The sequence below is a fragment of the Accipiter gentilis genome, chromosome 14 (assembly GCF_929443795.1).
Source record: "Accipiter gentilis chromosome 14, bAccGen1.1, whole genome shotgun sequence".
NCBI classification, from domain to species: domain Eukaryota; kingdom Metazoa; phylum Chordata; class Aves; order Accipitriformes; family Accipitridae; genus Astur; species Astur gentilis.
The window spans coordinates 27,776,052-27,847,851 of record NC_064893.1 but is presented as its reverse complement, the minus strand read 5'-3'; the positions used below and the strand labels follow the sequence as shown (position 1 = coordinate 27,847,851).

The 71,800-nt window shown below is 42.8% G+C and overlaps 2 protein-coding genes across 2 annotated transcripts; one reads left to right on the top strand and one right to left on the bottom strand.

The window, feature by feature from the left end:
* Window positions 1-31,902: 31,902 nt before the first annotated feature.
* PCK1 (phosphoenolpyruvate carboxykinase 1) lies at window positions 31,903-38,966 on the bottom strand. Its single transcript, XM_049816588.1, has 9 exons — window positions 38,698-38,966; window positions 37,158-37,339; window positions 36,361-36,564; window positions 35,854-36,041; window positions 34,740-34,902; window positions 34,385-34,609; window positions 34,161-34,292; window positions 33,320-33,415; window positions 31,903-32,717 (listed from the first exon to the last, which is right to left on the bottom strand). The coding sequence occupies exons 1-9, from the start codon at window positions 38,919-38,921 to the stop codon at window positions 32,263-32,265; spliced, it is 1,869 nt and encodes a 622-aa protein (XP_049672545.1). The 5' UTR covers window positions 38,922-38,966; the 3' UTR covers window positions 31,903-32,262.
* A 14,046-nt stretch (window positions 38,967-53,012) lies between these two features.
* Window positions 53,013-66,519, top strand: CTCFL (CCCTC-binding factor like). Its single transcript, XM_049817090.1, is given in 11 exon segments — window positions 53,013-53,234; window positions 54,190-54,403; window positions 56,076-56,246; window positions 56,726-56,859; window positions 58,806-58,926; window positions 60,213-60,362; window positions 62,194-62,354; window positions 63,006-63,134; window positions 63,136-63,185; window positions 63,986-64,110; window positions 66,386-66,519. Coding segments are annotated over 11 exon segments (1,611 nt in total).
* Window positions 66,520-71,800: the final 5,281 nt, after the last annotated feature.

The window sequence follows — 71,800 nt, the reverse complement described above, 5'->3', positions numbered from 1 at the left end:
CATGGTTATATTTAGTGGCTGCTTGAGGGCCAAATTCTACCCATATGAGATTTGTTAGTGGCCATGAGATTACAGGACTTGGCTCGTACCAGGAGTGACTACACAAACGCCATTTTTGGCCCCTTTTAAAGCTGGGGATTACATGGAGCAACTTCCCAGTCGTCGATTGATCGCTGAGGTCTGAGCCCTGGAAATGCTGAAATCCAGGAGCGTGGAGGAAAGTGAGCCCACAGCCTGGGGCAACTCGGGGCGAGCGTCCCAGCTCTCTGGCGGCCACAAGCAGGGAGGGCTTGCAAACTGGGCTGCACATTGTGCTGACGGCTGTCTGGTATCCTGGGCTATACGGAGGATGGATATACCTCTCGCAAGTGTATGGCAACAGCTCACCACGTCCTCGATGGTACTAGTCAACTTCGCGTTATACAACTTTCTCGCTGCACGCCTTCAGTAACAGCCCATGATGGGTCCTAGCAGTTGTTTAGTATTTTACAGCAGTTTCCCTGTGTTGCTTTGACCTCTCTTACTATCAGCCTGAACAGACAAAAGTAATCAAGGTTTGTTCAAAAGTAATTTTGCATTAGAGCTTCTCTTGAGGAGCAGATAATCTGTGGTTTGTTGTTTGGGGTTTTTTTTTTGTTAATAAAGCTGCATAACAAAGGATTTCATCATTCTGGTAATACTGAATATAATGTGCTGGCAATAATTAATGCCACTACTAATGGTGGATTGGAATTTTGCCTTAATTATATCATTAAGATACATTTCATGCATTTAATTGTTTTTGTAAAATGACAGCTAAGCTCTCCTGCCTTGCATTTCCCATTTCCTGATTCAATTACTTCACGTGCAAGGGCAACCTGCTAGTAATGGCCTTTCACAGCTTTTGCTTTCCAGGGGAAATCAAGTGGGTTTTGGTTAGATATGCCAATACATTTCAGGTTAGCAAAGCTTTTCTGTGCTGTTTGTCAATGTTAGTGGTGAACAGATGCACTGAACTCTTTCCTCCTCCTTGCTGGCCTGGATTTCATGAAAAATAAGAGGGGGAAAAAAGGTGTCAAGACAGGCCTGGGAAGAAAAAGGAGGGTTAAAAATCAATCTGCTGGCCTTATTTCATGCCCCGATGCACCAGTGGGAGGTTAAGTTTGGGTAAAATACACCATGGCTGGCCCAAAGGCAGGAGTCTCAGGATCAGGGACTCCAGCCTCGGGGTGACGTGTTGATCCAGGGATTCACTAGCAAAAGTTGCCGGGTGTTGATCACGTGAAATCCAGCTGCTGGAGAAGAGCTGGCGGGTCCATCCCCTGCTACAGGGAACAGACAGAGCTCAGCTATGAGAAACAGGATAGGATCTTCTTCTGTGTATCCCTCGCTTCAAAGCTGATATAGCTTGCACAAGATAATGTGACTACACAGGATATGTTCTGGAAGAGATGTTTTTGCAGGAAGACCTGGGAGAACTGCTCCTTTCCCGGTTGGTTTTTGCATGGTAGTGCCAGTTCGTTAGCCGTGATGGTGCTGACCTGTGGGAGCAGGTCGCTGATGGGAGATGGAGCTGCAACTTTGGGCTTTCTCGTGGGACAGCACCAGCCAGGAGGCTCAGGGCTTCCCTCCTGGACACATGCAAAGTTTCTTGCTCGCTCTTGGAAATTTAGTCAGCTTGTTTCTTTGCAAGGCCAGAGCCAGTCATCCACTGCAATCCCAGCCTTCCGGCAAGGCATCTAGGAGGTATATGAATCAGTGTGGTCCACTGTGGTCCAAAAGAGGATCTAGAGCCCTTGGCAATGGTGACAGACGCGGATTTGTTTTGGATGAGTAAATACAGTTTTCACTGGACAGGAATTTGTAGCTATGTTTGCAATTCCCAGCTGCTCAGAGGGATGGGAGTGGTGTGTACTCTGTGCCTTTTCTGACTGCAGCTCCCTTCCAAATCTGTAATCATTGTTATATGACTACACAAAGGCAAAATTCAGGATGAGGGTGGTTAGGAAACGGGGTAATCTCTGGCTGCAATAATCACTATGGGTAATGTTGTTAAGTTACCTTGAGGGGTAGATAGATTTTTGCTTGTCTTTAGCATCACTGCTGGATTTTGGGCCATCTGAGAATAGTCAAAACTGCCCCAAAGGCCATCCAGATGCTACTGCTGTTTGCATTGCAAAGCCAGAAGCCCACAGTGTTATACATGCTCTGTAATGAAAAGCGGGTAGAGCAAGTGGAGAAATGCAAGATTTGTGCAGATGACAGAGTGGGAACTTCCATGCCAGACGACAGACACAGCAACTGGTAAATACTTTGAAAACCTTTCCAAGTTGTTACTGCAACATTGACCGTGGGAAGCATTTGGGAGCAGGCTTTTGTTCTCAAGACTATAACCGTGCTGCTGACTCGATGAGTCCTTGACCTCAATTAGTTGCATTCGTTATTTGGAGTCCGGGGGATGAAGTTATTTGGGGATGAAGTAAATTTCTTTCTCTTCTTTCTTCCCATCCTTTCTTGCTTGGTATATGACAAAGCTGCAACTTGGCTAAGGCACAAATCCCGTTCAGCACTTGCCCTAACAGTGTCCTGGGGGATCTGCAGAAGAGGCAGAGGAACCCTTTGGGCTCTGTAGAGCCACAGTCAGCAGAGGGGACCCCTGTGTTAGAAATGTCCTGCTGGATAGGCTGCACATCTCCTTTGCTACTGGCCTGCTAGAAGCCTCGAGCAAGAAGCTTCATGGGTGTCTTCCCCATATCTTTTGAAAGCGATGGGAGACATTCACGCGCTACATCCTAGTCACATGAAGATCTTTAGGGATAAGAGCTTAATTACCATCTTCATAAAGTATTGTCAATCCTGAATGGTTTCAAGCCACTAGAACGCTAGCACACCATGACTTGTATCTGCTGGAACAGGGTCTATGCTGTATTGTCAGGTTCTGAAAGTCAATAACCTTCATGTTGTTTCTCAGGTAAAATAATTGCCTGTGTTTCTACATCAAAACAGACTTCAGAGGGCTTTAGGGGCTGCTTGTTGGAAAGAGAATGCAGAAGGATGTCAATCCTTGTTATACAAACTGCAGAGAAAGACTCTTGAATTCTGATCAGTCGGTTAATGGCCATGCAGCAGGTATTGTTCTGAGATTTATTTTTTTGTCACATCAGGTATCGGGTAACACTTAAAGGAGCTTTGTCTTTTTGATTATTGATACTTTCCATTAGTCAGCAAAAAGTTCCCTCCCAGTTCTCTTTGGGTTAGAGACCACTGAATGCTCTTCAATTTTCTGATGCTTTTCTTGAGTTCCTGATGCTAATGGTTATTGCTGGATTTATCTTTAATCTTTATGGTCAGGACTGGGGAGGCTGCGTCTGAGCTGCCTGTGCTGTGACAGGGAAGAGGGCAGTGGGTGAAAGGAGATGGAGAAAACACTGAGCTCCTCCTCCTTTCCACCTTTGTAAGACACGGCTAAGTCTGAGACACCTTTTTAGCCCTCTATAGGGATGAAACATTATGAAAATACAGATTTATGTCGGAAAAAAGAATCCAAAATTAACTAGAACTTCCTTCTGTCATCAGGTAAGTTGCACTTGCTTTCAGCTCCCTCCTACTGACGCTTGGGCAAATGGCAGTCTGAGACGTTAGAGAAATGCCAGATACCAGAAAAAGCTAAATAAGAGGTGTGAGAAGCACTGATTTGCACTGTATAAAGTAGTGCAATACCATCTCGCATCTTTCTACTTCCAGTTCAATTTTGCTTATAGATTCTGTGTCTAGAGTGTTTTGTCAATAAATACCTTCCCCCCCTGACCCCCTCCTTGCTGTGATTTTTTTAGTAACAAATTTATGTTGTGTTTCATTTCAGGTTGTCCAACAAATTTTGGAACAAAACTGAACACCATTAATTGTTGTTCTCGGAATAAACCAACAACATAATTTATCAAAGTGGCAATAACAGTAATGTTTGTATTTCCCAGTCTTGAAATACTTGGATTGGAAATGACAACATTATAATTGAAAATAATGGTCATTATCTCTCGGCAAAGGTGTTTTGCAGCTACATTCGATATCTTCTTTGAAACCAGCCATGAACAGAAGTCACCACAAGCAACAATAAACTAAAAATTCATTTTCCTAGAGATTGTTGCACTGCATCTGTTGTGTGGGAAATAACAACTCTGATTTTTGTTTTGTTTGGGATTTCAAAATGGTTTGTGGATGGAAAATTTCAAATCAATACCATCAGAAAAAAATCAACTGCTTCTATTTAGCTAAATTTGAAATGTTATATGATAATATGAATGCTTTTTAATGCAGTATGTGTATGCATATCTATATGTATGTACACCTTGAGATCAATATTAATATGGAAACAAGACACTTAGTGTATCAAAATGAGAAGGAAACATCAACATAATTCTTCATACTTTCCTATTGAAAAATGCCAAATGTTGTATGTTGTCAAACTGTGGGCAACGTATTGAGTTGGATATGATTGAGTTGAGCACTGCCTGAGCCCAAGGGAACAGTTTTTGCTCCTGGAACCAGGACCCTCAGCACCTCTCACACCTGCCTTGTGCTCAAGAACCATGGGCAGGGGCTTGGTGAGGTCCCTCGCCTGGCCCCAGCAAATTTTGGTGGGTTGGTCTAGAGCAGGTTTAAACTTCAACAACTAAAACGCATTCACAGTCCTTCCCTGGAAAATAACGTACCACTGCAGGGCAGGGAGAGGATGTTTTAGATTGCATTTTGTAGAAATTCCTCGGTTTTTTTAGTGCTCATTTCAAGTAACACCACCCTTCTGCATTGCCCCAGCTCCTCCTTTCCAGCAGGGACAGGAACCTCCTGGGAAGGAGCTCTGCAGAGCATCACCAGTGGAAGGGAGAACCAAATGAGCATTCTGGACATTTCCAACCTGGATTTGGGGCTGGAGGAGGCAGGCAAGAGCTTCAAAGGTGAGGCGGCACCCCACAGCTGGACTCGGGGGTGGGGGACGACATACCTGGTCTCAGGGTGGGTCCAGCACCAGCTCCATGCAGACATTTAACACCTTCTCCTTAGATCCTTATTTCACCTTAATCTATTGAAAAGATTCCCTTATGAACTAGTTCCTGATGTCCTTATTAACCAAGGATTAATTAATTATTAATTGAACAGCCCAGGCTAGTTATTAATTCAGCTTGTTAATTAAGGACAGGATGCTAATAAGGCAGCTTGTTAATTGAGTTGTCGGGGGAAGGTGAGGATGATCTCTGCCTGGTTTGTGTGGCAGAGCCAGGGACGTGGTTCCTCGTGGGGCCGTCAGCCATGGGAGCTTCCTGAGCTGGGTCGTGCAGTCACAGCTCAGGAGAAGTTTTATTTGTGGTTATTCCTGTTGTCAGCCCAAAGCAACCTGTCAAGAAGAGACTCCAGGACTTGCAGGCCAATATTTCAGCGCTTCGTGCAGGGCTAAGCTGTGCAAGCATTGGGATGGGACCAGCGTGACCGTGGGATGAAGGTGAGGAAGATGTCTTGGAGGTGTGGGAGGTGACGGGCAGCAGTGGCCTCCTGCTTTTGTCAGCCTTAATGAGATTCACAAATGGGAACTGTTCCTTGAAATGACTTCTGCTCAAGACGAGAAAGCTCTGCAATTTACAGACAATAACTAGAGCAAGACACAAACAGGAGTCGTGGTCTTCGCCGGAGCCTTTGCAGCAAGCAAGAGCCACCTATCTCTGTCTGGTAAGGAAGGTTAGAGCTCCCTGTGGTCTACCCCAGCTCTGCTCCTTTTTCTGTTTGCAGGATCAGGCCAGGACCATAAGGATGGAGCTGCTGAGCTGTGCTCCTGTGTCTCCCCAGAGCTGTGAGGACAAGATCCTACAGTGTTAAAGCTTTGTGAGATAACCCCACGCAAGCTTATTACTGCATATTAGCATCAGGTAGTCAGTACTGATACGGTAATTTCAGGATGTTTTCTCTGAAAAGTTTGCTGATGGGCCATTTCTTGTTGCCAGCGAGACTCTAACTTCATTGGTTTGTTCCACTGCTAATGCCATTCCCCAGGCGAGCTGAAAATAAAACCATTTCTAATCACTTCTGAAAAGAACTGGGGGAGGGAGAGAACTAATGAGGAAAACACACAGCTTTAGAAACAGAAGTGCATTCCCTGAAGTCAACAGCCTAAAAAAAAATTTTTTTTTGAATATTCATTTCTACTGAGATTTTCTATCGCTATAATTAATTTGTCACAAATACACTGACAAAGCATTTCTGGTGGAGTGATGAAGGCTACAGGCAGAGGTTTATTTAGTTTCTTTTGAAGAAAAATAACTAGCTATCAAATAACTTTAAACTCTTAAAGCTTTACTGGCCTGATCCTGCTTTCATTAAAGAATGCTACTTGGCTTTGAAGACAGCTAAAGCTATTGACAAATTGTTAATATGGATTTATTTTTGGTTAATTCAGTCCCCTTTTGGTGTATTGGTATATTATCCATGGACACTTTGACAGGCTGTGGACAGTTGTTTTTTTTCTCTTAATGGAAAGGGAAGAGAACAAAACCTTTAAAGCACCCACAGAGTCATTCAGGGCTCAGTTCTGCTGGTTTTCCCCTTCCTTTTTGCAGTAATGTCGGGGTCCTTGGGACGCTTAGAAGATTTCTGACAGCAGCCAAATAGCAAATCGATGCCGAATGTCTCAAATGACTGACACATAACGACATCTGCCTCGTTAGATCAGATCACAGCTCCCTGCCAGGCGGGCTTGCACCGCCAGCAGTGGTTAGTTTGGGGAATTAAATTCTTCAAGGTTTCCTCCTTTGTCTTTCTACCTCCAAAGTAATTGCTGCATGAGTCATGGGCAGGACATCCTTGCAGGACCCAGTGACTGACTCAAATCAGCGGGAATATTTTTTTGATGGGAGAAGGATCAGACCTGATTCTGTAACCATTACTCACCCCAAGTAGCACTAGTTCAATAAGTGTATTCATGTAAGTAAGCCCTCCCTGACGTGAGCAATGGTGGCAGATTCTGGCCCTGAGTTATTACACGAAACCATCTCGAGTTCAGGAGAAAGCTGCATGACTCAGATCTAGCTTTAAAAATAAAAGTTTTAAATCCCAAGTTATGATGTGCCATTTGGCTCCTGCTGAAGTTGGTCTAAAAAGGCTGCGCTGAATAATAAAAAAGATCAAGCTTTTGATGTTAAGTTGCATGTTCAAGCATAAAATCCAGCCTTGATGGTGAAGCTTAGCCTGGCTTATTTCACTCGGGCAAAGACACTAAACAAGAACCTTACACTATTTCTCACTTAGAGGAAATGCCTGTGCATTAAAAAGAAAAAAAAGTTTTGACAGATAAGTAATTAGGAAACATCTGGCCAAACCGAAGGCAACAGAAGTGATTCCAATCAAAGGTGGTTCACTGAAAGCTTTTCATCTTGGCTCCAACAGAAACGGCAAACTTAGCACTTAAGAAAAAAAAATTTCCAGCTTTCTGATGAAGTGTTAAAAAGTCAGACGGCAAAAAGTGCACATACATCCACCCAGCACAAGAGGCTAAATGGAGGAGGAGAGAAAATATTGGGCTCTGCATACGAGGAGGTGCGCGCCAAGGGCCCAGAGGCAGGGCCAGCATTTCGACACCGTTATGGTGGTTTTGATCAAATTCCCAGCAGCTGCGTGGCTCCAGGACTGACACGTTATTGCAAAGGCCGATTACCGAATGGTGCTGGGGTTGCCTGGCGGATCCCTGGTACCCGCTTCCAGCATCGCCTCGTGCACCGGCTGCTCCGCGCGCCCGTACCTATGGGCACCGTAGGGCAGGCGAGGCTCGTGTGGGCGCTTCGCGGCTGGTCTGTGTGAGCCGGCTGGAGGTTGCTGCAGCCCTGACAGCCCTTGTCTTGTTCCTTCTTTTCAAAAGCTTCATCGGAGCTATGCACAGAGTAATGGAAAAGCCTTATCAGGGATTTGGGGTGAGTGATGCTCCCTTTCAGTAGGGTCTGTTTCGCTTGGCATGGTGTTTTGAAGATCTTTCCCACATTTAGTGAGTGCTGGTGGTTTGGAGGGTCCATTAAAAGAAATACCGGAATTGTGTGGATGCTTCCCTCAGCTAATTGTGTTGGAAGGACTTTGATGGGGTCCTTTTCTCATGGTGTTATGGATGTTGCAGCACCTGCTAGAAATGGTCCTCCAGGCTTTTTTAAGTTTCCAACAAGTTTCATTTGGAGTTTCTGGGCAAAGTTTTAGATTTCCTTTTTCTTCAAACCAACAGGTTTACATATGTCCAACCTCTTCAGCCTCCACGGCCCTTTTTTCACGGCATTCACAGGTGGTATCTCAGCAGGGGCGGACAGGACAGCCACCTCCACCCTTTGCAGGCACTCGGAGTCAAACCCTGGTGTTGGCGGGGGCTGGTGCTTCTTTAAACCGCCCATTTTTGTATTTTTAACGCACCAGGCTAAAAGCCCGGAGCAAAACTCCCTGCATCCAGCTGCAGACCTGAGCTCTGCCAAGCAGGGCGGGGGGGGGCTGCAGGGCCCCGGAGAAGGGACGGGAGCGGGCGAGCACTGGCCCTGCGCCCCCTTGCCTCCCTGCCCAGAAAAGGAGGAGGGGGGGAGAGGATGGGTGCTCCAGCACAGCAGCCATTTTAAGCCGCTTCTCGCACAGCTGGAAATCATTGCGATAGCATCAGCTGCCAAGGAGAGTTACGAGATTTGGCAGGATTCAGAGGGAAAGAGGTAGCAGCTAAATGGTTTGGGAATAGTAAGTGCTTCAAAGACATAGCGAGGGGCCCTGGCTCACCGGTGGGTGCCAGCGTGGGTCCCCCCTGCCCGGGGCTTCGCTCAGCCGGGGCTGCCCAGCCCCACGGCAGGACGGAGCGGGACTCAGCACCGCCCCCGTGATGGCACCTGGGAGGACACGGGGCTCCGTGCGGGGCGAAGGGCACCTGCAGGTCTTGAATTGCTCCTGCAGATTGTTGCCCCACCAGTGTGTCCCTGGGCACAGAGAGCTGGAATACCTTACAACTGGCATGGATTTATTATTGAGTAAGGAAATACGTGCTCTGTAACCCCACCGCAAAAAACCTCCGTAAAGCAAGAACAGGAAGTGTACAATATATTCCTTTCCAAATTAATTGCTATTATTTTGATTAAAACACATTATCATATAAATATTTGATTAAGAATGCGATTAAATCTTTCTTGCCCATGAACTATGACAACGTTAAAGTCTAACCTTTTATAGCTTGGCACCACATCATTATTTTGCTCATTAGCTACGTTTAATAATTCGATCTCATAATATGCTTTGCCATTTGGAACCTGCCTTTGTGTGCCAAGTTCAAATCGATGCTGTTAGTTATTTGTGCCACTGCAGATTAAACAAAAATTAAAAGCAATTTAACCTTGCAGTCTGGCTTTGGGTAGATGAGCGTTTGAGAAAGGGAGCGGATCACAGAGCACAAGTCAATGGGGGTTCTTCTGCCGTCGGCTGCATTGGTGCAAAGCTGGCCGGAGCGGTGTGGGAAAGTGGAGGTGTCTCCTGGGGAGGGCAGGGAGGCTCCGGGAATTCCGAAAGTCCCTTTCCACCACGGAAAGCTGCTGGGCATCGCAAACAGAGCAGACGAACGTGCTGTGGACTCTTACAAATGACACGATAGGGTAAAATGGTGAGCCGTTGGGTCTTCGGCACGCGGGGAGGGGAAGCAGAGCGGCTCCAGCTGAGGCTGCGAGGGGTCACCTCCGAGGCGAGCGGTCTCCCACTCCCCCGGGACACATCTCCCCGGGGGGGTGAGGGTGCTGCCTTCCTGCCCTGGTTCCTTCTGCTGGCTCCAGGCTGTTACTTTTGGATAGCACAGTGCACCGTGGGCTGCTCCTGTCCCTCAGCAGGATCAGGCCCTCACAGGCTGTCTAGAGGCAGAAGGATGCCTCTGCCTCTCCCAGCTCACTCCAAACAGCCAGAGCCCACTTTCCTAATTTAAACCACACACAAAAGCTTGCCTTACATGGTCACGGATGCTATTTTTAGGTTTGCCAATTAATCCAGCTCCGTTTGAGCTGGATTAGAAATCACATACCCCCTTAATTATAGGTGTATAAACTCCAGACTGGCAGCTGTTTTGACATTCTCAGCTGGGAAATTTGCCCTAAACAACCACCCCCCTCCCCGAGCTGCGGCAGGATTGCGGGCTTGGGGCTGCCTGCCTTCGTGCCCATCTGCTGCGATGGCACCGCGCCTGCTCTCGGCGCGCTTGGACGCCTGCCCTGGGACACAGGTGCCAGGCAGCAATGAGCTGAGATGGGCAGCCTCCCTCTTTCTTCTTTCTCTTCCCCCCCCCCCCCCCCCCCCTTGCAGGAAAATCTCCCGAGTCCCCCAGGCCTTTTCTTTCCGCTGAAGACATCTGCCAGGAACGAGAAGGGGTCCGTGCCGATGTTTCCGTGGCGGGGTCTACGTCAGGGGCTGTGGAAAGTGCTTGCCCCATGCAATGGGCGATGGGGCCGGCTCCTGGCACCGCCGGGCACCGAGCCCCACGCAGGGCCGCTGGCCTGGCCCGGCTCGAGCTCCCCACACCCAGCGGTGCCAGCCCATGCGGGGCTGCCCACGGCACCTCTCTGCGTGCCCACGGCTAACGTGGGAGGCCGTGCCGTGGGGCTGCTATGGGCTCCCCAACCATGCAGAGGCACGCAGGTAGTGGTGGGACCATGGGCGACCCCCCCCAGCCGCTGCTCTGGGTGCTGGAAGGGTGGGATGCTGCCCCTCTCCCAGCGAGCCTTCCTCTCTGGGGAAAGAGAAACCTGAGCGAGGAGCTGCCTTATTTTAATGTGTGTGGGGGGGAGGTTTTAAAGATGACTGTCAGTAGTATTGCCCATTTCTAACGCTGCCAGTGCTGCTGAACGGTGGGTTTCTGGTGAGAGCCTGCTGTGACCTAAAGCAAAGAGGAAAAAAGCACATTTCAGAGAAAGTTCTGTGAGGACGCTCCCTGGGATGGGGCTGTATCCAGTCCAGAGGCAGGAGTTGCGCTCAGTCATTGAGGATCACCCTGTGGCACCTCCAAAGACCCCGCGTGCCGGGCGGTCAGACCCCGCGTTACCGAGTCCCGAGTCCCACCCCAAGAAGACGCACCCAAAGCAGCTGCTGGAGCATGGCTGCTAATTGCGGCTCCCAGCCCGGGGAAGGTTTGTGGCTGAGCCATACCTGAGCAGTGAGCTAATTCCCCCGCCGGAGGGTCCCCGCCTGTCCTGCTCCAACTCTCCATGGGTTTAATGTTTGGTGGTCCTCTTGTTTCTTTTCTACTTTCCTAGTAGCTAGAGGTTTGACATTAGCTGACGTAAATGCTGTTTGATCTTAACAAATGTTTTTATTTTTTGTTGCGGTGTAATATTAAATGCTTTTGCGTCTAGTGAAGAAAGCGCCCTGCTCACTTGAGCTCCGTGACGCTTCCTTCCCCTCATTTTAGGGCAGCGTCAGCAGCATTAGCCCAGGACAGTCCTGTGTTCTTTTCCTGACAGCCTCACTCCACCTCTTGGAACCCTTTTAATTTCGTGCTCCTTGAATGAGCTCTCCAGGCTACCCCTGACTGGAAACCCTTCCCTGCTGAAAACTGCACCCCAGGACCATCTCCATCAGGAGCCTGGCATTCCGTCCCGGGCAGAGGTGGTGATTCCCATGCCGCAGGCAGCAGTACAGCGCAGGTGCCGATAGCGGCCCCCCCCGATTCCCCTCCCTGCCACCCCCATCTACCCACAGACCCGCGGCCATGCGCTCTGGCTGGCAGGCAGCTAAAACATCCCCTTGCAGGGGAAAAAAATCACCCCTTTTTACAACCCGCTTGAGTCACTCCACATGCTCCTTGTTTATGTTAAAGTCTGGCATACTGCATCTCGTGGGACAGCTTGCCGACCAGGCGCAGGCACCCAAAGCAGTTTTCCATTGAAGCTACAGCCATTTACATTTACTCGTCATATTTTCCGCTGCTCATTGGAAAAAAAAAAAAGAGGTTAGTGTTATGACTGCCGGTGCCACCCTCGGAGAGGGAGAGGTTTAATGCAGCGTTGGCGCGTCCAGCCCTTGCCTTCAAGCAAAGGTCGTCCTGGGCGCAAGCGAGATGGAGGGGGCTGCGGGGAGCAAAGGGATGGTTTACGAAGCCAGGGACCACGTCGAGCAATGAGAAAGGGAATGAACTCTTTTCTCAAGTCAGCTCTTCGGCTGCGTAAGACAGAGAGGCCAGCTCTCCCAGTTGACGGTGACACGCCGGGGGTGCCAGAGGAGCTCTGGGCCACCCTGGGGCCACGGGAGGAGGCACAGCACCAGATGCACACCTCTGCCACAGCTCCGGCTTCTCAACCTGGATTTCCCAGGCTTTTCTGCTACTGGTCAGCAATGCCCTGGCAGAGCATCAATCCCACCTGCGACTTTACAGAGCTGTTTGGAAAGAAACACGTGTGCCTGGCAGGGGTCGAGAGGAGGAAAGTGGAGGTACCTGCTTTTATGGGCTTTGGAAACTTGTAAAAGCTTTGGTGGAGTTCTGGGGGAAGGCTTTGAGGCTGTCCTGATCTGACCCGCTAGCTCCGGGGTGCAGGGGCTGCCTCCTCTCCCTGCCTCGCTGCAGCTGGTTTTGGTGGGCGCAACGCTTTACTTGCTCTTCATGTCCACCACCGCAAACGGGAGGTGGTTACCAAGCCGGTGATACCGGTGCAATAAACCCCGAGCCCCTGCTCCCCGCCGTGAGTCACACCACTGACACAAGCCCCTGTTCTGCTGGGCGGCGGAGCAAGAAAGCGGGAAGGTTTCATGTCTGACAGTGGTTATCGCAGGGTGACTCACAGGGCAGCAATTCTGCCCATCCTCACCCCGCTGCTGCCAAGCGAGGGCAGACCTGCTGTGAATTCGTGAGGCTTCGCATGCCACCCTCCCCGCGACCCTCCCAGCATGACACTGAAACCATCACGCAGAGACGGTTGTCAGATATCACTGTGAATCAGCCCAGGGCGTGAGGGGTTGTCACGGTGTCCCGTGCCCGCACGCCCAGGGCTGGACCACCTCTAGAACAGTTCCGCCAACCGCTGCCTGCAGAGAGCCCAGCGATGGGCTGACAAACCGGAGGCTCAAATCTTCCTGCCCCTGTGCCTCCCCTGTAGCTGCCCTCCGACGTGCCACCGGTGTCACCTGCGGTGTGGTTACGGCACCGAGATCCTGCCTGGTTTGAGCAATCACGGTGATGCCCCAAGACAAGGCAGGTCTCCTGGCCCTTGGCAAGCGCCGGCAGGTAAGGCCAGTCCTGCAAAGGGATTTAAGCAGTTACAAAGGCAACTGCTCAACGAAGCGGTGAATGTTCCTGGTCCCTGTTGGAGCCCCTGTAATATCAGGAGCATTTTGGGGGCATCTTGTTTCCATACATCCTATAGCATTGTCTGGAAGTGAGTAGCTTTTCATGCAACTGCAGTTCCCTGGGCTGCGGGGCAGAAGGGGAAAGACCAGCATAGAGGTGAGCCTTGATATTTAGGCCCAAAGAGGACCGTAATTTGAATGTTTCCAAACTCAGAACTAATTAGCAAAATGAAGATGTTTTGTCCTGCCAGTAGATCCCCAGATACCCCTGCACCCTACAACCACATTTTTAAGCAAAAGAACCACCTCCCACCATAAGCAACCAAGGTGCTGCCACCACGAGCCCACTGCTGCGGGTGGGGGTCCGCACCGCCGGGGAGCCCCTTCCTGCAGCGCTGCCAGCCCTGGGGCAGTGCGTGGCACCGCAGCTCTATCTCAGGGCCTCGACATCCCTAAATGCACCACAGAGAGATGGAGAATAAACTTTGAAAAGTCCTTTTTGCCTTCCCTCCAGGCTCTGAATTGATTAGCTGCTGTGGGGCCGTATCCAGGCATGAAACAAGAGCTGGGAGCCTCTGCCCCTGGTCCTCCACGGTGCCTCCCCAGTGGTGCTGCCCGGGAAGGGGACACGGAGGAGGGGACATGGGGACCTCCTTCCCACACACGGTCCGTGGCCTCTGTCTGCTAAGACTATTGAGAAAACCGAGCGGGGGAAGTAAATTTACAAATCTCTGCAGTGGGAACTGAAAAGAGACATGCTGACTTCATCTCAGCAAGCTGACCAGCAACGGCCAGTCCCGATCAGGGCCGGCCACTGGGAGAGCAGGGCTTGGATGCTGCTCACGGCACCCGGAGCCATCCAGACCATCCAGACCCCTCTCGTCTGCTGCCAACACAGTGAAGAAACCCCCCGTGAGATGAGAGAGGCCCTGCCAGCCCGCTCTGATGCCTTCGAGTTCTCGCAATAGCCAGCAGGAACTGCAATTAACGTCTGCTGCAATTTCTTCATTATCATAATGACAGTGCTCAGCAAAATATACGGGAGACATTGACGGTGACGCCCAGATGCTGGAACCATACGATGCCACATGGAAAATCATGGCGTGGTATAAAAACTAGGCTTTTATATGGTACAGCTGCCTCTGCATAATGCCCTTGTAATTTATCAGTGTACAGCATCTGGTTCTTTGCTGTCATTCTTCGACTTTCAGACAACCATAATCTCAAGTGTCTTAATAATAACACAGACCTGCCAGACAGGGGAGGAGGGAGGATAGGAAGGGGGTGGGGAGCAAAATTGCTCCTTTTGTGCTGTTCATCCCAAATTAGAGGGGAAAACCAGAAAAAGGGTAAGTCTGGTGGGGGAATGGGAGTGCTGGAGGGTGAGGGATGCTGGAGGAGGGGCTGGGGCTGCACAGCGGGTCCTGGAGGACCCTGCCCGAAGGGGCACGTTGCAGAAACCATCGCTTTGGTATCCAGGCCTGGAAGAGCTTCCAGGCATCTGCTCTTTCTGGGGCGAATTTCCCTTTGTAGGTTTAATGAAAACCATTTGGCCAAGCCTGCAATTTGAGCATGTGCACGGCGGTGGTGCAGGGCCCGGCCCCGCAGCCCGGTGCAGGATGGCACCATGGCAGGGGTGACCGGGGCTCAGCCGCCAGCCCTGGGGCTGCACAGGCTGAAGGGACGATACTGGGTCCTGCATTGGCTGCCTGGAAAAAAGAAAAAAAAAATGCTAAAAGGGTTTGAGGCAGGAGCTTTGCCTTTGGAGATTTGCAGCCACGCTGCTGGGTGGTTGCAAAGCTGTGTCGCTGCAAAGCTGCCCACCCGCTGCCCTGGAGGTCCCCCATCACCGAGGGGTTCTCCTTTCCCGTTGTGGGCACTTGTGAGGGTGCCTGACCCATGACACTTACACCAGTTTTTGGGGTCCCCAAGGGTGGGCGCCCCAGCCCTGGTATGCTGGGGGTGTGAAGATCCGAACCTTTAAAATCCATTACAGGACTGGGAGCATGAAATCTCTGCACGGCCGACACATCATCGCCCCGGTCGTGTTAATCTCCTGGTGCATCTCCTCTTGAAGTCGAGGGGAAATTTGTGGGGTATGACTGAGCCCTGAGCGTGAGCGACTCCGCAGGGAGGACCTGCAGGCGCGGGGCCAAATCCGTGCCCTGGTTACACAGGCGTAAACCCACTGACGCTGCCGGAGGGGTTGGGTCACGCTTGCTTTGGGAACGAGTAAGGGGGCACCTGACCCGCACCCAGTACAGATGGGTGCTGTGGGGTCCCCAGCCCCCCCTGTGGCCCAGTGGAACCCCAGTCCCTGCCCGTGCCCCATCCCCAGCGCGCTCTGGGCCCCTGGCGAGGGGAGGTGGGATGTGGGGACGTGTGTGTCGTGGGGACGTGGGGACGTGTGGGTCGTGGGGACGTGGGACGTGGGACGTGGGACGTGGCAGGCTGCCTGCTGTCGCCACGAGGTGGCGAGCGAAGGAGCCTCTTTGCGGGCTGTCCTAGGGAAAGGTGCTGGGCTCTCGGCCGCGTGGGATATCTCAGCGTGATTTTCCGTAGCAAGGGATGAGAGGAGGGTGGGGAACAAGTGTGGGGACACCCAGGCCAGGCTGAGTAAGAGTAAGGAGGCTTGAAGTTATCCAGGCAGGATTTGGGAGTACGTGGCAGCGTGTCCCGTGGTCGTTCGTAGCCCCTGACTACTCCCCTCTTCCAACACGCCGAGTTTCCAAGGGAAGGGCTGCCTCCCCGCTTCCCCTCTCCATCCCCGTTCCTGCCGGGATAACCCCTTGCTTCCCAACCCCCCCAGCAGCCGGGATGAGCAGGAGCAGAGCAGGGACAGGAGGAGGTTAACGATAGTCCCCTTAGCGCTGATGAGGGGCACCTGGGGCTGGGGAGGCCCTACAAGAAGGAGCAGAGGGGTAGGAGCCAGCGTGGAGATGTTGTCCAGGGAGTAGCAGAAAGGCCCCTGACTGGGTGTGGTGGAGCATGGCGGCATGAAGGCAAGTGGTGGGGAGGCTCTGGGTGAGCCCTGCTCCATGGGGATGGTGAGGACTGGGGCTGAAGTCTTGCTCATCTGGTTCTTTCCCCTGAACTAATTGGATTTCTGTGGCTGCCTCCTGCCCTGCCCTCCTGTTCGTGCACAGGAGTCCTGCGTTTTGCTGGTCTCTGGATCTTCTCCTGGTGTTTGCCTGGGGGATTTGTCCTGGCAGGAGGGTTTGGGCTATCCCTGAGGCAGCCTCTCCCCTGTGATACAGGGTGGGAGCGCAGGGTTCCTCTCTGCCCCAGTCTGCAAAAGGGGCAGCCAAGCTACTTCCCGCTGGATATTTCTGCTGGAAAAGCTTCTTGCGAAAACCAGCTTGCACCTCCATTGGAAAAGATGCCTGCAGGAGGAAAAAGGGCTTTTTGTTAAATATGTACATACATGGAAATTTGCTCATGAGCTGTCTAAGTGCTTCCCCAGTGCTGCTGATTGGGGTGGGCATTTGCATGACTGCCATTTAGAAGTGAGACTTGGTCTGGCTGCTGTCAAAGGGCCAGGAAAATGCTCAGCACTGTCATCTCCAGAACTGAATCCTGGTGGTACAGTGTGAACCCACATTGGAGGTCCCTTATCTTTCAATATCACAGCAATTACTTTACTACCCTATTGAGACAAATGAGGGTGGTTATGACAGCTGTTTTGTAATGGGAATTAGTAATCCAATATACATGCAGCTAGCACTCCTCCAGTAGTGCTTTGACATGCCAACCTGTTTGAGTACAATTTGTTTCAGTCCAACGTATCCTGATTTTTTTTTTATTATTTTTAGTGCACAGAAACTTCTGGCTACTTTGTCCTTTTAAGATAGGAGGTGAGTAGAGAGATGGGGGTTATTTTTCCCTGCTCTCTCTGTTTGTATATTAAGAGATAAGCACCATATTATGTTAACAATCAGACGATATGTGATAAACTGGAGCTATTGGTCCTAGTTGGGACTGAAGTTTTATCTTGGGAGGGTGCCTGGGTGGGGGGAGATCCCTGGCTGGAATGAGCACAGATGCTGCCAGCTTCACCTTGCCATCAGAGGTGAAGTTTGTTCAGGCTTGCTCTAAACCCTCTGGCAGGTATCCAGACGCGAGGCACCTCTCTGCTGGGTCATTTTAGGTCACTAGGGTTAAACACTGATTGTAGTAAAGGGCTCCAATGCATGGTCAAGGCACTGTAGTTTAGTGGTAATGTTAGCTGAGCCACAGAAACTGGCCTGTTGGTCCTCAGTATGTGCGCTGGGGTAGTTTAGCATCCTGTTAGAGAGGTTTAGGCTAATGCAGTCTGTGCTAAAAGCATGTTTGTGGCCTGGGACTGCAGCTCAGCTGAGAGGGGGCAACCTAAGTCCTGGCAGCACGCTTGCTCCTAAACCGGTGCACACTTGCGTGGTCATTGGGGGCCTTTTTGCACCACTGATGTTGAACTTCCCTTCAGCGGCTACCTGAAGCGCTCTCTGAAACAAGATGTACTTTTAAAACAAACAAAACATCCAGTTACAGAAACCCTAAATCCTGCTTTCTTTCATGCAGCGCTGAGATTAAGTGACCCAAGACAGCTTGCCCTCTGGTCGTGCAGCCCCCTGTCCTGGCTGGGTGGGCACCCAGCCTCGTGTGAAGGGACTTTGCGCCGCTTCATGCGGGACGGGGTCTGCGTCACAGCCACCCCATGGCTGGCATTAATGGGGGTCCTGTGTAGGAGGGAGCAGCCTGGCTCTCAAGGGCTTATTTCCTTAGGGCTGAGGAGCTGGTGTGGGCAGAGAGGATGTCATATGGGCAGTGCAGTGTGGGGTAACTGGGAATCGGTCAGCGGTGCGTTGACCTCGCTGTCCTGATCCCAGCCCTGAACCATTGGTCTGGAGCGTGGGGTGCTTTTGGCCTCTGCTGGAGGCATGCGTCTCCTTGTAGCCTTCCTGAAATCCTGCGTGCTCTTGTGCACCACCAAAGAGACCTGTGGCAGTGGTGCAGGTATTTGACTCAGATCTCCTTTGGTGCTGCCCTCCCCAAGGTCTGTACCACCCCTCTGCCCATAGGCAGGAACCCTGGGAAGGGTACAGTGGGCTAGGAATTATTTCCCAATGTGTCTGAAGTGTACGGACTAATACATGCTTGCAGGCTCTGGTTAGATTTCCTTCTTCCCAAGAACCAAACTGTGCTTAGAGCCCGGGCTGCCTGCCCCTGCTAACCACAGCCTGAGCCCCCTGGCAGCCCTGCCCTTTCCCTCTCCAAACCCAGACCACCACAAAAAATCAACTGGTTTCTTCTGTGGGAGCCTGTGACCCCAGTGGCCTGGGCCTCCAGCCTCCCCATAACTGCTCTGCCAGCCCCCTGCTCGCACAGCGAAGCCCCCCAGGCCAGCATGTTCCCTGTGATTTCTGCAAAACTGACACAGTCTGCCCTGGTAATTTGCCAAAAAGGCTGAATACAAATAAAGTTGATATGTCCCTTTGTTTGCTTAAGGTGGCGTGTGCGTTGCCCTCTGAAAATACGATGTTTACCCTGGTGGCTGTAGCGCTGGGTTCATACATGCAGGTGAAATGTTCCTGGACCAAAGTACAGCCACTACAGCCAGCTGCAAGCAGGAATCCAACACATCGGAGAACAAACACGTTACGCCAGCGGGTGAGCTGGAGCTGCATTCCTGAGTGTTTTTTGCCTGGCGTGGGTGTCTCTGGGATAGAGTTGTCGATGGGGGAGCTGCCAAGTGGCCCCATCTCTTAATTAAAACAATTGTGTAGTTAGGCTTTATCAGGTTCAGTGTTAATTAACACGCAGGGATAAATCCACTTATTTTAGAGCTGCCTCTTTCCTGTACCGGCTGGTCATATTTTTGTGGTCAATTGTGCATTCATCCTGTACCCGCTGGTCGTATTTTTGTGGTCAATCTTGCATTCACCTCCTTTTGCACCGATTGCCTTTGTGGTCGTGGAAGTGTTGGGTGAGAGGAACCTTGGGAGGGCTTGAGTTTGGTCCATGAGATGTTGCCAGAGCTAGTTTGGGGTCAGCTGTGTCTTGGCTTGAAAAACCTCCAAGGGCAGAGACTCCTTGGCCTCTTGGGCAGCCTCACTGCATTGCATTGACCCTCCAGGAGAGACTTTCCTGCTGTTCAACCTGAACCTCCCCCGGTGCAGCCCATGGCCCCTCAGCTCATCCCCAGCACCCCAGGACCTGAGGCTCAGCAATTCCAGCCTTGCCAGCCCCTTCTGCCTGGTTTCCACCTTTGGAATAGTTGGAGTGAGGCAGCCTGGCAGGTCTGGGGGTTGTCAGTGAAGATTTTAATCCAAAGAAATACATCTTTTTCAATAAAAACAAACACCGCATGCTCTTGTTCTTGCTGCTGGCCTGGGTCAGTCCTGAGGTCTGCTCAGTCCCTTCCTCATGGGTAGGAGACTGCAGATGTCCTACGGCTCTGAAATGAAACCTGCTCGGAGAGGAAATGCCTTCCTGGTGCCCAGCTGGGAAGCCTGAATTTTTCTGTCCCTTTTAAAACATTTGTCTTTTAAATGTGCCTTATCCACCATTTCAGCTGAAGCCGGAGTGGTGAACGCTGCTGGGAAATGGGGTTTGGATCTGAACGCTTTCTCTGTGAGCTCCGGAGGGGTGGTGGAGTCTTATCTCTCTTCAGTCTCCCTTGGCAACATCTATTTACATGGCTGCACAAGCTGCTGAAATGGTTACTTCATCCTAGCTTTTTGTTTTGTTTCATTGGAAACCAATATTTTGGCCATGTCAAAGCTTGAATTCTTTTGTGGCATGTTTAATCCAGGTTCGATGGCTTGCTCTGGTCCCAGAGGTAGAAAACCAAGTAGAAATAAATACAGGGAAGGAATTGTTGGGATGTAAAAGAAACTGGGGGGGGGGGGGAGGGGGGGACACGACACGACCCTGAAGTCTCAGCAATTTGGCAGAAAGCCTCTCTAATTTTTTTTTGTGATATGGCTCATGAGACTTCATGAATCTCTGTTTAAAAAGGAGGGAGATGGTTTCAAAGCATCTGGTGGCATGGCCGTTAAGCGAGTTCTCACTGACTGAAGGATTTTGAGTTTCTAAGCATGGCTGATGGAGGGGGAATCCATTCTGCGGGTTGGGGATGCTCCCGTCTTCCGTACTTTTCCTCCTGGCTGGTGGCAGCAGCGTGGGACAGTTTTGATGGGGTGTTATCTCCTTCCAACTTGCGGTGCTGTGGACCTTGCTGGTGGTGATGGGGTGTTATCTCCTTCCAACTTGCGGTGCTGTGGACCTTGCTGGTGGTGCTGGCCTGTGAGCTGGCTTCTGGTGCCCACATCTCTCTCACCTCTGCGTTTTGTAAGCTAACAGCATCCTCGCCCTTACACAGACCCAGCCTGGGGGGCAGGCTGCTTCCCCAGGGGTGGTGGCCATGGCTTGTGTCTAAAGATCCACCTCCTGCTGGGTCTCCCACCCGTCCCTGTGCCTCCGAGGAGGACTCTGGGTGCCTCTTTTTCCTCCCAGCTGCTCCGTCTCGCCTGTTTTGACCATAAGTTCTCTGGACAAGGAGCTTTTGATGGAGACAGGAGGTTATTGTCCTGTTTGTGCCTGGGGGTGCTGTTATTTCAAACAACCACGGCAGTATTTCTGCTGTAGCTGAGCAGCCTTTGCCCAAAGTCTGTATTTGCATGGGAGCCTGGAGGAGAATTTCACTTGCTGCCTTATCAGCCTTATCTGCTTCTCCCCTGAAGCCAGAGCTGTGACGAGTGTGTTCTTCTCATTTATCTGTGTACCTGCCTTAGTGATTGGCCAGAAGAGATGGGGAATACTGTAGATATCTAAACAAATCACTTTCTTCTGATGTGCATATGTTACTCCAGGAACCAATTTTACCGCATTGCAGAGGGAGCAGCAGTGCCCTATCCGGGCTGATAAGCAAAGCTCAGACCCGAATCTAGGCAGAATCTCTTGGAGGGCTTTTATCTAGGTTTTGATTTCTAGCGAAGATAGACATTATCTGCACAAAATAAACTTTTTTGCCCTGTAACCCCCGGCGATGTTACAGATGGAAGACCGTGACAGGACTGCCAAAACAGAGCCGGACAAAGGGCCAGTTTGCATTTGCTTCTTGGGGTTGGGCCGTGCTAGCAGCAGCGTTTGGCTCCACTAGCCAAACTGGTCCCTTAGGGCAGCTCAAACCCGCCTTCGAAGGCGCCTCGTTCCTCACCGCTGCTCTGCCGTCTCCTCCAAGCTCCCAACGTGCTCCCAGCCCTTGTCCCACCCGGCAGCTGGTTACCTTCTCCTTTTCCTTTCTTCCCCCGAGCCCACATGGATGCAGTCCCAGGAGGTACCACAAGCTATCATAGCACAGGACAGGTTTTTTTCCTCCTCCTCCTCCTCCTCCCTTCCCAGTGGGGCTAAGGGACCGGGTGAGTCTAACCCTCACCCTGAGGGCACCCGCCTCACTCGATTGCTGTCATGTTTGGGAGCAGTGACACAGGATAACTTGGCCTAAATAATACATTGCCAGAGCTGATCTCACTGTGCCGATCATTTTGCCGGCTTTGTAAAGTTAATCAGTTTACATGTTGCCATTAGGTCAGGAAAGCTCCATTTACCTTAAATAATTAATCAAGATCAATTAAACACGGGGTAATTGTGAAGAACAGCAAAAGGCAGAATGACCCTCATTTCTTCCACTTCTTTATCCTGCTTAGACAACCCAGTGCAATAGCCCAGCTGAGACTTGGGCAGTGGGAGAGTAACTTACATTTGTTTTGTGATGACAGCTCTATCCCGAAGGTTTGACCTAATTACTATGCCTTGTCTCGACTTCTGTCTGGGAGTTATTGTTGCTGTCAAAGTGGCAAATGCAGCTAATGAAAATATCCAGTGGTTCCATTAAAATATTAGCGTGGTGAGTCGGCTCTGTTGTGCAAGTGCAAATGAACGTTTCTGTATTTCTGAATTTTTTTGGTGACTGTCTTATCAAATGTATCATCAAAACAAACATCTGTTAGAACTCCTGGAGTATATTTTCCAAACAAGAAACTTCTTGAAAATAATTCAATAATGTATTTGATAATCATTAAAATGCTGATAGAAACTACAGAGGACTGAGTTTCTGGCAACTTCAGATGAGGGAGCAACATGGCAGACCAAAAAGCAATGTAAAGCATCTCCCATAACAGGGAGCTGAAATGCCTCTTGCGTAGGAGAACTTTACAGAGGCTGAGAGCTTTGGCCATTTTAGCTGATCTTGGAGCTGCTTGGTGGTAACTTGCGGTAGTTTACACAGACTGTTTCTTGGGCTCTTTATTGCATAAATAAGTCGGTTCAACATAGTAGCAGCCAATGCAGAAACTAGCAGAAAGGAGAACAGTATCTCCCAGTGACACAGCTTTAGACAAGCCCTTTGGAGGTGGGGAGATGCAGGGTGTTCCTGGAAGGAGCCCGTTTCCTTCACTCCCACTGAGTTACAAAACTTGTTTTCCCATTCTGAGAATCGTCAGCGCAAAAGGACCATAAAGAGTTTAAAGAGGACTTTCTTTGGCTTGCTTGTTAGGAAGCTCTTTGCAGAGAACTGGCAAATGCCTGCTGCTTGCTGGCTGGCCTCCTCCCAGAGCAGGGGAAGGATTAGGTAAGGTGGTTGTGTTTGCAGTCCTCTTAGCTGGTGTAAGAATTACTTTAGTATTACAATCAATCTGGCCCTAACTTCCAGAAAGAACAGCAAGTCCCAGAGCCACGGCAGACTTTGAGAGTCACACTGACTTGCCGGATACTGTAACGTGGGCTCTTTTTTTCAAAATGGGAGCCTCTTATCTGAAAGAAGCAAAGGCAAATAGTTTCTTGCTAAAAAGCGTGTGCTCAGAGAGATGAACAGACTAGACGTGAATTACTGCTCTGAAACGATCTCTTCTGTTAGCCTTCACTCTCGTGGAGTCTGTCTGCTTGTGGTCTGTTGTGATAGCTTTGCTTATTCTTTGTCCTCAGACATGGTATTTTTATATGGATACATCTATAGATAATACATTATAAGAAAAACATTCTGCACAGTGACAACTCACTGATCTTTTTGCTTCTGATGGGGAAATTGAAGAGGTTTTGTTTGGCTGTAATTCCTAGAGATCAGCACGTTAATGAAGTAGTCAACGAACTTTGGGTTGGATGTTGCAATGTCCTGAGAGCTGTCCTACTTATCTGGATTACTTTTCAGAGGACCCGTGTCCTGTCTGCTCCACAGGGAGGTTCACAGAGCAGTCCATAAATCCTCTGTAATGCACACAACGGATTTTGCTTTAATTTATAATCTACCCCAAGTCACAGTACACTGCTAACTAGTTGTTGATCTGGCTGGGGTGCCTGCTGTACTGACATACTCGGTGTACATTGCTCACAGGTTATCTCTCCAGGCAAAAGTAGCTCCCCTTCAGCCCAAATCCCCCTACCTGGCAGCAAAGCACAATGGTCTAATATGCCCAAGGCCTGGAAATATGTATGCTACAAGGACTTCTGGGCTAACGTGTGGCTGGTATTGTGGGTTCCTCTGTCGTGTACGCTGTGCAACAGCAACTGTCAGGCACCTAATTTCAGTAGTGTGAATACCGAGAAGTACCTGGTTCTGCACGCAGGCAGGCTGCAAACCTTCTGTTAACAACATAACCTCCACCCACCGAAATCATTGACCTACTTTGTTCAGAGGGGTTGCATTCCTTCTCTTAGATGCTTTTGAGGTTTAGCGATAAGGGAGTACTTAGCACTATAAACAGAAGTTTGGGGGAGGAAAACTGGCAGCTGTGGGAGCCTTGGGTGCCTGCAAAGAGTTAACTTGCACCACTGGTTGCATGACAGCCCCCAGCTGTCTGTGCCTTCCCCTCCAGCATTTCTCTCCATTATTTCATCAAAGCAACAGGCATGGTTTTAATTTTCCATGACTTGCTTATGAAATATGATCCTTGCTGTAATAAAGAAATGATTTGGTTTGTAATGGATACATAAGAAATCAATTTCCTATTTTTAAATTAGGTGGGATTAACAATGAAGCAAACAATAAGCAGAGCGACGGGAGAGAAGAAGGATGGAAGAAACACCCAGCAGCCCCCACACAGGGCTGACTGCACTTGGACATGTTACACTGCATTTGTTAATGGCTTCACTGAGGCAGTCACAGCTGTAGTGTTTCTTCCAATGTATATTCATTTTGTGCTTGAATATCATGATGTTGGGAAGATTGTTGAAGATTCATGACTCTTCCTTCTGCCTAGCAGTGACATTTAAGGTGCAACATGGTTTCTGTTCAACTTCATGGTTCAAAAAAACCCATCACCATCGTAACTCCCTTGGGAACAGATGCCCTTCCTGGCCTTCCCACTGCATCTGCCGCAGGGACAGGATCCGGCAAACACATTCACCTGGACCGGGAGGTTGGGAGCTGCTCTCCAGCAACTGGAATAGAAGAAGCTCCCAGCTTCTACTTTCTAAGGGTATAGCTGTATGGGAGAGGGCTCCTTGTTTGGAGATACCGCAGCAGTGTGACATAGCCTGTGGGGAGTTTTCTAGCTGCTGTTGCTAGAAACCGTCTGCTCCCCAAGTATCTGGTCCCCCTCCCTTACCTTCCTCCTACAGCACTGAACCGTGCTGCTTGGGGACCCCAGGCCAGACAGTTGTCAGCAGTCCCACAGTCCTGCACAAGACTAATCAGTACAGTCATCTTCTTGGCAGCTCTATGTACTGTATCCCTGGAAAAAAACACCATTTTGCAGTCCCTGCTATAGTAAATATTCCCTGTGCTGGTGTCCAACAGGCTCTGCCTGTGCTGGCAGAGCAGTCCCTCTGGCGAGGTCTGTTGGTGGGGTGCAAGAGGCACAGGGATTAGCCTTTAGCCTCTCGAGATGCTCTGTGTGCTTTTTCCGCCCCCCCCCCCCCAGCACTCCTGGGAAATTCACCTCCGGTGTGGCACGCAGCGGGTACAGTGCTTGCTTGGCATATGTTGGGGGGCTGGTGCAGGCTGTGCGCTGCAGAGGCACCGATTTCACTCCAGGACACAGTTCCTTGAAGTTGCAGGCGTCTCTGAAGGCAGGTTGCCCTTTAGACCTTGGACTGCAGACAGTTGATATAGGGTCCCCTGCCAAGCTGCACCGAGCATTGCCAGCATGTTTTTGTGTAGTTAACAGATGTGCTGTTACTCCATTTTCCTGTGCACGCACACGGCGCACGCTCTGCTGTGCAGGGAGCTCAGGGATCACAGCGTCCCCGGAGCTATCCGACTTGGAGGGTTTCGGAGGTGGGGAGCTGTGCGTTGGCGGTACTGGGGGGGAGTAACAAGCCTGTCCGAGTCTGTCCCCCTCAGCAAATCACCAAATTGCAGTCTGGACTTGCTAGAGCGGCTCTTCTAGTGCCAGCGTCTGCTGGCCCAGCTCCATGCTTGCGCTAAGTGGCTTTGGAGCTGCCCCAGGGGTCTGTCATGGGTTGGAATTAGTGTTGCATTTGGCTGGCTGGTCTGTCTTTCCTTCCTGGATGCTATTGCTTTTTTTAGCTTATCTCAGTTCTGCATGGGTTTGTGAGTTCCTGCTGAAGTCTCTAACAAGATTTGTATGGTGGCTTCTTTTTCCTCCAAGCAATCATAATTTGGCCAGAAATAAATGTCTGCAAAAATCTTTTTAAAGTCTCTCCTTCATGTAGGTTTCAGCAGCCTTCTTGAGAGACAAGCCATAAAAACTGATGGGACTTTTGGAAATGGTTGGTGGGACTTCTAGGACTGGGCAGAAGTCCAAACAATTTCTTGTAATCTTCTCCACATAGATCTGTTATTGCTGGGGCAGGTACCAGATGCATTATCACTACTAATCTCCTTCAAGGGTGGAGGGGTGCCTGAGTGTAGATAACTATGATGAAATAGAGCCAGATTTCTGTCTTTATAGAATAAAGACCAAGAAAAGTCTGTGGAATCCAAGGCCTGCTTCTACTTACTAGTGTCAGAAGGATATTGTTTTTATACTCTAAGACCACCAGTCAACCCACAGTTCTCAAACAGCCTCCCCCTCTGTTTCGCAATTGCTGTCCTAGTTAAATTTATAGCCTTTTTTTTTTTTCTTCTACTGGCTACCTCTGGAGCTTCAAGTAATTGTTAGTAGTATCCCAAATTGAGAGGCAAAACCAGACCAAATGTAAAAAAACAAACCTCAGCAGATTCTTCATGTCGCCGCCGAAGCCAGTGGGAGCTCTGCCGTCCGGCCCCACCGTCACTGCCGTGTGGCTCTTCATGAACTTGCTATTTAGCATTAAGACAATCCAGTGACTCAGGTGGAACAAAAGTTCAGGCACACTTGCCTTAGCCTGGTCATACTTGAATGAGCTGTAGGAAAAGGAACATGGGAGTCAAACTCAGTGAGAGTCAGTGCAATGCACTGTCAACTCCAGAAGGTTCACTTGGGTCTCACCACCCTTCTGGCTTCTGCCAGCAGGAATAACTCCTGGGAGAGTCGTACCGCTCTAGGCTTAGTGGTGCATAAATCATGCAAAGTCATACCACTTTTGCAGCATTACTAGATACTGATGGCAATGTTGTTTGCCCTGTGGGCTGGAATTTATCTCCATGCCACTTGCAAGCATGGCTCTGTTGGCTTCTGAGCCAGTTGAATGGGCATCTTCTTGTAGCATTTAGGTTTCACACTCTCTTTCCAACCTTGGTTAAATTTAAAGCTGCTATTCATAGCTGCTCTCAGGATGTGGAGCTCCAGAACACCATGGGAAGTTTCTCATCTGTTCAGGAAGACACAGATAAATATAGTGATGCTTTCCGGTGGGTAGAACAAGGTTTTGTTGTGCTCTTCACATTCATAGCTGAGATGGCATTTGTACGCACATGCTGTTGCTGTGCCAGCCTCCACCATGGTGGCAGGGTCTTCCTAGGATTGTACTGATGGGATGAGGAGGGGGAAGAGTTCAGACTATCGGTTTAGTTTAAAGCCCCCAAAACTGTACAAAGCAGGGTAAGATCTACTAACTGTGAGCCTAGAAGCTATTTTCCATAGAGGATGAGCTTAGTTTGTTCTGGAGAACAGCTGTTTATTGGAAACAATTTTCTGGCGAGGACCATTCCTTGGCCATCTCAACCTGGGAAATGGTGTTGTGATGATTTACAAGAAAAAGAACACAAACTAGTAACTTGGTTTAAAAACAAAAAAAGGACAACAACAACAACAAAAACCCCCAGCAGTTTTACAAAGGGGGATTTTTAGCTGAATAAAAGGCCTTGAGGCTGCATAAAAACAGCACAAAAATTGATATGTTCCTTTGGGAGGATTAAAACAGATGTTTTCTCTTTTCTAATGGCCAGCATCTGACATTTCCAAAGAAGACACAAAGAACATTTCTGGGATGTGTGTTAGAAAAAGTACTGCTAGCAGCTTATCGGCTTGAACGAAAGCTGGAGTCAAATAATCTCAGAACCTACATCTGGTCACATTTACGCTGGAGAAAAGCCACAGCAAGTCCAGTGGAGCTAGTATAAGGAGAAGCGAAATGGATGCCGAGGTGACCAATGTCCCTGATGGTAATGAAGGCAGCATAAAGCCCTTCATGCTGGGTAGGAACAGCTCAGAGGTCTTCTGTGTGGCTTCTTACAACAGACATCATAACAATGTTTGTGTTTGCAAGGATCAGGTGTACAGCCAGAATTTTGCGTATTAATGCATGTAGATTTCTGCAATTTTCTCACAAAATCCTTCTCTGTTAAAGTTTTGCAGCCAAAAGTTATATCTGTGATGGCTGCAGAATGCAGTAAAGGCATACAATAGCAATTTGATTTTTTTTTTTTCTTCTCTCTTTCTTCCACCTAGCTGTTTTGTATACAGATTCACAGATGTGGCAGGATGTGTTTTGGAATGTCGGTGACTGGGGTTTGCCAGCATCCATTTGACAAATGTGCCCTTTAGTATCGGTGAGGTTAAAGCACTGCCAGAAATGTCCTCCATGACTGACAATAATGATTACTGATTTGGAATTTAGAGCACTCTGCTTTGCCATTCACAAGCAGCATTTCAGTAGTCTTCCAGCCAGGTACATCTCTAGTTACGATAATTGTCTTTCCGTTAGGGAGCTAATTGACTATACTGCAGCAAGTATGGAATAAATCATGTTACTATGGTAGCCAAGGTTTTTTGGAAAACAGTATTTCCCAGAGCACAAATGCCATTTCTCTGAATTTTACTTCTTTCCCTGAAAATAGCCCTATCATCACAGAATTGAGAGATTTGAAGTTGGGTTTAACTTTTTTCCAATAAGAGTTCTGCAGCAAGCTGCATGTTGCTTTTCAGTTTTATTTATTTATTTGGTTTAACCTTCATCATGTTGACAGAATACAGGTGTGTGGATATCTTATATACTCAAGCTAATTACTACTGAGACTGACACCTGAGAAAGGGATTTGAAGGAACAAGACAAAACACAGTCAAAATTTGACCTTGAAACATTAGAAATGAGTCCAAAGGACACCATCAGGCTTGGAGACATCTCAACGTGCGCAAAGATTGGACCAAGGTCTGGGTCTGAGCTCTATAGGTTTATCTGTGCTAATCAGAGTACTTGGCACTGAAGCCAGACTTTTTGCCAGAGTAGATAAAGGTCGTTTAGAAGGACTGCACCAACTTTAAGGGAGTCAAGAACAGCCTCCCTGGATGCGGTGCATCCATCATTGTGTTGTCTTGTTCAGTGAATCATGGCATAAACAAGGTACCAGAGACCATATCCTCAGTAGCATTAATGGTTAAATTGTGATTTTGATTTTGTCTCTCTTCTTTTCAGCCACTGGTACATCCACAAGTGTTTTAACAAAGTATTTTGTTTCTCGCTTCCCAGAATACCAAGAGCATTTCATAACACAGCTGTTGCAAATGTTATGGCTCCGTACACTTCATGTGTTAGTCTTCCCTGTGCTTCCCTTCTCTGAATCACATTTAATAGGCCAAGTTTTATATTTCTCTACTAATTTGTTGAAATTTATTGCATTTGTTGCCTTCCCCTCTTTCTTTTGAAAATCAGAGTAACTTCCAAATTTCAATTTAAAAGCATTTTGTTCTAATTCATTTTGTTTTTATGGAGCATAGTATTTGTTGGAGGGAGAGAAGTTGAGATCATAATCTGGCACGGTTGACTAAGTTTCTAAATTTTAAACCACCGCCTTCTCTCTTTTTAAACATTTTCTCTGCCAATACTAAACATTTTGATCATTCAAAATGTAAATTTTACTCCCCATAGATGCTGATGGGTTGTGGATATATTTACATACAAAGGAGCTGCTGAATGACTCACGCAAAAAGTTATTTTCTTGTTCTCAGCCTTAACAGTACAGCAGTTTTTCCCCCCCATATTCTGCAGTTTCCGGAATGATTTGCGTGCTCGTCAGTCTCTGAGCAGTGTTTGAAAAGGTGCATGTGGTTAAAATGTGTGGAGTGGGAGAACCGCAAATGGTTTAAATATTTTTGCCAGAAGTGCTCATAATAGCCGCTTTCCATGAGTTGCGTTATGTTACATGGAAAGAATACCCAGAGGAGAACCCCAAGGGCAGCAGTGGTCAAGGGAAGGAAAGTCTGCCAACCTCTTAGGGTGAGGAGGAGAAAGCGAGGGTTTAGTCTGAATACGAAATCCAGTGTTTTGGGCTGGGGTATGATGTTCTCAAGGCAGTTAGCACCTTATAACACCAGTCTTGCTAGCTGGGTGTGTGCTGTAAGGCCACAGTTGTGTTGGCCCGCAGTGATGGTACCTATATCTCCTCATTGAGCAGCATTTTATGGGACAAGGGTCGCTTGGTTCTTCCATGTCATTATGCCTGCTGGGCTTGGGCCTTTGGCACAGATTCCTCTGGCATGAAGTACAAGTTTTTTCTTTTGCAATATTCAAAACATCGAGCCTGGTTGTGTTTGAGAACAGCACACTGGAGATTCTCAGAGAGCTCTGAAAAGCCCTGAGCTTCTGTACATCTCCTGGGCAGCATTTCAGAATGCGCTTGGAACACATTTGTACTGCTCAGGACTGGGATCCTCTCACGAGGCCTGTAAGAAAATCTGAGACTGTAACCAGCCATAAATCTCTGATATTAGCATGACAGATTTTCTTAGATCTTCTTGTTCTTCTGTAGACTTATCCAAATACCAGGTCCAATACTGTCCTATCAGTTTGGGAATGGCCCAAGCCTTTCATCAACTATTTACAGAATTACTTTATAAACAACTTTATGTGTGTGATAGTACTCCTTGAATCTGAGGAGTGCATAATCCTAGTCTCTCTTGGCTCACTTCCTCTGGCTTATTTCCTGTTTTACGCCTTGAATTTTCTTTTCATTTGGAGCCCACTCAAGGGTACACAGGCTAAAGATGACCCTACAGGAGACGTGCATCCATGCAGATGTGGGTTTTGACCAGCAAGCACGTCAAGCGGTGATCATCTTCTCTACAGAGGCTGCACTGCTTTCCTCCGCTTTCGTCAGAGCTTTCTATTGTCTCTTTTTTTGTGTGATCTATCTGTTGACTTATGGTGTATTATTCACTTCAGAATTGATAATGTTTGCATTAAGTCCTAAACATGGAGTCAGGAGGGAGTAAGAACCTTTTCAGGCTATGTGACCTCTCTTAGCAAACTTTGAAGGGCATGTGTTGACCAGCCCTGGCACTGTTTGTTTTGCAAGGAAGCAGGGCCTATAAAAAGGCTTATTACACTATGTAAGTGGTTTTCTTTTTGCTAAGCAAATATTTGCAATACATTTTGGGAGATCAAGCATTCAAAGTGAAAAAGCAGGATACCTGCCAGGGATGTAGGAAGCATATAAAAGACACCTTTAATTGGGAGAACATAGGATGGTTTTAGTATCTTGGATCTACAAGAAAGCCAACACAGTCTCCTACCCCTATTTTCATTGAGCTCTAAGGCTTTAGGCATCTCAACAAATCCAGAAAACTCTTCCCAAACTGTCTTTATTTCAACAGCTCCACTAATTATTGTTGCAAAAGCCAAGGTACTGCACAACAGAGACAAATCCTATGACTTCAGCAAATGAGCAAGGTCCTAATATGGGGCTTTCCTAGAGGGTGGTTTATAAAATATAAATGCCTGAAGTAACTAAATATGCCCAGTTACAGAGAGCACATCACTAGCTGGATGACTGCTCACAGCTGATATCATAATTTCTGGATCATTCCTTTGGCTTCAATAAAAGTTGCAAAGACAGTATGTGGCTTAAACTAGTTGGCTTATGAGTAGCAGATCAATGCTAGTCAACATCTAACTGCCACATGTGAATTTCTCCCTCTGCTGTGGTATTGACAGGAGGCCCAATTTATATGCACGTAGTTTATAAACAGTGAGAATACTGGAAATGAGGTCATATTTTGTATAAACGTTTATTTCAATAGTTTAAAGAACAAGCCATTCAAAACATCTGGAAATCACAGGAACATGAGTCATATATAATAGCAATATCTTAAATATGCATTAGTAATATAAAGTCATCTTTCACTCTGATAAAAGTTACAACTTCATTTTTCTAAAAAATATTTAAGCCATGAAATTTGTTTAGGTAATACATATATACAGCATCTAATTTTCTTTCTTCTTTCCTGTAGAGTCTGAGACTCTAGAGGTTTGTGTGATAGAAACAATGTGCTCCACCTTGGAGGCTGGATTGGTTTGGATTGTATATGCAGAACTAGGCAAATAATTTACAGCCATGATGGCTGTATGTGCATGTAAGTGACAGATAGGCGTTTTGAAGACCATGTGCACATACATTCCCACAGCTGCTTGCCTATTCACAACAACAGATATAGTTATAAATCATTAGGTCTGGAGTTACTTCTAGAATGCCCCTATCTATATTCTAACTGAACTAAGACCTGCTTTCATTATAACTGCCTGCCCATCAGTGTGCTGTTACACTTCCAGCAGTGATTTGGTAAAATGTGTCTGTCCTGTCTTAGTATGTGTGGATTGATAAATAATTGTGGTTTTGATTAGCTACAACTGTTTTATCCTCATCTCTAAGGCAAGCATTTCCCTTTCTATTTCATAAGGAAGGTCAGCATTAACTTGCACTTCAAAGTATCGTTTGATTTCTTCTACCTCCTTTTCCCAGAACTCTTTGGAGATATCAAACAGTTCAGTCAAGTTGACATCTTCTAAACCCTTCAAGTTCAAAGCAGTGTTAGCAGGGATGTAACCTATGGCAGTTGGCTTGGCAGAGGCTTTCCCTTCAATTCTGTTGAACATCCACTCCAGCACACGGGAATTCTCTCCATAGCCGGGCCACAGGAATTTCCCTTGGCTGTCTTTCCGGAACCAGTTAACATGAAAGATCCTTGGTAGTTTTGCAGCTGGACGATGTGCCATGCTGAGCCAGTGGGCCAAGTATTTGCCAAAGTTGTAGCCAAAGAAAGGTCTCATGGCAAATGGATCGTGCATAATGATTTTGCCTGTTCAAAACACGAATGGAGGATGTAAGGTAATAAATAGTGCGTTTATTCTAAAGCACAAAGATTTAGAACCTCCCAGGATTTAGTACCCATGGTCACTTAACCACCCTTCTATATCTGGATCAAAGAGCTTTAAGAAACAATTCAAGCATTATACTTGATGTACAAAAAAAGTACAAATTAAATTATTTTTTATAATCAGTGGAAATTAAATTTCTTAAATCTCAGGTCAAGCAAGTTAAATGAAGATCCTCAAGAGCTGGCTTTCATCATTCATGTATTTATGTTGAGCTCTAGCAGAAGAGAAAATTTAAGTTTATTTATCCCAGACTGTAACAAGAACTCCACATCAAGGCTTCTGGCACCCCCATGCCTGCACCCTGTTCTGTATGCTTGCCACCTAGAGGATTATTTTGCTTAATTTATCTTTTACAGAGAATTTGACTTTTCATTCCAGTACAAATATTTTGTACTGTGAAAATGCACAGGTTGCAAAATCAGCTGCCAAGACTGTAATGCAAAAGAGCAGGGGAGGAGGACAGAGCAGGCAGTCTAGAGGGGATTGTTTTTAATACAGGTAGGCAGATTAAATTTTGATTTACCTTTGTGCTCAGCAGCTGCTGTTGCTTCAGATCTCATAGCTGCTCCTATAAATACTCCATGCTGCCAGTTAAAGGCCTCATATACAAGAGGCACACCTGTAAAGAACAAAATCACTTCACTAATTAGAGGTCCAGAAATATTTTTATAACAAGTTTTGCTACCTGAGGTACTGCCGAATGCATGTTACTGTATAATGTATTCTATTTTTGCCTGTGTTTTTTAATCGGTTCATTTCCTGCCCTCTTGTAGCAAAGAAGTTTATGTGAATGTTTTCAAAACTGGCTACTGATTACTGAACACATCCATGTTTAGTTGCTCAGTGGGAGATATCTGGGACCTCAGAATCCCCAGCAGATTTTACTGAAAATAGAATCTAGTCCTGTGGTCATGATATTAGACCCAGTCCTAGCATTACTTCGGTTTCCAACTTTAGGTGACCTTTAACGGATCAAATTTTTACTTTCTTTTCTGTAAACTGTCTACAACTGGTTCATTTCTCTAACCATTTCCTATCTGAACTAGTTAAACTGCAAGCCAATTGAGACAAGTATAGCAATTTTCTATGTGTCTACGTATTACCCAGCTTAGTGGGTCCTGATCTCTCTCCAGCCCTTTATTCTTATTATTACCTGTTTTGTGTTAACATCTAACAATTCAGACATTGAAATACCAGTAGCTGTAAGTGTGTGTGTCAAAGGCTAACAGGCAGAAGTTAGACCTACATGGTTATTTCCTTGCTTTTGCAGCTGTGAAAGCAAAACCTGTGTCTATGCCCAGTTGTGTTTCAACCCTTCTGTGGTCAGCACTTCAGCCTTGATATGTGGCTGATGCATCTCTTACCAGCAGGTCTGCGGCCTCCAAATATTATCCCTTCAATGGGCACACCTTCGGGTGATTCCCACAAGGGGTCCATGATGGGGCACTGGCTGGCTGGAGTGCAGAATCGTGAGTTGGGATGAGCACAAGGTTCCCCTGTACGGAGTACAATGAAAAGGTCATAATGGCAGAATTGACATGAATTCAGCAGAGAAAGCCAAGACAGACTGTGGAGTGCGCCAGGCTACCATTATCTGGGGTCCAATCCTTGTTCTTCCATGAAGTCAGTGTTACTCCCGTTGGTAATGGCTCATCAATGCCTTCCCAATAGACACCTCCATCGCTGGTTTCTGCTACATTGGTAAAGATGGTGTTCTTGAATATGGTTTTAATAGCATTGGGGTTTGTTTTGACTGAGGTTCCAGGGGCGACACCAAAAAAGCCATTTTCTGGATTGATTGCCCTTAAGTTGCCTGGAAGTTAAATGACAAAATATAAGTAAATCAAACTGGTTTAATTCCATCCAGAATTTGGTAGCATGTCTTGCTGCACCTAAAAGCAACCTGTACTGGACTGTAAAACAATCCAATTTCAGTTCCATACCTTGTTCATCAAATTTCATCCAGGCAATATCATCACCCACACACTCAATTTTCCATCCTGGCAGGCTTGGATTCATCATGGCCAAGTTAGTTTTTCCACATGCACTAGGGAATGCTGCAGCAAAATACTTCTTTTCACCTTCTGGATTGGTAATGCCCAGGATCTATTGAAAAATTAATGCAACTGTTAAACACAGTCTTTTTTTCTTGCACTTTTCATTTTGAAGATTGTCTCCCAGCAAGTGGTAATGATAAAATATTTAATTATGCAATTTTTTCCTACAGAAGCACCACCACATAATATAGTTGACAAAAATTCAAACTGTAGTTTATTAATCAAAAAGTCTACTCTTCTTGCCCTTAGAATATCTTTAGGGAGTTCTTACATTGTCAGGTATGTCTATAATTCAAACATTTATTTTTATTTTGCTGATTAAAGATGCACAGACTGTATACAGCTGTGTTCCTCAGCTGAGACAGAAGAAAATCAGGCAATATTCTTTTGGCTGCATGACTGGAGTGAAGTGAAAGCACTTCATGTATGGATACTTCTGCACTTTTCAGAGTCCAAAGATATTTTTTTCTGAGACTGTTCTTTCATGCACCTTGAAAATTTTTTTTCAGTGCTATTTTATGTTAGTAGAACGTTTAAATGACATCAGAAAGTAAAGGCAGGAAGGGTACAAAGCAGAAGTCATTTAGAAAATCTAGTATTTACAGGTTTTGGAGTGCATAGACCTCTTTATAATATGAAAGACAGTCTTCAAAACTTGCATTAATCTTTTGCTACTAGACTTGTAGGGGCAATGTGGATGCCTAGTGATGATGTTTAGACTCTGCTCAAGTAGACGGGTCTGCCTACAAGTAGCCACTGCCACAAGTTACAAATCTTTCTTCGTTTCTGATTTTACAGGTACTATTTTAAAATGTTTGGTACTTAACCTTGCAAGCAGTTTCCTATTTCTCATAAGCCTGCCATGTGATAAATTTGTATCTAATGTTACAGGACTATCCATATGAGACTAATTTCATTGATAGCAAGTTGTGATGTATTTATGTTGAGCTAATTTAGGGTTTAATGGCTGTTCAAACACACATGATTTAATAGCTCTTACCAGCATGTGCTCAGCTAGCCAGCCCTCCTCTTTGGCGATTCTGCTGGCAATTCTGAGAGCAAAGCATTTTTTCCCCAGTAAGGAGTTTCCTCCGTAACCACTGCCAAATGAAATGATCTCTCTGCGATCCGGGAGATGGGCAATCAGCGTTAACTCTGGGTTGCACGGCCAGTTGTTGATTAATGGTTCTGCAGAACAGAATGTTGTACTCATGAATGCAGCAATTTCCATGCTGGATCGCACTGTTGTTTGATCAGCATCAAGCCTCTGACAGCAACCCATACCAGATGCTTTAAAGGAAAGCCCCTGGTAAGTACTAGGGATAATAATCTCCTTTCCATGAAACTCTCATTCAGCTTTAATTCCTTTAATTGAGTTCTGAACCTAGCACAGTTGCACAAACCACCCTGGTCTTCTGTGCTGTCTCCCATGCGCTGAGAACATGCAGTCAGCTCTAAAACATGCTCTTGGGAATTTCCAGGGGTGACAGGTTTTAGTGTCTCTTACCTTTTAGTGGTAGAGGACATCCAACCGAGTGAAGACATTTTACAAACTCCTCATTGCCCAGGGCTTTCAAAGCAGCTGTTCCCATCCGCGTCATGATCCTCATGCTGGCCACTACATACGGCGAATCTGTCAGCTCAATCCCAATCTTGGACAAAGGAGACCCAATAGGCCCCATGCTGAAGGGGATAACATACATTGTACGTCCTGGGAAACAGGGAGCAGCAAGATGTGGCAAAGAGAAAAGCAAGGAACTTTTGAAATAATCTTTATTAACATGGAGGTTGTTTCTCACTCTTTTAAAAGCTGTTTGTCTTGTGGATGTTTCTGGTGATGTTTAAAGAGCTGTAGCTTTGTCTAATTGTGTAGCAAGAAGTTTTATCTTAAATGCTGAAAGCAGCTGTTCAGACAAAATGTCTAGCCAGTTTTAAAGGTGGGTAGAGGCCAACTTCTCTGTTGGTGTATATCACTGAACCTGAAATTATTGCTGGGTGTGGGTGTCCTCCATTCTCACCTCACTTCCTATCTGCTGCTTAGTTGTGTGACTTTCCGAAAAAAGTCACCCAAATTTTCATACCTTACTTTGCCTCTGTGGAGAGAAAAATGCTGGAAAGAGACTATCCTTGCACAGGCATTTGGATCTATGGTAAAGATCTGGATGAAACCAACAAAGTGACTAATATCAGGGGTGTAAACCTAAACCTTCAGCTAAAATCTTTCTGTAAAGATTACAGTAACTACTAGTAGTAGTGTCTCTGTAATCCTAGGAGTTCAATGTCAACCGTCCTTTTCTTGCCTACCTTGCATGCAGCCTGGGAACCTGGTATTGAAGGCTTTCTCAAAATCTTCTTCAGACATCCAGCGACCCAGCTGGCTAGTTCCAGTTTTAGGGATTGGAATAGTATCTCTCTGTTCTTGAGTGATGATGACAGTTTTGCTCTCAATTCTTGCCACATCTCTTGGATCAGTGAGAGCCAACCAGCTGCATTTCACCAAAAATCAGGAAATCAGACTTTAATTATCAATATAATACTTCTTACCCTCTGTGGGACTGGTTTAGCAGAAAAGGGTACAATGCTTTGTAAGGCCAAAACTAGTGACAGAGCCAGTATAACAGACAATCTCAAAAATCAGTCAGATACATACTCTCATACAAATTTTTTCAAGACTTTCCAGTATGAACGACAAATTATATGGCCTAGGAAATTCTGGTTACACATTAATACTCCTTGGCCTCTTATGTCAGTCTTATTCTCTGTTGCTAACTTCCAGGGAAAAGTTAATCTTGTTTAATTCTCATCAGTGTGAAGTTGTTTTGCACAGGGACCACAAAATGATGCCTCAAGCAAAGTGGGTGCCAAGCAAGCACTTTAAGTGTTGGTATGAGTACCTGTGGGATTGGAATCAAACTTAGTGATTGGCATAGTTCTTTAAGTTAGAGGCATCACAAAAGAAATACTGAGTATAAGCATGATCATAAAAAATGAAGGAGTTTATTAAAGGGGATTCTTTTTCCCCTCTAAAGAATTTTTGCCATCTATTTACAATAGATAGGATTGTTTTACATTTTCACCTCTGTGCATAGAAATTTTCCATGAGTATAAAAATGTTCTAGTTAGGCTGTCATAACCATCATCACTACAGCTAAGCATATAATTAACAATGAATAATTTATCTGGTGAATCTTGCCCTTTTCTCTCCCAAATAGTCTGCAAACAGATTGCCAAATTCCTGCACTTAGTTATTCAAATGTCTTTACAGATTTCTTCCATGAAGATCTCTTGGTCGGCACGTAATTCCTGAGTATGTACTTGTTGTTAATATTCTCCTTTCATGTTGGGTTGGGAGAAATGATGAAATATTTGAAAAAAGTATTTGCTGAATACATTACAGTCAAAGCTCATCGGCACGATATGAATAATGCCTGTACTGAATAATATTTGAACACCCACAGAGCTATTTGAATGCCATAAAAAAAGTATTTGATGAATAAACTAATTGACTAAAATAGTAGAATTCTTCAAAAGATGTATTTGCTAAATAATATTTAGCCATTGCTAATGATTAGTTACATAAGTCTCATGACATTATTTCAGTTCCCTGATGTAACAAATCAATAGAGACAATGTACAGTTGATAGTCCAATTGAATTATATGCTTTATGTTAAGTTTTAGAGGAAAAAGTTTGCTTTCCTGCGTATTTCACCTATGTAAGCTACCATGCCAAAATGTTCATGGAGAGCAAATATTGAAGGGTTATAAGGAGTTCTAAAAGTAAACTGCGTAGAAAACGCATATTGCAATTCTGAGATGATACTTGACTTCCTTCAGGCTACTCACCAGTTCTCATACTTGCTCAGCTTCTTGATCATGCCTTGTTCTACCATGATGTCCAGAATTTTTTTGTTTTCTTCTTCTGAGCCATCGCAGATATGAATGCTCTCAGGCTGGCACAGCTTGGCATTACTTTCAATGAAATCCCTTGCTTCTGGAGGCAGGCTCTGCAAATCCCCGTGGACAACCTTGGGCATGACGTTTACCTCAGCTTTCAACTGTGGGGGCATTATTGAACCTGTAGTGGATCTTGTTGATGGCTTTGAAATACTGATCACAATCTAAAATCAAATATATTGGGTGTGTTAGCATGCTATGACATTCTAACCAGTGTCAATAAGCCTTCCCAACAATGTATAATGCAAAGCCAGAATTTGCAACAGACTTGATCATGTACTTCTGCTTTAAAATCAAAATAGAGAACTTGGATCACTGATAATTTCAAGCTGGAAAAAATAGAGGCCATTCTACTTACTGTGTTTATAAGACTGAGTTGGATGTCAGAGAGGATTTTTCTGTCCCTTTCAGTTGATCCCGTTTCATTTGCTTTGGAGTACTCTTGCAAACACTGCTTTCCAAGGAAGCATCCTCCTTCCTTAAATATTCTTCATGGTAGTGTCCATCCCACTAGGTGAGGTGAGGGAGGCTTGTCCTTTATGTCACCACTGGAAGTGTCTTGGGACAGTGCCACTGACATTGTCATCATGCAGAGTTGTCAACAAAGCAGCCCTGACAAGGTAATCATTTAACAGGTTTGATTAATGAATGCTGAAAGCAGTGATTCTTAGCCCCTTGGTTTGTTGATTTGAAGCAGTTACAAAATTTAGCAGTTTAACTAAACTTTGATCCAATTTGGCTTTGAAACCAAAAGCATCGTAACTTCTCGGTGTGTGAGAAAGGTTGAGTACAAAGACTACTTGGAACCAGGAACATGGCGGGGGGGGGGGGAGGAGAAGGGGGGGGGTCGTCCAGGCAAAGCGTAGTTGGCACATTTGGTAGGCAGATGCTCGCTAGTTGGCTGTGAAGTGGAGGCTCGTCCAAGGTGTGTTTACTCACCTTGGGAACATTGCCTGATCCGGGGATAAAGTTCAACAGTGAGCACTGACAGGCCTGTATAACCACTATGTACATCTGCCTGGAGGCCTTATTTTTGTTCATGCAGTTCTGAAGAAAACCCAAGCAATGTAAATCTAAATGTGGGTTTCCTTCAGTGCAAGAAAGCTTTTGCTTATTGCTTGCTTTAGGCTCTTGCAAACTGAACAATTATTTTCTATTGCTACAAGTTCAGAAGAGGCAGATCAGCAATTGTCTCAGTAATTAGCCCCCTCCTTCAAATGTTGTTTTATTTTACTGGGAGTCCTATCGGGGTCATAAAACATGAACCCACCTTTAAATTACTACTCAAAAGGCACAAAACTGCTCAGGACTGTGGCTGCACACTTTGTTATATGTGTAAAGTGCACTGTATGCATGTGTACATATAGAGATGTGTACATATCTGTGTCTGTTGTGGCAGCATATGGTACCAACAGCCACTACTACTTCTACAGTTCCGAGGGTGAGAGTGTGATCTCGGGCATTTTGAGGTCTTGCCTCTAACTGTTCCTGCCTGCCTTTCAGCTATTTACTTTTCCCTGCTCCAATTTAGACCACCATGCCCGTAAAGAAAGGCTGATTTTCACATCCATTTGTCCGTGCAGTCTGGGTGTGTGCAGACTGAAGTATTTAAAACAAATAAAAATGTAGAAATAACCCTGCTGCCATTTCACCGCACTCTGCTTACACCCAGTCCTGGCAAAGGATTTGGGGCCTGGATGAGGCAATGCTTTCATGCCAACCTGTCACTTTTCATATTAATGGGGCTTCTACCATGCATGTGAAATACTGTAAATGGTAGTTTGCAGAAGAGGAAATCTGGGAATCCCAGCTAAGTTTCAGGGAGTTCTTTAAAGTAACAAAATTGATTTGTGTATCCTACATAAAGGATGTTTATCACCTGCCACCCGCTCAGGTTCGTGCAGTCAATGAGATGTTTCCAGCAAGGCTTTTGCCAAGGCAGCCAGCAGTGATTTGCAAGCCTTGAAAATCCAGGTCTGGCAGAGCAGCACAGATCAGGACTGCGGCTTGCCTTCCTGCCCCGCAAGTCTAAAATACTGGGGAGCTGAATCTCACACTGCAGGAACACTACCCCTGGGACTGTATCCTCTATCTCTCCCACAAAGCTTTTTATTATGTTTTGTAAACGTGCAGGGAAGAAAATAGTGAAGTAAGAGGGGCTGTCCTTGATGTGCTGCAAGGCCAAACATTCCTGAAAAGGAAAACAAAAATCTGGTAGGATAAGAGGTGCTAAAGACTGTTCCAGATGGGGCTCTGCCATAAGCAAAGGTAAAATCAAAGACAATAACAACAGCGGTGGTGTTTGTTACTGGAGTCCGCATACTGTGCTGCTGGTGGAGCCAATCAGAAATATTTTGGCCAACTGTTTTCCCTTTAAAACATTCCATTAAGTACTTCATTAAAAATAAAATGGGGCATAATCTTGAGTAATACTAAGCAGACCCTTTTTTCAGTGAAGTACAAAAATACTGAGTCCTTCCTGCTGGCCAGATAAGTCATTATGCATAGAACTAATAACTGAGAGTAAAACAGCAATGCTTCAGTTGTCAGGAAAAAGAGTGGACCAGAAAATGATCATATTGCAACACAAGTAAAGTCAGAATAAAAGCTTAAAATTGACAGTGTAAGACAGCAAGATTAGTCCTAGTGTTTCTTCAGTTTTGAGTGGAGGAAAAAAATCCCCAAACCCGGAGCATTAGTTTCTGCCAATTAAATTATAGTCAGGCAGGTGTTGTGCAAATTTTCTCACACTGCAATCCTAACCTCCCACAATCTTGCTATACAAACTGTGGGCTTCTCTTGAGAAGACACTAAATATGCCAAATTGGTGGCACTGTGTTATGAACATATGTCCATTAAAAATCACATTAAGGATTCCAAATGTTTTTCATTTGTGATGGCAGCAGGGCTCGAGTGCAGATGTCCACTGGGAATTCTAGACATTTAAGCATCAAATTACTTGTATTTAGGTAACACCTCCCATCAGAGGATCTCAAAGCATATCACAAACACACAGTAAGCCTCAAGCCCCTATATAAAACACACATAGTATTTGGTGCAATGAAATAACTGGAGCATATGCAAATCGGGGCTAAGATTTTTTTTCCAAGAATCTTCTCGTTTAGAGATTCAGCTTTTAGATACCTAACAGAAGACATTGAAAGTTTAATCTGAAGATAGTGAATTCACATAACTCCCAGTGTCTCCCACAAAAAAAAACCCCAGAAGTAGTATCTCCAGTGGCTCAGTTACAGCGGTCTTGAGGTGTTCACCCAATACCAGCGTGTACTGCTGTTTGCCATGTATATATCTGCCTTCTGGATTCAGTTTGCTGGAAGATCTCACTAGTTAGAAACATGGGACGTGGTATGGGGGCAATGTAAGGTCTTTAAAAAAAAAATGTCTTGAATGTAAAGTTTGTTTTCCATTTAAATGAGAAATCTTTTTTAGTAGTAACTGTGTTATAATACTCATCTAATAGCTGATACAATTTCTTTGGATTGAACTTTTTTTTTGGCACTTTCTCTCTGTGCTTCTTGACACTTGAATGTGATGCTCATCAGGTGTCTTCTTGGAAGCTGTCAAATTATTTAAATGAGTGTGAATCCGACATTTCAAGATGATAGTGTTCAACAAGTGCCTTGAAAGGAGTGTTTTCAGGATGTTTGCTTTTATGGACACTATTCAGGCTCCTCAAAACAGAGGTTTTGAGCACTTTGACTTTTACTGACTTACTGGAACTCAATACAACAGATGTAAATAAAGGTTGTTAGATGCTCAGAAAAAGTGTCATAAGAAAGCTTAACTCATCACTACAAACTGAGGTGCAACAAAGCACTCTCAATGAGATCCAAAAGTTGTTAATGGCATATAATAATACTCAGAAATTCTACTCCCCTCCCATTGCTAATTATCCTACATATTGTCACCTCCAAAGAGTTTGTCACTTGGGGTTTTTTTTGTTATAAAATTGTAGCTTTTTTAAAAGATTCTCTGAGCTGTTCTACTAGTGGAAGAATATTGCTTGATTGTTATTCTTGCTGTGAAGTTGTTCTCAGCTGATTCTGAGCTCACTGCAATTGCTGCTGGACTGGATGCTGCACAAGCCCAGATCCAAGGGCAGCCCTTCCAAGCGTGCAGCTCACAGAGACCAGGGCAGGGGCTGCTCCTTCAATTTCCAGAAGAAAACGTGAAGTGTGCAAATTGCCTGCAGTTGCAAAAGAGTCTGTGACTGAGCCGTGTTTATCCCAGACCCTGCGCAGCCCTGTGTGATATTTCCGCCTCGCAGCCCCTTGCCTTACAGGCAGTTCTTCAGCGCTGACCCAACTGCAGGAGGTCCAGGGGCTCCGGCCACACGTGCTGCACACTCCTCTCCTTGTGCGCTGCGTGAACCGTGACACTGAGCCTCTGGGACCAGGCAGAACAGGTAGCAGCAAACAGGGAGCACAGTGCTTCCCTTCCTACTCTCTCCCTCCAACCCTAATTGATGCAGTATTTATCTTGGGCAGATTGTAATATATAACATTTGTGGATCACTAAGGTGTGATGTAACTTTTTTGACTGTCTTCAAGTGGCTTGTTCTGATGGCAAAGGAATGAGAAATGGGGAAAAAAATACCCAGATTTATTGTGATTAGACTGCACTTTCATTAGCCTGTCCAGCATTTTCATCTTGACAACAGACATTCTAAAACTTCTCAAAACAAATGGAAGTAAATTGCAGCAGAGGGGAACATGTCAGCGCGTGTTTATGGTTTCTGATGAAAGTCACTAACCTCTGATACTTAGTTTAGTGTCAGCTTGAGTGATCAATTCTGGGCTGCATTTTAGGGCAAGTCCTGGCTGTGCCACACTCTGTGCCAAGGCTGACATTATACCACAAGCAGACTGGTTTCTTGATTGTTATTCTTCTGCTTTGGCAGAGAAACTATTTACTCTTTTTGATTCTCTTTTCCATTTTCACTTGTAAGGAGTAAAACCTGGATTTTTGGTTAGGGTGGTACTGTGGCACATCCACACATTGCCTATGAAGGATACCGGAGGTTTAATTCCCTCTTGTCACACTGGTGACCCTTCTTAGCAACACAAGACACCTAGTTTGGACTCTGATTTCACACCTGAATCTCAGGTGGGATGTGGCACCCCACATGCAGAGCAGCAAATAGCTCCTCATTAATGGTGTTTGCTCAGTTAGTAGCTCGGAGCAGCATGTTATTCACTATTCATCATTCTCTCTCACCAGCTCGTTAGCTCTGGAGATGGGATTGATTCATATAATCTTAACCCTGAGAAGTAGTTGCTCTTTTGGAGCTAGTTCTGGAGCTGTGACTCTAATCTGGGGACTCTTCCCCATAGGAATGCTGTCCTCTCCCTCGTAAAGCCCATATCAGGGATCGGTGTGAATATTTGAGTAATGGGCTCCATAGCCACTGGTATCTGAGCAGTGGCTGTGTATGTGTAACCCTGCCAAGTGTCAGCTCAGGTGCTCTCATCTGCTGTAGAAGGTATACGGAGAGTTTGGGTCCACCAAGGCTTCAACTGACTTTACCTTAGCCAGCACAAGGTTGATGAGAACATGACTGTGATTTTTGTATGGTTACTGCATTTTTTTGGCCGGATGTACAGCAGAACCACAGCCAGGAGAGACGGGGACAAACTGTACTAAACAGAGTGGAAAACAGTCAGCATAAGGTTGTGTGTTTCCCTTCACCTATGTAGCATCTGCTCTGCTCAGACATACAAAGCCCAGATGGCACAGAGATTCAGCTTTGCAAATAAAAATGGTAACCCTTGCTGGAGCGAAAGCTGTTTACCACAGAGGTGTGTGTTTGCAGCTGTCAAGGGCTCCCTGCTTCCTACCTGTGGAGGAGGTAAATGAGAAATCCTCGCACACAGGTTCAAGCAGCAGGAGGGGTTTCAACCTCTTGTTCGAGAGCAGCCTTCTGGCTTCCTGCTGATAACTAGGGTCCTGCTAACTGCGCCCTTTTACAGACACTTCACCTCCTCAGGCCTTAAGAAATTACATAGCAGTACCTTTTAAAATTTAAACTTGTTTATTTTTTTTCTAGGATGAGATAACCCTGCCTCCTCTTGCTCCTTTTTTTTTGCATGCCATTCGTTATTTCTCTGCCATGCTTTGCTTGCTAGCAGCACTCTGTTGTCAGTTGTCACTTCAGGGCTACACAGCTCTGTCTACCTGACTGGCAATGTGTTTTCTCTCATTTATTTAAATGCTTCCATTTATTTTTTGTCTCTCTTGTCATTTTTATCCCTCATTGCATGCAGTCTGACCCACTGGATGCAGTTCTATGTCCCTCATGAGCCAATTTCTTTAAAGAAGGATGGCTTTAACCAGTAAGTATGGGCGCAGATTCAGAAGGTTTAGGTTCTGTTTCTTTCTCTGCTATGGATTTCCCATTTGACGTTGGACATGTAACTTTACATCCCCAAGCCTTTATCCTCTCCATGAGAAGGGGGTTGGGAGGTGATAATGCCAATTTCTCTCTCTTCTTGTGCATTCTTCCTAGTTTGATTGATAGTTCCTGGCCAGAGGAGTTTAAAACCTAATTGGACAACATCATTATCTCTTCTCATCTTTATATCTGTGCCACAGATAGTCCCTGCTGTGTCCTCTCTAGATTGTTGTAATGTAAATAGTATGTTCCTATTTGAAATGAAAAGCATTTACTATAACCTATTTTCTCCTTTGATAGCAACACAGAAGCACCAACTTGGGCTGAACCATATTTTCTGTTTCAAGTGAGATTTGTTCCATATTTTTTTCCTAGGAAAATAGCTTTGATGAATATTTCAAGCATTTTGTAACACTGGAAGCAACAACAACAGGATAGAGGAGCTGATTTTGCAGAAATAAAAGCCAGGCTACATCTAAATGTCAGAAGGCAAATGTGCCTATGTCAAGCACTAAGTACCTTTTGGTTCTTGAACCTGAAGGCTGTAGGAAAATCAACGTTACAAAAAAAGAATTACCTCTGTAATAGATCCTGTGTTTACTGGAAAACCCTTATGTAAGTGTTAACAGGTCAGGTGAAATCCTATGTATTCTGCACTTATGCTTAGCACATTTCTAATGGGAAGAAGGCAACATGGGTAGACCACAATGGGACTTTTTGAATGTAAAATAAATTGTTTTGCCAGTGTAAATGGTTCCTACCAGACAAGTGCCACAAGTATGACTATTGCTACAAACAACATTCAGTAAAGAGGTCAAGGGTTCAACTGGGCCCTGGAGATCATACTTTTTCTTATGCTTTTAGAAGGACAGAATTCTGACTCTGCTGTACGTGCATCTGTTGACTGACAGTCTGTACATGCCTCCAAATTTATTAATTCAGGATGATTCATATGCATATGAATACTGTTTATTTAAAGAGGAACCTCTTGTACATGAGCTTAAACTAATATGTACAAATGAATAGTAACCAACTTGCATTCTGCAAATAAAATAAAACAAGAAACCCACTTGTTTTCCTTGTATAGTTCAGGTATTTGCATTGCAACGGCACTAAGGCAGTACCTTGTTATTTTGGGTGAAGCATAAATGTGCTCTGCCCAGGAGATCTTACTGTTTAAGACAGAACAAAACAAGGATATGAATGACAGATCAAGAGATTGTAAGTTTGTAGAGGCAGCTCTGAACAGGTTAATAATCATTATTCACAAAAGAAGTTACTTAGCTATTCTCATTTGCCTTCCAGGTACTTCCTCATCTTGCTGTTTAAAAAGATTATGAGGACAATAAGGCTGACTTTGTTTATTCTTATAGGAGCAAAAAAGATGTACAACTACGCCTGCTATACTGTATTTCTGTTACCAGTTCCTGATGGAGAGGCATGGGGTTATCTGGTTTTGGTCTTTAAGTGATGATTCCTCACTTAGCAGGGAGGAAGACTAAGAATTAAGGTATCTCTGCTGATGAATATTAAGGACTAAATCACCTGCTGTCAGTGAAGTCACACTAATGTACACCTTTAAATATGCCCTTAAATTTTGTAGCCCATTCTTGATTTCTTTGGGTTTTTGAATTGAGAAGCTTGATTTGGGCTCCTCAGAAACTTTAGAGCCCATGCTGATTGGTGACCTGAGCTGGAAAAAAATTGCACAGGAAGCCACTGCTCTTCTGAACCCACCAACCAACTCCTTACTGCTGATTTTGCAAGGTTTAATGTGCACTTACTGCATATCCACGTGGAAGCAGAATTTGAACTCCTTTGGGTTGTACATCTCGCTCATTGATTTATTAGGACAATGATTTAATAGTCTCATTCTCTGGTGATCCTATTAACTTCCAAGCAATAGTGCCCGTTTAGCTGTGCACAAAGAGCTGTTCTCAGAACTGTTTTCCTGATTAAAGATTAACAATGTGATAAAAGCAAGGAAACATGGGCATCCTTGGAGTTTGTTTCTTACATCAGTTGGGTTAAACCTTTACTATCTTTTCTCACTGTCTGCGTGTTTGGCAATCAAATTCTGCACAGCTCAAGCACGTTTCCTCCAGTTTAGTCAAAACAAGAGGAAAACTTTCTGCCTTTTAAACTTTTAACTCTTTGACCCTTGCACAAACAGCAGCAGAAACCTTTACTAACTAACTAAGGGGAGTTGTCTTTAAAACTTTCTTTGCCATCTCTTGGATTAAAGAGTATTCTGTAAAAACAGTGGAAGTCACTGAGGTGTAGTTAACTGTATAACCGTGCTAATTAATGTATTTTAAAATGGAAGAAGAAATATGCTTCTCAAGTAAACATCCTTCTTCCAAACAGACCCAGGCACGCAGATCTGCTGTTTGCCGCAAGCAGCAAATGGAGCATTACTGGATGGCAGAATTGTTTTTAAATATATCATGATGTTAGATGAAACAGTTAATAGATAAATTGCAATTATGGTTAATATTTTTTAGACCACTTCCCTGACTTGTGTCTGAGCAATCAATCATCCCTTGTACTTTCAGCTCCAATAAGCCTATGTTAAATACTTCCCCTTTTATATATTCCACATCTGTATGCTATTATGCCCTGTTTTTTTGTCATGCTGTATAATTATAATCATTAACAGTATGGAGCAGGATTGTAAAAGCATAGGCAATACTTAAAAGCGTTAAGTCCTTTAACTTAATAGAAGTTGCTTTGGTTCTTCTACAAGAACTTCTCATATTTAAAGAGATGATTTGTCTTCTTAAAGTCAAGATTGGCACTGGAGAGTGAGCAAAGCCAGGTTTTCCCCATGCCTTAGGCACAGCCTGCATCTAGCTGCTTGTGCATGAACAGCACAGTCCAAGGAAGCACTGTGCCTCTGAGAGAGCTCTGCAGCTCTCCTCACCCTCCTCTTTGCACTGAGAGAGAGAAGTGGTAATTTATAGCCAGGCTAGACCTTAGTCAATCAATACCCTCCAGGATGACTTCCATCTGTCTTTGCTTTGCTATGCTCCCATCTTCCTTTTGCTTTGGGGAATAAGTAAAGAAACAAGTAGGACTGTATATTCTGAAGTTCCTGGGTCTGAGGTCTGTCTAGATTTTATATGACTGTAGAGATGGGGACCAGAGAATTATGTTCTTTTGGGTAGACAAGAAATGCAAATTGGATCTGAATCCTAAATGATGTCTGCTAGAATGAACCGCAGCTCCCATCTCAGAACCAGATGTCTGGGGGGAAAAACAAAAAAGGAAAAAAAAAAAGGCTAAAATATTTTAATAATACTCTTCTTTCCAAGTGATCAGTATCTTTTCTGAAATTCAGACTGTATAATTTCTCCTGAGACTCTTCCAGGCCAGCACTGAAGCACTAAGTTAATTCTGAATGTGCAACTTTCACTTGCTTAGAACAGCATCCGAAAGAATATAATCTTTTTTTTTTCTTTTTTTTTTTTTTTTTTCTTCCCATTTCACTCATTAACTAACATGCGTTCATTGTTTTTTAATTAAGGTTTTTGGTGGTCTCTGAAGAAGTGCTTCATTTGTGTGAAAGTGTGATGCTAAAAGAACAAGTTGACAACAGCACCAGAAAGTACAGCGAAAAGATTTCAACCATTTAGTGGCTCCAACTTCATAAACTGAACAATATTTAAAGGAACCACATGAATTAGAAGATGATTAAAGTATACTTGCTTTCTCTGAAATAGGTGATGGTGTGAAGGAGGTTATCTACTGCTGTCATTATTAAGAGGGGTAAATATCTCACTGCAAAACAGGTGATGAAGGTAGCAATTGTCCCTGGTGTAAGAGCAAAAGTAAAGGCGTATATGTTTTCAGACTGGTGTTAAGGCGCATAGATACCACTATGACAGGTGCAGTGTGAATACGACATATACTTGGAAACAAAAGTGAGACATTGGAGGAAAGTGAAAATGGAAAACTTTCCAGATGCCAGGTGGAAAATGATATTAAAGCTGTCAAAATAAGTCACAACAAAGACTGGGTTTTCTCGTAGACTAACAGGAGTCATGTTCTAGAGAAGAATGTAGTTTTCAACTACAAGATGGAATATCATAAATGAAACAATTATGAGCATTGGAGGTTAAATTGGGGCTTATTTGTTTGGCTTTTTTGCTTTGGTCCCGTCCCGTCCCCCCCCCGCTTCAAGTGTACTGCAACAGTCCTGATTTACTCTTGAGTTTTGTGGACAGGTCAAAAATGTGTAAATAAATCACACTGTTATTTCTTCAGATAGTTATCTATTCTAGGCCTAATTCCAAACCCATTTAAATTGATGGCAATCCTTCTGTTGGCATCAGAGGATTGTAGTTTAGGACCTATGATAGGAAGAGGGAGGTGCAAAGCATACACAATAAAGGCTGGTTATACAGCCTCTGCAGACATCCAAAGTGATTTTCTAAAACACAGGAAGGGAATGAAGCTGAAGACTTTGAACTGCCTTCAAGGTCAAATATGCTTTATGTTACATGGTAATGGAGCTTTTCAAAAAGTCAGCTCCATCTAACAAGCATTAAGCATCTTAAATATTATACGAGACATTATTCAGATTTAAGACTGGTAATCTGAACAGACAATCCAATATTTTACTCATCAAAAAAGTCAGCTGTGCTGTTTATACTCGGAGGAAAATGCAGATCAGAACAAAGTTTGCTGTGTTTCCTTAATGCAGCCAAGGGTAGACTTGACTTTGCTGATTTAGGATTTTAGTTGTCCATGTATTCACTTTCATGCACTGGTAGATTCTTATCAGCAGTTTATCTGCAATTTTGTGGCTGAATTTTGTTTCTTTATGTAATATTACTTTAGCACGAGAGAATGTGCCTACACTGAATTCCTTATGTTCCTTATAAAATAGCCCTCACAAACAATAATTCATATTGAGCATGTTCATACCCCCCAAAATGTAATTATGACTTAAAAAATAAAAAAGGTCCTCTGTTCTTTTAATGATAGATTTTTCATGCAGACTGTTGATCTGTTAGGAAGAAATAGACCCTTCAGAGGAGCGGATAGAAGCTTGATTGCAGTTAGAGATAGATGATGCAGTAGGCAGTATTGGTAACTGGAGATTGTATACACAATAGACCATAACGTCCATTATGGAATTGTTAACCTCTATTGTGTCAAAACGTAATTAGAAAGTGGTTGAGTTTGTAGATTGCTGATCCAAGTGGTTCCTTTAAATTCAACAAAAATGAACTGCGGGGCTATTCTGCATTTGAGTTATAAATCCTTGAAAATATCTGTTTATAATGGAAATAATGACAGACCTTTAACTGTGGCTGCATGGATGGTGCTGGTATTAATAATGCAGAAGTACAAGGCAGGACAGCTCTTGGATGCTGATGACTGTTCAAGTGCAGAAAAACTCATTAAAATGACCTAAAGGAGGTTATACTGGTATAACAACTTTTTTCCTCAGTGCCCTTCAACTATCATAACTGCATAGTATATGAAACAACTTGAAAGATTCAGAAATGTGTAAGAAGTATAATCTCTGGCTACAGTGACCAGCAGCATAATTATATGACTATATTGTGTATTCTGCATCCTGTTCTTTCGTTTTGAGAGCCCCCAGATTCTGTAGATGATGAATAATGTGGTATCTAACTAAAATATCAGCCCTAAATTGCTGGAATACCTATTCAACCTTAAATAATTGCTTTGGATTTGTGTTGGTTCCAAGTAACATAATAGTTATGACTAATTTGCAGTTATTAAATGTAAAAGAATTATATTTAGTATTCAGATTCTGCAGATTTGTGAATAGGAGTAGTTGTTGTCAAGGATATTTATGGGAGTTACAGGAGCTTGCTAGCTCTAAGGATAAGGCCTAGTAGGGTCAATGACCTAAAATCAGGCTTGTCATGAGATTCGTTTTTCAAGATGCGAGGGTTTTAATATTTCATGCTCACAACTTGTTACAGTGGGCCCACCAATGTACTTTTCATGGCTACATCCTTTGTGGTAATCAGAATTACTGGCTCTTCCAATGGTGCTGCATGGCACCTGCTAGCTCAGGCACCCAAACCACAGAAATAGTAATGATATCCCTGCCTAATTCAATGGAAAAGGGGACACGTGGTTCCTGGGTAACCAGCAGTGTTAACTGTAGCCAGAAACACACCGTATAATATTGGCTTTGTGCAAAACACCACCTTGTCTGATGCAACAGTACAGCTAAACAGGCCAGCAGCATTTGCTGCTATTTTGTGCTAAGGATATTTCACAAATGCCAGTTTTTAATGGGTTACTTACACAGGCGGGGAAAGCCATGAATTGGTTAGGGGTTTTATTTTGTTTAAAGTTCAGTACGTGGTTTAGCAGGATCTGGACCACGCTGGGCTATAGTAATTTTGCACTCTACTGTACTTTGCAACATGCTGAACTAATATTTAGAGATAAAGCTCCAAATCAGTCCTTTGCAATAATGTATAATAGGTATTAATAGTAAGTGGGCCTTACAAAATGTTTGATGGCTGGAAATTGCTAGTCTAGAAGGGTACACAGGATTAAATGTTAAGTCTCTCAAATCGTACAAATTTACCTCAAAGACATTTTTACAATGCCTTTGGAGAACTCTTAAGTCTAAACTTCTTCTCATTGAATAACCAATCCTGGCCTAAAGTATAGTGTAATGATGCTTATATATCGCTCTACTGCCTCTGCAAACGTACTTCAGCCAATTTTGTGAAATACTTCAGCTCCCAGGGTAAGAGATGCCGCAGCAGTAGCAGTCAGCCAGCTCTTCAGTAGCACTCCAGCGACATGGCACCCAGGCTGAAGTGTTTCTGTGAGAGAAACATAGGAAGTACTTCAAATATTTTGCAAGCAGGGAAACCAATTGATCTCAGCCCCGTGGTCTCCAGCCAAGTGGGAGCAGAAGGTTAAGGGCCTACAATTAAGACCGAGAGATCTTCATCTAGGACTCAAGCATGACAAAATGGCAGGCTGCTTTTACAGGAGGCCTCGCTGCCTAGCGGCGTGGATTTGCCGCGCTTTCACTGAGAGGAGAGGGGCTCTTCACGGAGCATCGGGCACGGGCAGGCCTTTGGAGGTTCGCCCACCTCACGCCCTTGCACCTCGTGGGGAATTAAGAGGTGAGGAACCAGCTCTCCCCCATGGCAGACTCTGCCCATGAGTGGGCTTCCCCCCGCGCCTGCCGCTGAGGGGGCGACTCTCCCCCGGGGGGTGCAGGGCCGCCCGTGCCGAGGTGGACGACGGGGCTGAGCCCTTTCTCCGCCTGGCCGAGGAGCAGGGGGAGTTTGAGGGAGTGAGGGCCGGCTGGGAGGCTTTGGGAGTGGGGCGCAGAGGGTGGCAGGCGTGCTGTGGTAGTGGGTGTGTGGGAGGTCTGCGGGCGAGCAGGCCGGCGAGGTGGTTCAAGGGCTGGAGTGTGAGGCAGGGCCAGGGGGTTGTCCTGAAAGCCTGTGATTCGCCCTCGTTTTTAACCTTGCCTTTTGAAAAGGTTTAGTCAGCAGCGTATGCGGCCTTAGAGCTGGTGGAACCTTGCCCCGAAATCAGGAGTGCGGAAAAAAACGGGGACAGGATAACTGGGGTGAAGGAGAGGAGCAGTACCAGCGAGCACAGTATGGGACTCGACATGCAGACAGTGGCAAGTGTCCCCCCGGAGTGGTCCCTGTCTCCTGAAAAGGGTGAAAAACACTTGCTGACACTACAGACAGTGTGTCTGAAGGCAGAGGAAAAGGACTTGGAGGGACTCTGTCAGAAAACTGCGCACCCGCAGAAGGGGGTGGCGATGGCAGCCATGGCCGGGGCAGCTGTGCTGCAGCCAGCGGTGCAGCAGGGGCAGGGTGTGCTGCACAACGTGCCGGCAGGCATGGCTGTAAGCATGCAGGAAGGTATCCGTGTTTTTTACGACGTAGGGCTGGCACAGATTAACGTTCTGCAAGAAAAAGGGCAAGCAAACAGTTCAGAAAGTGAGCCAACAGAGAAACCACCAGTTATGCTACTGATTGAGGTACAAGTTCTGGATGTGGTGAAGATGGCGATACGTTAGCTGTTAGCTTGTACTATCACGCTGTACTTCAATAGTATTTTTTCTAAGCATTCAAATTTGTTGAAGTATCTAATCCTTTGTACAGCTTTTTATAATCTCATCCCATGTTTAAAAACGCAAACTAAAAACTTCAGCCTTTCTAGATGACTAACCTGTTGAAATTCAGACAAGCTTTTAATTCAATTCACCAGTTTTGTGCTATTTGGTTTGACAGCCTATGTCTCTTAAGTAGCATTAGACAATTTTCCTTCTCCTGCATTAGTACAATACTGCAGTCGTCGTTAAAGCTGGATGTGTAATATAGTCTCATTTGAAATGCATTTTATTAAAAAGACATGCAAACATTGGTATTTATCCTCTGCTAACTATTGGTTTTATAATAATTTTTTTTCTTTTAAAACTCATATGCCACTCTAGATAATTTCCGAGGTATGGTCATATTTAAGTTTATCTAGTGCAAAAAGTATCACAACCTTGTTGATTGCCATATGACAAAGAAAGCATTACAATTAGGCTGCAAAAGTCCTATATTGGTTTGGTAAAAAATTGCGAGCACACTTTCTTCTTGTTGTTTTCTTTTAAAAGGCAAATGTACTGAAATTAAATTTAAAATATTTTTTTAAAAGTGAGGATACAAGTGATGATGCTCTGAAATTTTGTATAAAATTTTGAAGAGCTGGGGCACAATTTTGGTAATTGTTCACTTCCCAGTTAGGCTGCTCTATGTTAAATGCAAATTTTTTTGTTGCAGTTTTTTTCCACCACATTTAAGGCTGAAAATCAAATTTAATTAGTAGCTTGCATCTTGTTGATAGCTTAGTTGTTTTGCCACTAGCGACTACCTTTGATTTAGGGAAGTTGTAAAACATTTTCTTTTTTAAATAGAGATAATGATGTCATTGCATTTGAAAATAAGGTCCAGCAACTGACCCCACCTGAAGAGAGGGGAGGAAAGGAACTTTTTTTCACTCTTGGGGAAACAAAGAGTCAGAGCTGCAAAGCTAGTGATGATTTGTCACACTCATGTGATGAAGGTAAAGAGCAGGAATATGCAACTCCATCAGAACAAACAGTTGTAAGAAATCCCAAGAATGTAAAATTTCAGATTTGTGCTCCGCATCGGAAAAAAGGTAAAAAGTTAATAATATTTGTAGTTCATTTTTAGATAACATACGTTAAGTTAGATTTTGAAGTGAGGTTGAAACTTAGTATTAAGTATTCACAATGTTAATTGTTAAGTTTAGGTTAGGTTAAATCTAACATTGTGTGGAAATTTGGAAGAAGGACTAATACCCTTCAGCCTGATGTCATCTGTGATGTGTTCAGGAGAGACTTTTTGGATGGCATTTAGAAATTAATGGTCTTTTGAACAATATGTAGTATTTGAAACCTCCAGGGAGATTTCAAAGTTAATATTGTATAAATGCCTGTGAATAAACCTAGTAACTTACTTGGTCTTTCTTAGTTCTCTCATTCAGCTTCAAAATGTGCTTGTTCGGGGGTTTATGGATGAGCTTAGAGTGGTTCCAAGTTGCTGGCTGAGGGCGGTGGGCAATTATCGATGCCTGTCAGTAAGGTATCTCCCAGAACCTAAGTAACAGAAAATGGCTGATTTAAGATTTTAGGAGCGTAAAAGTATGTTGCAGAAGTTAAGGACTGACTTAGAAGGGAATGGATAAGCAACCGTTTCCCTAGAAACTGTGTCTACTGTAAAAGTTGGATGACATCAGTAATGTTGAAGAGTCTGTAAACGTGTGTCGTAGCATCTTGATATTAAGGTATCTTGGCTGAGGTTTTTAAAGTATGGATATTGTACAAATTGTTAATGTCCCTTGTTTTAGTTCCTGCATTTATAGGAAGCACATTTGAGCAGCTTTAACAAAGCTAACAGTGTTCTTTTGTGTGGGCATGAATCCACAATGAACAAATAACAATAAAGCGTTTTTGTTTGCTGTTATTGAAGTGAAGTGTTAGCTGCACATCTCTGTGTGATATAAAGCATTGTATAAAATACATTTTGGTCTCAGCATGAAAATCATTACAGAGTGTGCACTTGGGAGCCAAGACAACTGTTCTGGAAAGGCTCTTCAAATATGACGTATTTGCCATTTTGCAGTTTCAAATCTTCCTCAAAACTGAAAGTGTTGCACATTTACTCTTAACTTGTTAATCTCAGAAGAAATTCGTTACTGCTGTGCCATTAACTTGGAAATGTTATGTAATCCAGAAAGCATAGCTTCATTCTATGACTCCTTCAAGGAATTGATCTTTTTTTCCTCAAATTCAACTAATAATTTTAAAGAGGCTTTTATATCGTGATGTTTTTTACATACACTTTATGGATTCAGGACTACTAGAAAGCTGAGAATAGCTTAACCTGCCATTTCCAAATCTCTGAACAAGCTTACTTAGTACTAATTATACAGTTGTCATCAAGAAGTGTGCTGCACAGGTTCTGAGTGCCTTGATGAACCATGTCTGAATTGTACTATCAAGAGAGGAAGTTTCATCCTGTCTTGGAGATGAAAGCTAGGCTAGGAGTTAGGTTTCCTGGGATTAGGTTCTAAACTGTGTCACTAACACATGGCACTATTTTGTGGGCAAATTACTTAAGTCTTAAATAGATACAATAATTTCTGACAGCTTGATTTTTTGTAATGTATTTTGAAGTTCTTTTATGTAGAAGTATGAAGTAGTTTTACCCGAAGTAGAGGAACTATATTGAAATTGGTACTATTTTTTGAAAAAGTAAAGTCATTATTTTGTGGCTTGTACGATCTAAATATGTCGTTATTCCCACAGGAGAAAAAGTAGTTTTCAGCTGTGGTTTGTGCACGTTCACCTCACTTAGAATATTAAGTCTTAATCGTCATGTGAAAACCCATTCTCATGGGAAATGTCATGTGTGTCACCTCTGCCTTAAGGCTTTTCATACAGCTGCTCTCCTGCATAACCATGTGAATGTACATACAGGTATCTAATGTGTGAAAATGCTTAATTTTATATGTCGTCTGCAAAATTGAATTAACATGCAGATGACTTGGTCTTAGAGCTGTATTCTGTGATAATTTTCTGCTCAGAAGTTTTTCTGATTTTTTTTGGAGTTCCACACAGAAAATACATGCTCTGTAGTTAGTAACTCTGTGTGTGTGTATTCATTTATTTTGTTAAATACCATTCAAAAAATTTTTGTCAACTGAATAGTGACTTCACTTGTGTCTGATTCTTATGTGCATAATAGATTTTTTGTGATGTTTTCATTTGCTATATAACCATGTGAAGCAAATTGATAAATCGTGTTTATAATAAACTTCTGATGTACATTTATTGTATACAAAACCTCAGAGTCTCAGAAGACATTCTATTAAAAAATTGTGCATGCTGATTTAAGGGAGACAAATCATACCGTTGTGTTGTTAAACAAAATTCTAAGAAACAGTATATTCTTACAGGGACCAGACCCTATAAATGCAATGACTGTGATATGGCATTTGTGACCAGTGGTGAGCTTTCACAACACAGGCGTTACAAGCACACTTTAGAAAAACCTTTCAAGTGTTCAGTGTGTAAATATTCTAGTGTAGAAGTAAGTACAGCCTTACTGAATCTTTTGGGAGAGTTTGTAGGCTTTCATATACTAAGATTTTAATGTACTGTCAAGTTAATAACATTTTTTGCACAGATTTTTAACCTTGCAAATTTTCTGCTAAATTGGGACCTACCTGTGCATATATCATACTGTCTATGCCATCCTTGGTTACTGTCAGATTTCTATATGAGATCAACTCAGTACGTTACAGAGGTAGTTGCAGACGTCAAGCTACAGTATTAATACTTGTCTTGTGATGCGGATGTATATGTGTTTTCTGAATTAGGAGGAATGGCCAAACTTGCCGTTCCTGTAATACTTAAATACTGTGAAAGAGGACTGTAGAGACCCTAAAGGTAGGGAGATCTGCTGGATCCCAGAAATCAGTGGCCCACATATAATAACATCGAAGCAAAGACCACCAGTCTCTGCTAATGGCCTTCGACCACACTGATGGGTTGAATTTGTCTGCTGTGTTACTGAGGTATTACTGCAAGATAGCTGATTACTAAAACTTTATGGTGACATGCATTTCATTTGTATGCACATCTTTTCATCCCCATTGCCCCTCAAAAAAGGAACAAGTAATCTGAATTCCTTGAGTCTGTCCTTTGTCCATGTAGTAGTATTTATAAATTACTTGCTTCAAATTAGTATTTGTACAATTATTTAGCTTTTTGAAACTAGTTACATTTTAAGGGCGTTTCCTTTTTTATTATACTAAAATTACTGCTTGACAATCTGTTTGTGTGAATTTGATCCTACAAAAGTATACTTGGTCCTCCTTTATACTTAATTCCATAAACTGTAGGACAAGACTGGCTAATGTCTAAAATAAAGCTCGTGTATTGATAATGATTGGGTTTTTTACAGGATTGAAATTTTCTTAATCTAGAAATAAAAAAATTAGAGACTGCCTAAGGGTTCACTTGGACAAAATAGGCTTTCAGTTATGCACCTGTGATTGAATCACTGTCACAGTCACCTATGATTGAATCACTGTCACAGTTTAATGGATATTCAATATCTACATTTTTTATGTGCTGTGTCCAGATCTAAAGCTGTAAGCAAGCCTGAACTTTATTCCACACACCTTATCTTATTAATCAGATTTTGGATACTTTGCATCTTTAAAAACCTTGTCAGTTTATATTAAAGTATCCTATTCTTTCCCTTGTTTTTATAAGGAAGTATTCGGTAGTCATTGCTGTTGCAGAACTCTCACTAATATTGCTGTAAGTTTTACCTGAATGAGGATTGCTGAAGGAGCCCCCTACTAATACCATGCATATGATTTGACTTTTGTATAGCAAAGATTGGCAATCATGTTTAATTTTATTTAAGTGAATAGTGTTGTAGATTTGAATGGATCTAGCAGTGAATTCATTAAGTATGTTTATAAATGGAGGAATTGAACATTAGGTAACTTAGCTTACATACCTACAATATTTATGTAGAACATGTCACAAGAACAGTATAAAAAGTAGAATGAATTACACTTTTGCAGTTTTCACTGCTTCATTGGGACTTGAAGGTGAATAAAGACTTTGGTTAATAAGTTTGGTCTTTCATTTATTTTCCTGAGTCTTTTTAAAGAATTTTATGTTTGGCATATCCAAGTAACCTGAAGGAATTAGGTAGCCCCTTCAGCTGATTTAAAAATTCTAGCTTTTATGTTCTTACTATAAAATTACTCCTTTTGCTTATGTTGACACTAACATGAAAGTAAGATCATCTGGGGAAAAAGTATGGAAATGTTACCTAAAACCAGAACAGGCTGATTGTACAGAAAAAATGGTGTGGGGGGTGGGAAGAGTACTAATTCAGGAATTGATGCAATACTTAAAATTGCAATAGATGTAATTTGTAAAATTGCTTATATTTTAATTGATTATGTCTCTAATGTAAATGTTACTGCAGCAAATTTCTTGGTTTTATACTAGGCAAGCAAAATGAAACGACATATTCGCTCACATACAGGAGAGCGTCCTTATGCCTGTGACCTTTGCAGTTATGCTAGCAAGGATGCATATAAACTGAAAAGGCACATGATAACTCATTCAGGTAGGACTCTGATGTAATGATCAAGTTTATGTCCTTAGGCCCTTAACATTCATAGGGTTAGAGTGATCTAATTTCAGCCTCTAAATTAGCACTTTTAAAATTTGTGATTCTGAGTAAAAATGTGCCTGAAAAACATGTTCTCTTTAAATTTTCTTGATTTTGCCATTGGAAGTCTAGCTGTACAGTGCTAGTATTTACAGTCTTGCTGTTCTTCCTAAACTCTTTTTATTTTAGAAAAATATTTCATTTATGTGGTCTTGTTTTCTGTGCATCAAGTTGTCACTTTTATTTCACAATTAGTTAATTTTATATGGAGATGTATCTGATGGGAGAGTTTAAAATGTCTGTTCAAAACATGGACGTCGTTGTGGCCCCAAATTGCTAGTAACTAATTTGGTCAGGAAAGAATTAGATTGTTTTAACATTGAAAGCAGCGCATTCCAACCATGGCTCTGTAATGTGCATGCCTTCTGGGAAGGCAGTTAATATCCGTCATATACTTCAGGGTTTAACTTGGCTCAATTATGATATGTAATGTAGGTTATGATTAGTGTTTTAGTCTGAATCAGAGTGTGAGAATGTGGTTTGAATCAAATCTTCCAAATACCCCCATTTACCATGCTTTGGTTCATATCTTGAGGCAGTTTGGTGCAATTAAACTGAATTCTTTTTTAATGAGAGTCCAACCAGAAGAGTCCAAGAGACTTAGTCCACAGAACCAGTCTGGAGTTGGTTCAAAATCTGTGTGCATGTTGGGTGCTCAATACTAGCTGTTTCTCTCTTATTAGACTGTGTCAATTGCCAATGTTGATGTAATTTTTGATGATATTCACACCTCCTGACTTTCTGGGGAAGAAAGGCAAGAAAATAATTTACTGCTTTCTCTTCCACCATTATCAATGACTGGTGTTGAATCACTTTTACCATGATGTTGTTACAGATGTTAACTTTCTTTCCTTGCACATTTGAGGATAATTCTGCATTTTTGTACATTAAATATTCAAGACAGAATAGAATATAACTAAAATAATTCCTGATTAATAGTCTAGAATTATATTAATGGCTTTATGCTTCATCAGTTTGACTCGCAGATTCTGGAAGCCGAGTTTTTGCATTGTAATCAGCTATGTAAACTTGTTTAGCCTTTTGTTTATTGTCAGCTAATAGTAACATTTTGGTTGGTCTGGAGACTGTTGCTGTTAGAACATGGATGTTGAGATCTGTGGGAATTTTGCATTTGTATGTAGAGTTTCTAAGCATATGTTATTTTAATATGTTTTTAATAGGTGAAAAACCCTATGAATGTTATGTTTGCCAGGCCAAATTCACTCAAAGTGGTACCATGAAAATCCATATTTTACAGAAGCATGGAGAAAATGTGCCAAAATACCAGTGTCCACATTGTAGTACCTTTATTGCACGAAAAAGTGACTTGGGTGAGTTTAAAGGAAAAAACTGAAAATTAAATGTAGAGAGATAATTAGAGGTTAAATCTCTAATTTTCACTGCTTACAATGATACGAAATAGGTTATATATGACTTTATATCATTACAGAATATTTCTATGGAAAATATATTCATTGTTTTACAGGTAAGTTCCTCCTGCAAGGAGATGTGGTGACATCTTGTGGTTGATGTTTTAATTTGTTTAAAATGCAAAGTAGCAAACATTCAGTTGGGGTTTTTTTTTGCTTAACACCTGTGGCATTGTGATCTTCTGTTTTTCAGTAAGAAGATACCTCACAAAAATACATGTCCAGGTTGTATTGAAAAGTTTTTTCTCAAAGCCACAGAGACCAGTTAGCTCTGTATAAAGCCATTTTAGTTCTTCCATTCTGTTTCTTTTTCAGCTCTAGTTAAAATGTGTATATGCATCTAGCTATATGAGAAACTAAATAGATTTAATGTTTTGATATATATGTTTTTTTGCATATACCAAATCAGCTTTTACCTCTTAATCTAAAATTGTACTGCGTGTTTAGTTGCTGAGCGCATTTTCCCTGTAATTTAAAGAAATACATGTAATTGCATTAGTTAGTAAAGTGCAATTTAACTCTTCAGTCAGAGTTCATCAGTCCAGCAGACAATGGTTTTACTATGCTTCAAGCATTCAAAACTCTTAGAATTCTAAATTCTATTACATCAATGTTAAAGATTATTTTCGGGCTATATAACATTCATGAAACATTAAAGGTGATACAATAAACTCAAATGTCTCTTTGCTAGTTGGGGTCTTTCCCCAGAATGCAAAGAACAAACCACTGCATAAGTTCATCTTCATTCTGTATGCAGAAAGTGGAATGTTTTGCTTTGCCATCAGTATCAAACAGTACTGATATACAGGTTGATACTGAAAATATAAATTAAAATTGTAATTGTAACTGAAAACATAAATTAAAATTTTTCCTTGTACAAACCACAATTCTTGGAATACAAGCTGTCATGATTTTCTGGGAATTTTATATACTAAATTTTTTAACTACTCTTCTTTGCAACAGTACTTGCTTTAAGTACCAGTAAAGTTGTTCCTATCCATACATTTCATATGTCAACTCATCTTCTTTTCTAGGAAGAAAATGTTTTTGTACAAATGAGAGTTTTATTAATAAATCAGTGTATTAGAAGTATACCATTAGAAATATAGCATATTTACTGTATTTGAGTTAATATAGCTCAATTACCAATAAAACCTATATAAAATTTTAAGTTTCCAGAAAGATATGAAAAAGCTGTATTAAAAAAATATTTAGACATAGAAAGATACATTTAGCATCTATTTATATTTTCAAGTAAAGATCCCATTGAAGTCTATTAAATATTTGAAGCTAGAAGTGGAATTGTTAGTTACATACAATTTCTTTGTTCATTTATTTTTGCAATTTTAATTTTAATATTGTAAATACTACTTTGAGTAGCATTTTCAAATTAATTTTTGTGTATAGACAAAGGCAGGCAGTTACCAGAATTTTTGAAAGGATTTGATTTGTTAAATGATTTCCACTGAAATCAGTAAGACTTAGGCTTATAACTCCTTAATTTCGCTGGAAAGTTACAACATCTTGCTGCAACTTTAGTTATCTTAAACTAATTTGAAAAAATGTCTATTTGGCGATTTTACCCCTACTGCAGAGGACACAGAAGGTTCTTTTTTGTGTTTTCCTCTATGATATATGAATTACTGAGGGCTACGCACAGTCTAACTCCTGTTCAAAATTGTGGAAATGAAAAATTTACCACTAAAATTAGTTGCTTTTAATAACTGTTCAGGTATACACTTGCGAAATCTGCATTCCAACATGGCAGCGGCAATTAAATGCAGTTACTGTGAAGCTGTTTTTCGTGAGCGCTATGCTTTTACTTAGCACAAGAAGACTCATAGAAATGAAAAAACGTTCAAATGTGATCAGTGCAGCTACGCATGTAAGCAGGTATTTACAGTCACCGAAAAATTATTGCTTACTCAAGTGATGGTTTGGCAAGGTAGTGTTGGCTTTGGGGTTATATTTACCTTAAGAAGATAAAAACTTTTGTGACTGAGATCTAATTAAAACAGTGTAGTTATATTTATTTGCAAGATAAATGGTTCACAAATAACTAGTAAAATTGAAATGCTGGAAACTCTGAGGGTATCTTCCCGATAAATCTTTTGTACATGAACTGCTTAGATGTATAAAGTAAAAGCAATCACTTTCGGTGATATTGTGATGAGAACAAAATAAAATATTCGCGCCTTAAATGTGATTTTTCAGTGGTGTCACAGAATAAATTCAGTCTGAACTGAAAATTTTATTTTAAAGAATACAGTTAGGATAGCATTGCTTTGGCCTTGGTATGTTGGAATGTACCATTGCTCCATTCTGATTATTTTCTCTGCTAACCTTAACAAGGTTAGGAGGAAAACCTCTGACCTTCTCGCAAGTCAGTGGGCAGTATCCCAGTGTGTTCCTCAGCAGCTGCCTACAGTGGAGGATGATCAAGGAGTCTGTGCAACATCCTTGCCCTTTTCTGTGTGCCTGTGTGGTTTTTTGAACGTGTCACAGAGCTGGATAGTTACATTACAGATTTTTTCCTTGTTTCAGGAGCGACGCTTAATTGTACATAAACGAACCCATTCTGGTGAGAAGCCCTTCACTTGCTCGTGCTGCAGCAAAAGCTTTCAACGGAAGCAGCTTCTCACTCTTCCCTTTAGGAAGAACCATGACTCTAATATTAAAGCCTAGAGTTTATGAATGCCTTAAATGTGGTAAGGGCTATTCACTCTGGGTAAGATACTTCCTTTTAAGGAATCTCAGTGGAGATATCTTTAGCTAAGTGTTGCAGATCATAGTGTCACAAAGGACTGAGAGTAAAAAGCAGTGTACTGGCTGGACTGTTAACTCCTTAATGCTAAGCCAGCACAACTTGTTTGTTTTCTTTCTGAAACCTTACATTGACTGACTAATAAAGAACTTTACAGTAGTCCCCTTTAGGTAGAAAATACCTGCCACACCGTATTTTCAGGGTTGGTACTGGTTTGTACAATCCAATATTGAAGGTACTAATGTTTAGTACAGTAGTCTTTTTAAAACAAATAAAAAGGCAATGTGGAGGTATGAATTTTAAGGCAAATTAAAGAACTTGGAAAGATAATTGAAGTGAAGGGGTGCTAGGACCAGTTCAGCAAGAAGAGTAAGAAATTATTATTCATTACTTCAAAACTATATGCAGTGAGAACATGTATCTGGTTTTGGGTTAACTGTGCACACTTTAGTGCACACTAAAGTAAATGTAAGCTTTTTTCCACATACAAATTTTACATGTAAAACTTTATTTCTTATCCAGGAACCAGAAAATGATAAATTTGATTTTATACCCACCAAATGGCAATGTTCCTTTAAAGCAGGATTTTAATATGTATTCTGGAAAATCTTCAGGAGTTTTATGGAGGTTGTTAACTAAGTCAGCCTTTCACTTAGTGTTCCAAAATGTGTCTGTCAGAACCATATTTGTTTTTTGTGTGTGTGTTAAATTGCTTACATACATTAATATTTGATTCATCTATTTATGCTTAATTATGCTAACATAATAATATGCATAAGCATGCTGAAAGTTGTGGATTGGTGAGGGCAAAAACTGCTACACCCAGAAAAAGAAGCAAGGGCAAAAATAAAACTCATGAGAACCCAAAGCGTGTTAAGCAAGAAGGTAATCAGCGAATAAGTTAGAATTTAATCATGTAAATTAGAATCAAGACTGAAAGGCTAAGGCAGTAAATCTCCCCTGCTGTTTAATTACTGTTTCACAATGAAGCTAATTTAAGTGCTAATAATGGACAAATACTTCAGAATAGTCTTTACTGTGTGTCAGAAATTTTTGTCATCTGCGTTGGGTCATTGCTCAGGTACCAGTTCTGGGACTTCTATTCCCTTGCTCCTGCAAACGTCTTCCTAAACTCCCTGCTTAGCAATGCTTACAAATGGGGTTTTCTTTTCCCTTTTACAAATTCCCTTTGCCTTTATAAAGGAAGATGAAATACATCATTACTGAGTTGAGCCACAGAAAGTTTTCTTAAGAGCTCATGATTTATAATGTACTGCTTTAATACAGACCAGATTGAAAACTTTTCAATTTCAGAACTCAGACTGCATGTTAATCACAAAAGATCTAGCACATCCTAATAAATTGTTCATCTTCATTCTCTCGTACTTAGACCAGATAGTGATCAGATAATAATAAAAATGCTACTGATTTACTGATCATTCTTCTGTCATACTGCAGAGGTGATCAGGCCAGTTTATAAAGCTCTTGGTTCAGCATGTCTGTGCAATCAGAAACTCACTTGTAATTACTTGAAGTTACTCATTGTGGATAGCTCTTGAGCACTGAGCGTTTATTCTCTAAACTTCAATATAAACCAAAAGATGGTCCATAGTTTATCTCTTTCCTTGTCTCTTCTGCTTCCTCATCTATTCTCACTACGTTAAGATTCCCAGGAAGTGAGTAAGTTCAGGTTTTGGCAGACCAAAATGGTAGACTAATTGGTCAGTTATGTCTTGTCAGCAAGAACTCCACAGCAAAAAGTGAAGTGCCTTTTCTATCTGGGTTATGCTAGTACATTCCTGATACAATCATTTATGTTTTATCTTATTTGCAACTCTCAAAACGTATGGAGTATTTTTTTTTATTCTCTCAAATAAACCTTAGCCTGTTACCACATAGGTAGTAATATTCTAGTAGTTTCACCTTACAGTCTAAATTTGACCCAAAGGAGGTGTCTTCCTTTATGTGCATTTCTGTTGAATTAGACAAAGCACAATGTGCAATATTCAGTTAGGTCAGGCCGTGGGCAGGAACCCTGTAACCTCATGCACCCTGCCTTCCCTTTGTCTGTTTGATCTAAGGCTGAATCTCTGCATTGTTGCAGGGTGAGAGCTGGTCATTTGTTTCTGAGGTCACCTTCAGGGCCACCAGGGCCAAAAAAAATAGCTTTGCCTCACCAGAATATCCTGTCTTTTTTTGCCCCTCTGCTTCCTAGATGCTGTTTGAAAGCCATAGTAGTCTCCTTGATAGGATTCTTCAGGTGATTTTTATGGAGTAAGGGACAAGAATACATCTAAGGCCTAGGTGTCCTAAACCCTTATATTTTGGTATCTACAAATTGTGTCTACACTGATTTGTGGCCAGTGACACTGATAAAATTTGACATAGTGAAAAGAAGAAATGTTGGAGCTTTTCTGAATCTAATGAATATATATCAGCAGCTGAGTTTACATTAGCATTGACACTTCTGTTTTCACTGGTAAGGCTGTAATGGTATGGTTAGAGAGAAATGTTACAGCTGCAGTGTTTATGTTTTTGCAATAATTAGATTTTGCAGTTTATTAATGTTTTGCTACGTGCAAACAATTTCTTTTCAGTTTCTTGCAGATACCTTCATCTGGAAGCTTGATTTTCTAGAGCTAAGATAACATTTCTTTAGATGTTGTTCATGGAAATAGTCCCTTAACTGACTCACACAAATATAAGAAATTTCTGTGCTGGTTCCAGAAGGCTTTTCCCCAGAGTTGACACTTGCGAGTGTATATCACTGTCCACTTCTTGCACAACTTGGAAGGGCCTGTGGGATCCTGTATGTGGCTTTACAAAACATTACTTGTGCAACTGGTGCTGTCAATGATTTGTTGTCCCTAATGATTAAAAAAGAAAGTGCATGTATATGAGAATTGAATTTCCAGTTAAATAATGCTTAGTTTTCCTGTGATAAGAATACCATGCATACTACTCACTAACATGGCTCGTAATGTAATATTCAACATAAAATATATTCATTCTCCAAATAAACTGTAAGATAAAAGATACACTGTTGTTATATATTGGCAGTATTTTCTCCACTAAATTAAATTGCCTGTTTGTTAAGTTTATTGAAATATTTACTTGTCTTTCTGGTTAATCACCACAATATTTAATTTTTTTTGCAAAGTTGACTTGGAATCGTTCCAAGATGTCTCCACTGTGAAAAATGAACATTGTGCCAGTGAGATTGTTCCTGTTTTAGATGGAGTAGAAACAGCAACTCCGAGAGAAGAGAGAACAGAAAACAGAAATGACTTGTGAAATGATTCTCAACATTATGGACAAATAATGCACGAACAGACTCTGGTCTTCCCTGTTTTCACTGGTTGTAACTGACCAGTTCAAAGTGTGTAACTACGTCCAGTTAGAAAGCTAGAAAAGGTGCTGATTGAAAGCTGTTGAAGCCTTCTGTACTCGCTTTTCTTGTTGCAATTTCTACTGTGTGACCTAATTAACATCGCTAAAGTGTGAAAGTTATAGGGAACCTTCACCTGTTTTATTACATATGTATAATAACAGAATGAAGAAAAAATTAGCTAATTTCAGAGTAATTTACGAAAAAGTAGATAGGTTTGTTTCACTTTGCGTTTCATTTTTCTTCCAGATTCACTCATAGATTTGCATACTGATCTGAAGCAAATTTATTCCTCAGTAGCTCTATAGAATTGAGAGCTGCATGAACTTCAATCTCTTTGTACTTTCCTGAGGTGAGCATATGAAAGGCAATGATTTTTTTAACGCAAGGAACATTACTAAATCTTCTTTCTGCAAACACATTTGTTTCTAATAGAATTCATGATGCTAAAATACAGTTTTGTGCTAAAAAAGCTTGGGATTTTATGCCCCATATTTCTAGTAATTATTTAATGTTATTAGCTCTGTTCTCTTTTCCTAGTGGTTTGCAATAGGTATAATGTTATTGTCTTCAGAAGACTTCCTTTAGTTTTACATCAGCATGGATAATAGTGGCAGAAGTAGATCCCTTACTTTTTGCCTTGTTGTTAGATTATTAAGTTCCTGCAAATTTGGGGGTGTGGTTTCACAGCTGGATCATGCTTCCTGTCCCGTCTTTTTCCCCATGTCCTGGGCATAATTTTCTTCCCTGTTTTCTTCCTCTAGCAACTCTACAGCTGTAGGGTGAGTTGGATCAGCGTGCAGATCTAATTAGAAACTAATCTTTTCTCTTCTCTTAGTTTTGGTCAGATGAATTAGCTGGACAGATGTAGAGCTGCACAATCATTAAGAGTTGACAAAAGCAGCAGCAGTGTGTGCTGGTGTCAGAAAAGTGTGCAGGACCACCCCTTTTCTGGGAATGCATAACTTTCTGTCACCTTAAGCTATTTTTAGAGTGCGGGTGGTAGCTGTTTCCATCCTCTCTCTTTCCCCTTCAAACAGCCTTCTTGCAAGGGTTTCCATGTAGGACTGTGATCATACATGTAGCACTAGGTCCAAAACACACCCATGACTTCAATTTTAATTAGGTCTTCAATAAAGCACACTTGTATTATTTAGGAAAGTTAGTGTTTATAGTACATTTAAGAGTCAGAGAAATTTTAACTGTCAAATACAATTCTCTAACTTCTTTTAAGTTATAAGGACTACTGGTTTTACTGCTCTAATTAATAATTACTACAGTTAGAGTAATTACAGTAAGTCCTATTGATTTTTATGATTAGTTACAATGATCACAATTGCCATTTATGCACTGTTAGCTCATTTTTTTTGTAATTTATAATTAATACTTGGAAACCTGTTCATAAAATCTTAAATACTTTTAAAATATTCATCTTTAATGCTGCTATTCTTATGTTACGTTTCATTATAAATAAGCACCAGCATTACCAACCAATTTTAATAATACCAGCCCATATAACAAGTAAATAATTTGAATTAAATTGCCAAACTCTTATCCTAATTTCAAGATTAATGTCTGTGTTGAACTTCATTATTAGTATGATACAGAATTCGACCAGCATAAAATTGTTTGGGTTTGCATGTTGAGCAAGCTAGGTTTGCTAGTTATGCTGATGGGGTCAGGGTAGTAAATTCTGCTGTGTGCTGTGCTTTCTAAATGAGCTGTAGTTTGAGATCTAAATACTGGAACTTTCAACTTCTGTTACTTCAAAAAGTCTGTTAAAAATGAAAGCTTAGTTTTTGCCAGTTAGTATATTAAATTAACAGCTTTATACTATACTTGATAACATGTCTACATGCCTGTTCTACTAGGATAACTTTTTAAATTCAGCAGCTGTTCTGCTGTTAATATGGCCCAAACCAATGGCGTGCTTAGGAGCTTTAACTGTCACACAATGTCTTGGGTATCTCCATGCACGTGGCAAGGAGATAAGGATGTCGGTATTAGAAAGAGGTACTTGCTGTCTTACAAGAGTAAATGATCCCATTTTAGAAGGTATAGATCACTCTGCACTAAAAGGCCTCAAGGCCTTAACCAATCAGCTCAATCAAATATATGAACAGGAATGACCACTTTGGTAGTAGAAACCTTATTCAGTTTTGTAGCGTATGCTTTTAGCAGTCACTGAGAAGTCAGTGTATTTGAATTTATCAAAATTACTCATTGGTTTTGTCCTTTCGCTATAGTGGTGTTATTTGGATGTTTAATAAAGGTTCATAATTATTGTTTTGTGTCTGTTTTCATAATGGTAACATTTATCCAGGTTTAGTAAGGTAATAATTTGTTCTGGCTGCCTTATCAATCACAGGACTTAAGAATACTTTTGTCCATGACAATTGCCTAAATAATATTGTTGACTTTTTTCTTCTTGTGCTGTTTCCATTTGTGTCATAGATTCTAAGCAGCAGATTTCTTTGTTAAAATTAATTTTAGAAGTTGTATAAATGACTTGATCAATTTTCTGAATATGTATTGTTCGTTTGGATTGTCGTTAATAACAAAGCTGACTCATTTTGTGCTGACATCTAAAAATCAGACTACATAAAGTGGAATATGAATGTAATAATAAAAGATCTTGTTACCTCTGAACTTGCAAAATTATTATTTAAGTAATTAGAACCCAGAAATATGTACTTCTGGAAATCAAGAAAGAATGCTTTGACCTCTTCAGGAGTTATTCCTAGAGGTCTCGTGCTTTTTACCCACAACAGTGATTGTTCTTCATGATTAAGAATTTGCATCACTATGGCTTTCAGATTTTTATTTCACAAAGATAATTTAATTTAATGATACTATTCATATATTTGGACCGGTACGCAGGTGTTAATATCTTTTAAAAGAGTACATATTCTGAACAGATGCAAATTTGAAAATATTTTAATTTACTAATTATGGAGGAGTTGTTAAATATACAAGAATAATTCATGTCACGTAACAGATAATACTGAAGTATTCTATAGTATTCTCTAAATAGTTAATGTGTGAGGAAAAGTACAGTTTCTGTACAGGCACATGTAACACATCATAACCAGTAGATTAAAGCAGAGGAGGAGTAAAACCAGTACTTTGGATACATTTTTACTAATTAGGCTCCATAACATAACTGAGACCTTGAAGCACAGTAACTTCAACGATGCTAATATGTGGCGTATGGCACTGCAAAAGTACATTTTGATTTAATCAATTAGAATGAATTGTATTCTGAAACTTTGAAAAAATTGCTCCCCCCAAAATCCTAGAATCTACCAAGGAAATGAAGACAAGTAGCTATTGTAAGCAAGAGCGGGGCTGTAAGTTGGAACATGTGCTTGCATGGTAGCGTGTAATTAAGCATTGTGCTGTGAGTTGATGACTGATAGAGGTAATTAGAGGAGCTTCCTGTAGATGGCACCATACGTTCACATCTATTGAAGCAGGCAGAACAAATGATTCATGTCAAAGGTGCTTTGATTTTTTTTGTCTTGGTTTTGACTTGGTAACGTATCTTGCTGATGCTTTTATACATGTCAAGGCAAAATAAAAAGAGTTCTTTGTAGCTTTTTTCCTTAGCAGGCTAATAAGTCCTACTGTCACTACAAAGTGCAGTCACCAATTCCAGGAAAGAGGATGGAGTATACGCACCTGTCTGTCTCGTGCTTCGTGAAGCACAGCTCTGCTGGGATGGGGCTGCCTTGTTGCTACTGCAATGGGCATCTGCGCCCAGTGCAGCTGGCGCAGCCCCAGCTGTGCAGCTGGTCCCTCCACGTTCACTGACTGTGATGCCTCTTCAACCCTGCGCGTGCCTTTGCTGCGTTCATCTTCTGCTCTGGCTTACTTGACTGAGTTGGCTCAGTGAAAAGTCAGGTGAGTGCCACCAGTGCAAGGGAGGCGTAGGGAGTATGCGCTAGGAGCATGTTAATGTATTTTCTGTTGCTGATAAATCACTTTAGCGTACCGTGTAAAATTATTGTTTAATGATAATTTAAGCTGTTTATCTAAGAGATCTTTAGTTAAAGAGATTTTAGGGCTTTTAACAAGCAACGGGTTTGTTAGTCAAATTTAAAAAGTCCTTTGAGATGAAGAGTGCACACAGGCCATAAGGAGTGATCTGGCCCTTCATAAAAGGGTGAGCTTGTCAACTCCTGTAGATGTCTTTGAAATTTTCTCCAAGTTAAGCTTTGACACAACAGTGTAGAAATGGTGCACGGTCCATGCCACCACAAAGGCTAGGTCTTTTCTCTGCGTGCTGTGATGTAAGATTTTACCATGAGGTGATCTTTACTCATCATCTAAGCATTATCCTGGTAGAGTAGATGAGGAAATAGTGGATTTCCAGCTGATTTCCATGTTTGTGAATGTTCCAAGAAATTTTCTTGAACCGTCATCTTTAAGTTCCTGCCATCCTGTCCTTCATATCCAAACTAATCTTTTTGCTGTCTTTCAAATCTTTTTGCTGATTACTGAGTCTGGATTAGGGAAACATGTCTGCTGTCTGTCAGTACATCTACTGAAGATCTTTGCAATGATTTCTTTTTTGTTAGTTAAAATGAATTTGGTTATTTAACAATCCAACAACTATATTGCAAAGATAACTGCCAAAAAGTTAGCAGAAGGGAATTTAATTCTTGTTGTGAGGAAGCCTAGCTGTCTCAACTGTAGCTATGTTTTCTCCATTGTACAGATGAGAAAGATGATACACAGAACAAAATTAATCTCTGATTTAATCCTTTTGCCTTCAGGAGCAATGAAGCCCACTGATGATATAGTATGCTGCTGCTTATTACTAGCTTAATCTCACTGAACTACAAATAGAAACCTGGGGTGTTGCAGCATGTAATGATTAAGTTACATTAGCAGAAGGTGGAGCAAATGGGCGAGGACCTAATGACATTAAGCCAGTGCTGTTAGTCACTTCCAGAGACATTAAACTCAGAATATTAAAACTGAAATAACATTTATAACTTCTTAAAGGTCAGTGCTTAAGATGATACGAAGGCATTATGGCAGCATGACTTAACAGCCATGGGCATGAGTTGCAGTATAGCCCCTCGTAAGGAGGAAATACGGAGAGAGTTTCATCTGGTGGTAATTGGAAGGTTCATAAAGGACGTAGACTCCCTAGTTTTAAGACCTTTCTAAAGTAGGAAA

Bases quoted from the DNA above. Each gene is read 5' to 3' on its own strand.
- PCK1 (XM_049816588.1), bottom strand. From the start codon at position 38,921: ATGCCCCCACAGTTGAAAGCTGAGGTAAACGTCATGCCCAAGGTTGTC. The intron at 36,042-36,360 runs GTAAGAGACACT...TCTGTTCTGCAG, and splicing joins ATGTCCTCTACCACTAAAAG to AACCATTAATCAACAACTGG. The intron at 32,718-33,319 runs GTAAATCAAAAT...TGTTTTGAACAG, and splicing joins AGCAGCTGCTGAGCACAAAG to GCAAAATCATTATGCACGAT.